This window comes from Saccostrea echinata, unplaced genomic scaffold (assembly GCF_033153115.1).
Source record: "Saccostrea echinata isolate AGI-Se365-2 ecotype Australia unplaced genomic scaffold, CSIRO_AGI_Sech_v1 ptg000029l, whole genome shotgun sequence".
NCBI lineage: Eukaryota > Metazoa > Mollusca > Bivalvia > Ostreida > Ostreidae > Saccostrea > Saccostrea echinata.
Window position 1 is genome coordinate 21,188,167 of NW_026889778.1, and position 72,089 is coordinate 21,260,255.

General features: G+C 33.0%; 4 protein-coding genes across 8 annotated transcripts; 3 read left to right on the top strand and 1 right to left on the bottom strand.

The window, feature by feature from the left end:
* The first annotated feature begins 32,751 nt into the window (after window positions 1-32,751).
* On the top strand, window positions 32,752-35,261 carry LOC133195091 (toll-like receptor 4). The gene has a single exon (XM_061330968.1). The coding sequence runs from the start codon at window positions 32,772-32,774 to the stop codon at window positions 35,259-35,261; it is 2,490 nt and encodes an 829-aa protein (XP_061186952.1). The 5' UTR covers window positions 32,752-32,771.
* Window positions 35,262-41,630: 6,369 nt separating this feature from the next.
* Window positions 41,631-52,779, bottom strand: LOC133195698 (NACHT, LRR and PYD domains-containing protein 14-like). Of its 5 annotated transcripts, XM_061331624.1 has the most exons (3): window positions 52,660-52,779; window positions 49,456-49,609; window positions 41,631-44,100 (listed from the first exon to the last, which is right to left on the bottom strand). In XM_061331624.1, exons 2-3 carry the CDS (start codon window positions 49,559-49,561, stop codon window positions 41,978-41,980), a joined length of 2,229 nt encoding a protein of 742 aa, XP_061187608.1. In that variant the 5' UTR covers window positions 49,562-49,609; window positions 52,660-52,779; the 3' UTR covers window positions 41,631-41,977. The 5 variants fall into 5 exon arrangements, with proteins under 5 accessions (XP_061187608.1, XP_061187609.1, XP_061187610.1 ...); XM_061331625.1 differs by lacking the exon at window positions 52,660-52,779 and having other exon boundaries at window positions 49,456-49,621; XM_061331626.1 differs by lacking the exons at window positions 49,456-49,609; window positions 52,660-52,779 and adding an exon at window positions 46,515-46,621.
* A 2,609-nt stretch (window positions 52,780-55,388) lies between these two features.
* LOC133194626 (translocon-associated protein subunit delta-like) lies at window positions 55,389-57,931 on the top strand. Its single transcript, XM_061330548.1, has 5 exons — window positions 55,389-55,494; window positions 56,317-56,435; window positions 56,783-56,857; window positions 57,228-57,383; window positions 57,694-57,931. Exons 1-5 carry the CDS (start codon window positions 55,431-55,433, stop codon window positions 57,802-57,804), a joined length of 525 nt encoding a protein of 174 aa, XP_061186532.1. The 5' UTR covers window positions 55,389-55,430; the 3' UTR covers window positions 57,805-57,931.
* A 1,726-nt stretch (window positions 57,932-59,657) lies between these two features.
* LOC133195701 (uncharacterized) lies at window positions 59,658-69,000 on the top strand. The gene is made up of 8 exons (XM_061331630.1): window positions 59,658-60,209; window positions 62,305-62,624; window positions 62,945-63,034; window positions 63,228-63,385; window positions 63,488-64,213; window positions 64,386-65,690; window positions 66,096-67,448; window positions 67,666-69,000. Exons 2-8 carry the CDS (start codon window positions 62,363-62,365, stop codon window positions 68,797-68,799), a joined length of 5,028 nt encoding a protein of 1,675 aa, XP_061187614.1. The 5' UTR covers window positions 59,658-60,209; window positions 62,305-62,362; the 3' UTR covers window positions 68,800-69,000.
* The last annotated feature ends 3,089 nt before the right edge of the window (window positions 69,001-72,089 follow it).

Genomic DNA, 72,089 nt, shown 5'->3' on the forward strand with positions numbered 1-72,089 from the left:
TATATATATATATTTACATAAACTTTATAATACCTATTTAATTATAAAAACTTAACCTTTTATAGGATAGAAGCTAATTGCGCGAATACAACCAGAACTGATTATGTCTTGGACAAGTCAAAGGAGTTCCTCTAATCTTTCAGAGAGGTGGCAGTTGATGAAAGAATGGTGGCCACAAAGCAAAAGTGCTCTGGTATTCAGCATTTTGTGATTGATGTCTGATTTGGAATTCAGTTAGCAATATTTCTGGATTTGTTTATTTGGGTTAAAAAAAAAACATTTTTAACTGATTGACTAAATGTTTTGCATTAAATATTGAGATAAATTATTTTTTTTTCAAGATGACAGTTAAAGTCTTTATTGTACCCCCTAAAGCACTTGCCAGAGAATTTAAAAATCTTGTGATGAAGTCGGTTTGTTTATATTGTCTTTCTGAATTAAAAGTTGGGGTAAAATTCATGATAATAAAGATGATTTTTTATAGTATCAAGAAAATTTATTTTATTTTTGTTTAACAGAGAGATTGAATAGTAGTTACTGTTATGTAATTTTTACATTACTGTTCAACCAGACCTGTTTGTTATTTTTCATTGAAATTCAGGTTAAATTGAGTGAGGAAAGAAATTTAAAAACCTTTATTAGCCAGTCTTACAGTAAATGTATGGGAATTGTGGGTTTGTCAGTTCAATTTGCTTGTAAATATCCATCACACATTGGAACATAGTTGCACTGGTGGAAAGTACTGGGTTTTTTTTTTATTTACTTGATATTATGATTGTGAACTCTTTTTTTTTTAAAGAAATTGGAACAAAAGAAAACCAATTCGCAAATTGTTCTTCAAATTTTAGAGAGCTTGAATTTTTTTGATTTACTTGCATTGTCAATTATTGCATTAAAAGACCAAGTCAATGGTTTCTCATCAAACATGGCTATTGAATATCGCTATTCTTCTCACAAATCCTTAGCCTATCTTGCTATCATTAGTCAGGATTTTTTTTTTCTCGAGTCATGATTAGAGTTTATAGACATCATTTGACCAGACAGCAAGTGCTGACATTATCTTCATTCAAGATATTTCTGGACACTCGATGATGAAAAACTCATGTAAACAATGATTCATTAGATACTAGAATTCCATTCTTTAAATAGCTATGGCATCATCCAACTTGAAGATGATGTGTACATCATATAATCTGGAATCTATATTGAAGAAATAGACTTGCAAATATACTAACAAATAAACCTATCTGCTTGTTTATTATTCTGGAGATACTTCATTTTTAAAAATGCTCTTTATTTCTATCAATAATGTAAACTGTGATTCGAGATCATGTGACCTAAACAATCCTGACTTTTGATAGCATAATAGGCCAAGGGTTGTGAGAAGAGTAGCAGATCAGAAATCTTTGGCTACCAAAGATGAGCAAATGCATGCCACATAAATTAGAAAATTAGATGAATGAAAGGATTGTAATGAAAAAGCCACTTATTTGAAAAGAGATTCTAAGTTCCATGCATTGTCCATCTTGTGAGGTTTCTTCATACTTATTAAATGATAAAAATTGTTTTAACAAGTGACACAATAAAGCCATGGAATCTGTTAAAAACTAGAAAATGTAAGATAATTCTTGTAAGAAAAGAAAATTGTAAGTATTTTCTTATATTCCAATAGAAAAAGACAATTGTGGTAGTTTTTGAAAATGATGAAATAAGTACTTAATTAACTGTATAATTTAAGAAAATTTGTTGATAACTGGTTGCATTACTTTTTTACCATATTATTTTAACAGTTTGTGTCACTAAGGTTGATATACATGTAATCACATCTTACAAATTTTATGTCAGTTCACTTAAGTTATAGATATATTTTTTAAATGGCAATCAAGATACGCAAAATATATATATATAAAAAACAATTCATTCGTGTAATATCTCTGTGGATTTTGTCGTTCACGGTGTTATATGTCAATTATTAGACAATATGTCCATAATAATTGCAGCATTTCAAAATGGATATGTTCTTGCAAATTAAGGCAGAATTCTGTATTGATATGACCTTGACCCCTAAGTAAAGAAATGTCAAGGTCAATACTTAAGACAATTATCTGATGTACATGTATGTTCTATACATTATTTTGCCCCATATCTTACTTACATCATGAAAAGCACAAAAGTAGCTTTCAACGAATGAGCGATAACAAACTTATACAACCGAAAAATTGAAATTTTTGTTGTTGCTTAGCAACCACTTAGAGGTCATTGAACACATATTTGAACATAAGTGGTATATGGATGTTGTAGTTCAGCATGCCTTCTAGAGAGTTTATTCAGAACTGTCTATTTCAGCATTCATTGTTGTAAAATTTTAGCTAGAATATTGAAAAGTGTTGAAAAAACTGATAAAATTCTGCACATTTTTGACCTTTGACCTCCTAAAAATAAGCGTACTGAGGTCAAACTTTAAGACAAATATTTGCTGTACATCCCTCTTAATATTATGGCCTCATATCTGACTTTAAAAGGTAATGGAATGCATAAATTTGATTTGGATGAGCAAAAAACAAGAAATACTGCCCGAAAAATATAAAGTACCCGTTGCTTAGCAACCTCTTTAAGATCTTTATTTTGGAGAATTGAAAACAAAGTTTATGTAATTAATGTAGGTCAGTATAATGCCCTTTTGTGAGTATATTCTAAATTTCCTATTTCAAGATACATCATTGTAAATTTTTAGCTTAAAGATTAAAAAGTGTCCAAAAATTCAATAAAATTCTGCACTTATTTGACCTTTGACCTCTATTTCCAGTAGAAAGGTCAGTCGCTAAATATCTGAATAGCTATGGAATATCATCTCTGGAAAATTCCCTACAAAATGATATGCACTTTGCCTACCTTTCCCTTTGGATAAGAAAGTTAAAAATTAATTTATAATGATATGTCAAAAGGTCTCCAAAGTCGCTTAAAATGCACCGGTAGAGAAAGGGTTAAAACATACGTGGAGCTTAAAGCAATGCATCAGACAATCTATTGAGCGATGTTTTTGGAATGGAAAGCAAAATGCAGATGTTAACTTTGATATGAACTAAACAACCACTGAAAAAAAAGCAGTAATGAAGGTGTAATCAGATAATCAAACTTTAAGGAAGCCCTTTAATCCAAATTAAGATTTTGAATACATTGTTATTTTTCTTCAAAATTCTGAGAGTATAATTATTTGTATAATAATCAAATCAGACTCCATTAAGATATTTATTTCTTAAAATTATTACAATATTGGTATTATAAGTAGTTATATTTCCAGCTGTATTTCGGCATTTCTGATCTTCTATGCAGTTAAAACTAATTCATGTAGCCTTTACACAAATACATCTTTCCAGCATAAATATGTTTTCCTTATTTACTTCATTCTTACTTAAAACAATATATTCTAACTGTATTCCTGTTGTTTGAGATACAAAAAAATTAATGTTTACATGAATCATAATTATTTACTTTCCATTCTTCTCCTGAGTCGCAAACAAGTTAAACCTAAACGAAAGAATCCTAATATTTTTTTCAAAGTTTTAATATGTACGTTAATGAAATATTTCGACCCTATGCCTTTAAAATAAGAATAATTATTGGACGGAAACGTTTATTACTTATGCTTATACATTCTAAATGTATTTATACCTATAAATGAATAAATTTTGCAAACGCTTGCACCAGAGTTCATATTTACTCCTCTAATAGGTATAAGGTGATGTCCGTAAGCTATATTCATATTTCATTTGCATAGTAATTATTGTAAGTTTAATTAAACGTCTACTTTCGTTTTCGATAAACAGCCATGATATAGCAAAAAAGAGAGTACATTGGTGATTACGGTTTGTGGATCTAAGTTACTTGTAATTCTTTAATGAAACTGACAATAAACAATCGCTTATTATTTGATAAAACGTCATTAGTGAACTATTCATTCAAAACTTCATTTAAGTGATACAGAAGATATAGGTTGGGAATATCTTATTAAAAATTGTCAATCCCCTATTTTAGTCCTGAAGGAGATTTTTATATCGTCATATGGCATCGAAACCGATGTTTAAAAGAAAAATGAGGCGATTATGCTTTTTACCATGTTATATTCCCGTAGTCTCTGCAAAATAAAATAAAATTATTTACTGTATGATTATGTTATGTCTTCTCTTTCCTAATCCTAGTCTGTATGTCTGTTTTAATCTCCAAACGTAAAATAAAGTCTACTTTAAAGAGAATATTCTTAGTATGTATATCTATCTAGACTAAACATTTAAAAAATCATTGTAAATTAAAGCATTTTGCTGAAATAATAAATGGCTCATACAAATTCTTCTTAGAGGACAAAAATCTTTTTGATTAAGTCCTCGTGTTTACACACTAGGATCGATTATCTTAATCTTATCTTAATGATAGTATAAAATAACTTTGTTTAAAGAACAAGTTAAGAGCACAACATTCAATAAAATACAGTGCAAAATCTATTAATGTATAGTATATAGTTACATTATTGCTTCGTAATTTTTTCATGACTCTTCGCTCCTTTTGATATATTTTTTAAAAGGGAAACCAAAAAGAAAAAAAGAAAGAAAACTGCAGCACTCATTTTAAAGAAACCAAAGGCATTCAGTGGGGTTTAGAAGCCAATGACTTCATAGAAGGAGCAGATATTCTACAAAGTTTTCTCATAAAAGAGTTCTCAGTATTCTAAGTGTTTCTATGAAATCATTGAAATCATTCCCAGTTGTGATGATTGCAGAAAGCTCTCAATGAAATTTGCAGAATTGTTTGATCACTGACAAACAGGATTACTGGAATTTGGAAAACCTGAATGATTTTCCAGCACAGGTAAGGGTTGATAAAACATTCAGTATGTTTACATAGATAAAAATCACTAGTAAAAATATATAGTTTTATTATGATGCGACAGAAAAACAAACATTTTTTTTTTCAAATTCCATAAAAAATTCCAGATACCTTAAGGGGAAATTCATCTTCGCTAGCGAAAGGTTTCTGATCCGCTACCCTCCTTACGAATCCTTGGCCTATCTCGCTATTGAAAGTCGGAATTGTTTACGTCAAGTGATCTCGAATCACACACAGCTTTTGTCGCGGACAGAAATAAAAAGCTTCTTTAAAAAAAAAAATGTAGTATTTAAAGAATATCTATCGAGCAGGTATCGAGAGATGTTTATTTGTTATTCAGGGGGCAAATCTGTACCCACAATATAGATTCCAGATTACATTAAGTACACATCAACTAAAAGTTGCCTAACACCATAGTGTTTTATAGAATGGCAAGTTACCTTAAGGATAATTGTTTTACGTATGTTTTCATTCCCGAGACTATAGATTCTAGAAATAGCCCAAAAGAAGATAATCTAATTTACTATAGCATACGCTGATTGGTCAAACAATATCAATAAACTCCAATCACAACTCGAGAGAAAAAATCCGACTTTTGATAGCAGAAAAGACCAAGGGTTTGTTAGGAGAGTAGCGAATGAGAAACCCTTGGCGTGCGAAGGTGGAGAAGTTTAAGCGAGAAATAAAACTCGAAATCGAAATTATACAGTATATTTCAATTCTTTATTTTAACTCTAAAAGATTCTCAAAACTTAACATCTGCGAGGTATATTACTCATTACAACACATGTCTAGTACTTTACTGTTTTTATACTTCTCATATTGTGCCCTTTTGAAAACAGCGGGGTTTTTTTTTTGGGGGGGGGGTAATTTTTTTTTTTTTTTGTCTGACATACATGTTAGCGTAAATTGATATACCTTTGTGTTACATTTCAATTTCTATCATTTATTGCAGAAATGGAAACTTTGATTTTATGTTTTTCACTGAATTTGTTCTTTGATTTCTGTTTTTAACTGAATTTGTTCTTTGATTTAAAACAGATTTTTTTTTTTTTTTTTTTTTTTTTTTTTTTTTTTTTGCTGATAGTTCATTAATGTTTTGGGAGGCCACGGTATCTTTGAAAGCTTGAAGGATTTTTTTTAAAATTATTATTATTAAATAAAAATTATGTAGCATTCAGAGTAGTTGAATTTTTTACTCTTAAAATATATCAGATTTATATCAGACAATATTAGCTAATGATTTTATTAATTTTATCTCAGTCTGTATTAAGATAACATAGCAGGATATTTCTTTTTCTTTTAAAATTTTGTAAATATCTTGTCCATTTTAATGTACAAGGAAGTTCTTGATTTCCTGAAATTTTAGAAGTTTGCTTTACTTTGTTTTTATTTGCGTGGAGATGATTTTCTAAATATATTTTTTTTTACTCAATCAGTCAGGAGGACTGCTTTACGAGGAGTGATCAAAAAGTTCGCGAACTATCTCTATATTTACAAAACCACAATTCAGGTCATAAACATATTCTATAAATAGCAAATGTTACGTAATGTTTTGTTTTATGTTTGTGACGTCACAATGTGAAAAATGACTTTAATATGTAGATGACTTGTGACAAAAAATTATTGACTCAGTCGTACTCAAACAAGGAAAGGCTGTAAAGTTTGACGTATATTTTGGAAGTTCCTTTGGAATAGCAAATAATGATTTGTACAAGCTTAAGGTTTATGAAGACAGGAATTACTAGAAATTCAATCATTAATTGGATTGATTGTTTTAGTGAAGGAAGAGAGATGGTTAAAAATCATGTTCGTTCATGTGTCCCGTGAAAGTAAGATGGGAAAGAGATGTGTCTTTAGTTGAGAAACTTATTATGAAAGATCGCCAAGTTACAGTTAGAAAAATAGTTGAATATCTTAACAATAAAATAATTACTAAATCCCTAAAATATCATTTGATTAAGACTTTAAACATATCAGCATGATAAAGAGAAGGCGTCCATACTTGATACACATTGGGTAAACGACGCATCCAAGACAGAGTAGTCGGGTAATGATGATCACCAAGCTCATTCTTGAAAAGGATATCCTTATACACCCATCCTATTGCCGAGATTTGGCCATTTGCGACAAATTGACTATTCTTCTTTTAAAAATAATAACCTGCATGGTAAGAAATATAAGACTCAGGAAAATCTTTTATTTTCTCTGATCAGTTCGCTACAGAGCCTGTCACGTGACCGCCTGTACCACGTTATTCGCATATGGGCAGAACGGTGGCATTTGTGCATTAAAATCGGAGGGGACTACTTTAAAAATTAATAAACACTGCAACCTAATTTTATTTCTTTTATGGGAGTAATTCAATTAGTTCGCGAACTTTTTGATCACCCTTCGTATATTGGTAAAAAAGGACTTGCTCGTGGTAACCTGAGAGCGGAAAATATGATGGTTAAAATTAGCTTTTCCTGGAAGATTTCAGAGTTCTTTTATTCTAGAGGATTAAGAGGCTCAGTCGATATAGCCGATTAAAGTAAGAACATCAGAATTTTTTGCGTGCTGACCTAGCTACATATATTATGCTCTGTTTTTGAAATTATTGTTAAACAACCTGTTTCAAACCTTTCCAGGTCATCTATCCTTTTTTCATCAAAGTATTTTTGGTCATGAATTTGACCTTTAACAACTGAGTGCAATTTGCGTTTTTCCAAGTGTAAATCATTTACCGTACCAATTTTGATGCACCAGTTGCGCATTTCGACAAATTATGTCTCTTCAGTGATGCTCAAGCCGGAATGTTGGAAATCAAAAATTTTCAAATAAATAGACGTGGAAGAGCTTTAAAAAGGCCAAATACTGGAGCCAAATACCTCGAAGGATCAGAGCTTTGCACGAGGGAGATAATCCTTAATTTTGAAATAATTTTTTTAATTTTACCACAGCAATTAAATATATATGCGTATTTTCAAGCTAGTACTGAAGTATTAGGTTACTTGGCTGTAGAGACCCTCGGGGATTAACAGTCCACCAGCAGAGCCTCGATCAAGGGGTCATAATGTAAATTATTTACGGTACCAATTTTGATGCACCAGATGCGCATTTCGACAAATTATGTCTCTTCAGTGATGCTCAAGCCGAAACGTTGGAAATCCAAATATTTAAGTAAAAAAGACGTAGAAGCCCTTACAAAAGCGTCAAAGACTGGAGTCAAATACCTCGAAGGATCAGAGCTTTGCACGAGGGAGATAATCCTTAATTTTGAAATAAATTTCTAAATTTTACCACAACACTTAAATATATATGCGTATTTTCAAGCTAGAACCGAGGTACTAGGTTATTTGGCTGTTTAAGTCTGTTTAAATTTCTTGATTATAATAAAAATCGAAAATCTCTGAAATTTGCAGTTTAGAAAAAGAGATCAAGTTTGGCGAGGTTTCTGAATTCTTTAAACTTTCTTTACAATTCTGAGACGCCTCTATACCTTACATGTAGTTAAAATCATCATTTTGTTGCTTTCAATTTCAGTCTTATATGAAGGTGTCGAGGACGTTCTGGGTCATTGCATTGCATGTTTTACAAGGCAAGAGCAAATCGGCAGATGATACAAGGAAGTTATTCAATCATTTTTGAAACCGGACACCAGTAGGAAAATTGTCGATTTTAAAATCAAGAGTGAACCGATTCACCCTTTGGAATCCTAGATGATGAGTACCATCCCTTTTCTCTTTCTCATGTACATTGAAAAACGATTTTTTTTTATATCAGCGATTTTCGATTTTAAAGTCACCTGAGTCTACTCAGGTGACCTATTGCTATCTTGATTTCGTCCGTCGTTGTGCGTCGTGCGATGTGCGTTAACATTTGAACATTATCAGCTTCTTCTCTGAAACCGCTCAACCAGTTTCAACCAATTTTTGCATATCGAATCTATAGGTGAAAGAAAACAGAAATTGTGAATTTTATAGTGTGAATTTCATGGCCCCAGGGTCATAGGTTCTGGTGTTAGGGCGGGGCTCTAATGATTATATAGTGAAAATGCATGAATTCTTTTAAAGCCTTCTCTGCTCATGGGTACTAAAGTCATAAACTGAGTAAATAGTTATGATGAAGAAGGGCGCCTCCTCCAGTATTGTGAATTTCATGGCCCCTGGATAAGGGGTTCTGGTGTTAAGGCAGGGTTCTAATGATTATATGGTGAAAATACAATAATTTTTTGACAATCTTCTCCTCTGTTCCTGGGTATTAAGCCGATGAACTAAGTACATATCTATGATGAGGAAGGGTGCCCCTTCCAAAATTGTCATAGATGTGGCCCGAGGGTCAGGGGTTCTGGTGTTATCTAATGATAATGTAGGAATGCAGGAATTCTTTGAAAATCTTCTCCTCTGCTCCTGGGTATTACATGTAAGCCTATGAACTAAGTACATAATTATGATGAGGATGGGTGTCTCTTCCAAAGTTGTGAAAGATATGGCCCCTGGGTCAGTTGTTCCGTGAGAAGGGGGCTTAATTATTATATACTGGAAATGAATGAATGCTTTGAAAATCTTCTCTGCTCCTTGTATTTAAGCAAATAAACTAAATGCATAGTTACTATGAGCAAGCAGGGCTCATATTTTTGGCAGGGCTATATTGATTATAAAGCAAAAATGCATTAATGCTTTGAAAATCTTCTCCTCTGCCCCTGGGTATTAAGCAAACAGACTCAATGCAATGATATAAAAGTGAATGTATGAAAATATATAAATGTGCCTTTTCTTCGCTCCTGGGTATGCAGGGGGCAAACAGAGTACAAAAGTTGTAATAAGTGACACTACTAAGTCAGAAATGTACTGACATTCCCATTTTTAACTGACAAACTTAGACAATTACTGACTATGTGCTGTCTTTACTGCAAAACTTAGACAATTACTGACCTTTTTACTGCCGGTGCTGATAAACTTAGAAAAGTGCTGACAATCTTAGTCGGTGCTGATAAACTTAGACAATTACTGACCCGTTTTACTGTCCCTGCTGAAAAACTTAGACAAGTGCTGACATTTACTGATAAGTACTGTCCCTATTGTTCTCGCTCTCGGGGAGACTGCAGAGGTATAAAATTGATTTTTTTTTTTAATATTTAAGAGGGTTTATTTTATTTTTAAGAAAATAATTTTATATTTAAACCATGCCCGAATGACATTTTTAAAAAGCTCTTATGTTCAATTTATATAGAAGAATTATTATAATTGTTCTCGCGCGCCGGGAAGCTGCAGTGGTTTGAAATTGTGTGTTATTATATTTTTAATTTAGAAACGGTCTTATTTTAATGTTTCAGTTCCCATAACGAAGAATTTATTATTGATATCTGTAAAATAATTCATAACAAAACGATGTACAATTAATTATAGTGTATGTGTGAAATAAGTTTAAATAAATGTATTGAATAATTTCACTTTATTTATATCCCTGTTCAATCGAAAGAAATAAATTAATAAATCAACAAGTTACATGTAGTTTTCATCAAATTATTCTTTTGCAAGCTGCTGGTAAATATACCCGTCTTTAAATGTAAAGTTTGCATTATTTCCCGTTTTCATCGATCGGAAATACTTGACTTTATTTTTTTTTAATAACAGGTCAGACACCTTTTGTTTGAAAAAAATCTAAATCTACTCAGACTTGAATTATTATTGATCGGTAATTTCATTTCTAAATGTTCTTGGACATCTGTACAAGTCATACATACATGTACCGCTGTTTGGGATTTCCGGTTTCAATCGATCATAAATGATTATGAGTTCCATACTGAACGAGAGAAGCATGGTAATTTTCTAGCGCTTCAAAATATAAACTTTGCCTTGTAAATTTGTCACAAAATACATTATATTTAAAAAAAAAAACGGTTTATCGCTTACAATATTAGCACATGTGCATTTCCTAAGTTACATAAAAAATCCAATATCTAGTATACATGAAAAGGATTTATTGCATGGGGCAGATTTCTGTAACCACTTGGTACAATGTACAGTTGTAATTATTATAAGTATTTATTTATTTGTTCATTTGTTTCAGTTTTGATTAATATTTTATCACTTTCTTGTAATAACATTAACATTTTTAATTTTCACTGTAAGCCCCCATTATCTCCCGTGCCGAGTTGCCGTACGTCTCTCTCTCTCTCTCTCTCACTCTCCAAAAAATCAATATTGACTCAGACAAAGGTGAATGTAGATAGTTTTAAATAAATATAGTGTAATTCCGACCGAAAATATTTTTATTGTTATGATCTAATTCTTGCATGTTATCACATGGGTAATTATTTTCGAATATGTATTCTTAAATTATTTATAAAAAGTTTAGAAAATATACCTGGAATTATTTTCAGTTTTTGTTTTTTTTTTTAATTTGATCAACAAACTTTATATGCATGCAAGTGATAGCACATTCAATATTATTCTCCCACTTTACCGTCCCTTAAAACATCGCACAATAATCCGATTTATCATAAATTATTTGGAAGAAACCCCTGAAAACCATATTTTTGCAGCACTTTAGTAGTGGTTTCTTCATTTATTTATTTTTGTTTGTTAGAAATTACAAGTAAATCTGAAAAGTTTGTGTCTTCCCCGAATCGGATTTTCACATTTCATTTTTAATAAATCATTCATTTAGTTAATCTAAAATAAATCTAGTGTATTTTTTCAAATAACGTATTTATTCTAAAAGGAGAATGAGAGACTGAAAATCTCGTATTTCAAATATGTATGACTTTGTTGAATTTCTCAAAATTGTGCTGAAGAACAGACGTCTACCGGTCGCCGTAATGTTGCGTAACAAACTTCTTGTGAAATCCAGCCAGTGCTCTTCTGTATAATGCAGCAGTGACACCTATTGTCTTATTTTCTCGCTACCGTACACACTCGGATCGCCTCAGGCGATTTCTTCTACACACAGGTGCTTCACAGAGTTTCCGATTGTGTGTTCTTCTGCTGATTATCAGCTAACAAACTTCAATCATTTTGGACGAATAAAATAAGCACATTATTACAGTAACTTTGAAACACACTGGTTTATATAATTATGCTGAACAAGAGTTCCCGACCACGCTATGACCTAAGCATATATTAAAGTTTGCCTAGTATATTGGTCTCTGATAGTCTAAGAGTTAAAAAAAAAAACCCATACAGATATAGGGTATGAAGATCGTCTGTTATGAACGTAAATACGATTTGTTTTAAACATTTTATCATTTAATATACGGTATCAAATTAGAGACATAATTTTTTATGTCTGAATGTTCTAATGCATCATTTTTGTGTGAACTAAAGAAATTTGCACACCTCAGTATTACATCAAAACCTTACCATTCAACCAAGCGAGAAACTATCAAAATAATACTATCGATTCTATTGACAAATCAATCGCTCGCACAAATTATTATTGTCACTGGCTCAACATTTTTAGAGACCTTGTAAATTTTCACTCAAAACACCCTTGAAAAAGATATCGGAATACTCCATTGTCCATAGAATTATTTTATTAATTCGATCTCTTGCAAGGTTTATGTCAATTTACTCGCTTTTTGTGTTATCAAAAGCAAAATTTAATCTACCACTTATACGATATCATTGAGGCATAAACAGATAAAAGAAGTGGAATAATTAAACACGACAGTATTGTTTAATTAACAAGCATGTATGCCATATCTTAGAAAAGTTATAATTAATACATCTTTATTTTAGATCGCAAGTGTCGAATCCCCCCCCCCCTCCCCGATTTCTTTAAATTTGATAAGAAAATGGATTTTAATTTCTTCCAACATTCTATATAATAAGAAAATGGATATGAATTTCTATCAACATCTTATTTCAAGATGCCGCATAAAATGAGCACTTTAAAGAGTATTTCACTTAACTTGAAAAGAATGAATTGCTCAAGTCAGTCAATATACATGTTAACGATATTTTGTGTCAACCACTGGGTTTTTTTAAATTAATTTATTTATTAATTTTATTTATTTATTTATTTATTTACTTTATCACTCAATACCAAATGAGTTGCCGCGCATTACAAATCATTACAATAACATACATGTACATGTAAACTCAGGTGAGGATCCAGAAATTCCAAACATGGAAATCAACTTAAAGATGTATTCTATTCAAAAAATAAAATGGGCATTAACTAATTCAATGAATTTCAAGGATCACTGAATATTAATAAAGGCTCGTAGCAAAAAAATAAATTGTTTAAACTTTTAAAAAATAAGTCCTATGTCGGGATGGGGGAGGAGGTGGTGGTAAAGCTAACCTATTTTTTTTAGCATATTTTTTTTTTTCAAATGCTTGAATTAAGGTATGTTTGACTGTACAACCCAAAAATTAGGGTGGGGGAGCAGCATCCACACAAAAATATACATATGAAAATTACAATAAAAGACTACTCACAGAAAAGGGGGCACCCCGGTTCCAATGCATACTACGGGTCTTAAATATTATAATTATTCAAAATTAAATGCATATGCACCTCTAATTAGTTTCATTTTTTTTACATTATTCAAGAAAAAAAGATGGTGCAGATTTCGTAGATTATGGGAACATAAAATAATAGTAATTTTAAATAGTCAGTAGGAAAAGATTCCTTTAAAATGCCGTATTGCGCTAATGAACAGCACAAAAAAAATATTTATCAATTTCGTATCTGCTGAAAGGCTTTGGAATTTTATAAGTTTCCTTATGAAATATTTTTGAATAAATAATTCTGCCATAAATTGATCATACAATCTTTTTAAAATTATCATTGGGGCACAATTATAACAATTATTTTAAAAATTATGAAATATTTATAAAACTCATTTTAAGAACAATCAAATAAACCCTCTTAAAATAAAAAAAAAATCAATTTTACACCTCTGCAGCCTCCCAGAAAGCGAGAACAATAGGGACAGTACTTATCAGTAAATGTCAGCACTTGTCTAAGTTTTTCAGCAGGGACAGTAAAACGGGTCAGTAATTGTCTAAGTTTATCAGCACCGACTAAGATTGTCAGCACTTTTCTAAGTTTATCAGCACCGGCAGTAAAAAGGTCAGTAATTGTCTAAGTTTTGCAGTAAAGACAGCACATAGTCAGTAATTGTTTAAGTTTGTCAGTAAAAAATGGGAATGTCAGTACATTTCTGACTTAGTAGTGTGAAGCAAGTGAGAGTGACTCCTCTTTGCTAAATTGTGTTACATCAAGAAAACCTTGTATAAAATTTAATCAACAGGTTATTTGATGGAATGAGAATACAAGAAGGAATGTTATATATACATATATATATATATATATATATATATATATATATATATATATATATATATATATATATATATATATATATATATAACAAAATAAAAATGAATGTTTGGTTTAAACGAGCAAAGCATGTTCATAGTCGGATTCTTGCCTGGAAAGCAGTATAAAAAATTGACATGAAGATTATCTATATAGAAAAAGGGCCAATTGTACTTAGTATTGTTGTTGGACAATTGAGGTCTTATTGCCAGGTAAATTCATAGAGATCTGAGTTAAGCGGCAGGAGACTGCAAAAAGTTGATTTATACTTTATCAAAGTGAAAAAGTGAACAGAGAGCCAAGATGACTAGGGGGCATGTAGTTACTGACAAGTGGGAAATAGCCATGCTGTATACTAAGCCAAGTGGAGAGTGCTGGTAACAAGTATTACCAAGTTTTTTTGTATAGCCAAAAGACAAGTGTTGCTACCAAGTGTAACCAAGTGGCAAGCAGCTAATTTGTTTGTGTAGCCCAGAGGCATCACCTCAGATAAATATGTGGACATTAGAGATTTCTCTTTGTTTTCTTAATTGTAGCACTAGGCAAGTGACAAAAACACATTTGTATATATATTGAATACCTTTCACACTAGGCAAGTGTTCATTGTACATGTATCTGTACATTTTGTATTCATTATCATCCCTGTAAGACTCTGGAAAACCAAGTATGATTCCAAGGAGAATTAACCGTGTCTCGCATGTTACAATAAACAAGAATATTGTTACTAGATTTTTGAAATTCTTGGGAAACATTGCTTTGTCTGTTAGTTAATTTTGTTTTATACTTATGTGGATCCTTTACAGTGTTGTATTATACTCTGTTGACCGTAAAGGCCCTTGGGCTTGTTGTTATTATAAAAGATATATTTAGATAGACATCGAAAAACACAATATACACCATCCTGAAACCGAGCCCATATGATCCCCCTCCCAAGAAAATAAAATGATTTTATTTCTGTTTATTGAGTTCAACACCGTGATTATTGCGAATATTTACACCATAAGTTATTTCCCTTATATAGTATATAGTGTTACCCAAAGAAGACCTGTTAAAAATAACTAAGACTACCTTTCTAACATAATCTTAAGTGTCTGACCTTCAAAATTCAATTTTGACATTCATGTTATTATAAAAGTTTTAAAATTGGATTGTTTTATCATGTTCTTCGGATAAGAAATCTCGCTACTTAAATAATTACATAAAGGTCCTCGAGGAAAATGAAAACAAAATGTTTTGGGTGACAAGAATGTTACAGAATATTCCTTCTACATAAATTATTTGAAATGGTTATTAATTACATGTAGGGAGATATATAGTAGCATTTTTACACATATATTAATTTAAAATAAACATCAGTTTGATTTCTCTGAATGTGACATTTTACACTCCATTCAGGTTTTTATGTTCCTGTTTTCATCCAATTGTTGTCAAGTTTCACAGCTTGTGGTTAGCAGTGCATTTCCAGCGTATCCATGACCATCATATCTGCGTTGACCAGTGGCGATAAAACCAAATCGCGACCCATCAGAGGTTTCTACATTAATTACTCCACTTGGAACAGTTGCAGTACAAACATTGTAATGATCCATTCCAACTACAACGGAAGAATGAAAAAGGCAGGTGTTGGCATTGATGTTTTTTCCGTTAATTTGCAGATTTCTCAGAGAATCGTTTCTTATTATAAAGGTAGCAAAGCTAAATTTATACCCATGAGGTACACAATTGGTGTACTTATCAAGATACTGGTTTATTCCGGGGATTGTTATCATGAATGAATCGCCATATATCTCAGCATTGGTTGAAGATGCTGCAATACTGTTTACTAACACGGCTTTGGTGGAATGTATAACAGCAACTTCGTCTTCACGGACAATAAATTCAACAAACCGATTTTTCAAAACACGTGTTTTCGTTTTGATTTCTTTGGTAATATATTTTACGTTAGTTTTTGAAGCTGCTAAAATGCGTACATTTGATTGGTATCTATGAATGTTTGGTGGCACGATAAAAACATTGTCCAGTTCTTCTGCTGGTGGAACCATTTCCATAAGCATGCTGCCGTATCCACGATACCCAACATAATCATACTTATTTCCTGCAAAGACTGCAACAGGATTGGAAGAATTAATCGTTGTTCCCGTCATATCTGCATTAAATCCGATTTGAAATGTTTGAAATCTGTTCAAACTGATTTTAAATGTGTCACCTTTCCCGTATTTTCTTCCCAGCAGTTTTATTTTTATGGCTCGATCTGCTCTGATTACTATCTTAACAATGCGTATTGTCTTTCATTGAAGCAATGGTAAAGTGACTTCCTCTGTCTACATAGTTAGAAGGCGGTGCTGTTGTTGATATGATGTAATAAGTTGAAAGTTTGTCTGTAGGGAACACTGTTGTGGTCTCTGATGATACACGGTATTCGGATAAAGACAATACAGATGACGTCACGGAGGTGCTGATGATAATAGCTTTAGATTCAGTAGTATAGTACGAAGGAATTAGAGAATAGTGTACGTCTATCTTCTTCAAGGTGACATTTCCACTTCTTCGACTAGATATCGATATCAAATTTGATCTCTGACTCGCTGACAGTGAAACCGTTAATTTGAAATCAGTTTCCGATGTCACGATGATTGTTCGGTTTGTTTCGTTTGCATGCTTGTAATTTTGGATAAAGCTGACCAGAAAATTTCGCCCTCTACTACCTGTAATATATGTCTTTTTTAAATGAAGCGTTCAACATTATTAAATAATAATGAAAATACGTTATACAAGATATTTCTAACCTAATTCCTTGGTTTCCTTATCTGTTGATTTCGTCTTTTTGCTCCTACAAGATTTGTTGATAAATTCATCCTTCGTCAATGATCGCCTTAGTTGCTGTTGCTTATCTGGTGCAGATAGCAATATATAGGTCAAAATTCTTAAAACTTCTCTGGGACAACAGGGTCGTTATTTTTCATTTTATTATGGGAGAATCCCATGCATTGCAAAGTAAGATAATTCAGATTATGGTCTGTGGGTCCAGGGTATGGTTTACAGGAGGGGATAAGAGTTAAAAAAAAAATTACATTTAAGAAAACAATCTTTAAAAATCTTTTCAGAAAAGATAGAAAACAATATAATAATGCAGTCAATAGAAGATTAAACAGTTTCATATTTATTTAACTCATTCTCCCAACGGTAGGTTGTGATCAAAATAAAAGATCAAATATTAACATGAAGTAAATAGGAAAACATTTCAGTTTTCTTCATAATTATAATAATTATATGCAAGCATCCCATTTGTGGATCCAGATGGTGGTTCCGGGACTGGGAACCTCTCTTTTATTTTTTTGGCCGAAAGAGATAGAGAGGGGTGATTAAGCATGTTTTCTGGAATAGATATTTTAAGTCTGGCATGGTAATTTAAGACAGCTCGATCGGCGGCAGTCTCTGCTCGTATTCCACTTGCTATAGGTATGGAGTCTCACATATTTCCTTTTCACTAGTTACCTTAACAATACCACATTTCAGCGTTTTATTTATAAGTGAATGGTAGAAAATATCCTGCTTATTCTCAACAATTTTTTTTTTTTTTGAAATATTGTAAATCCATTCAATTCTAAAGCTACAGTAGTTTGGAATGTGTTTCTTTTTTTTATATTCGGACTAGAGGGGCATTTTCAAAGAATTAAGGGACTTAAAACAAAGATATTATTAGCACCGCTTAAGATGTTTTTTTTTTTATTATCCCTGTGTGTGTGGATCTATTATTGAGTAAATGCAGGGGAAGGGGCAGCACCTGGAATCCACCAAATTTTTTTTCAAAATTTGATGGATCTGCCCCTGCATCCCGTTATGGGACGGACACATTTTGTTCAAATAATACCTTAAAGTTACAGTCCTACATGAAATCATCTAGAAACGCAAATATTCCCAAACGCAAATATTTCCTGTAAAATCACTAATTTTCGTAGTGGGGGGGGGGTAATTTTCGTTGCTTTCGGGGTATTAAGAGACTCAGGAATTCATGTCCCCCACGAAATATAAAATGTTATATGCCTAACTACTCAAAAATTCTTCATCCACGAAATCAAATCCCAACAAACCCATCCTTTTTTCTTAAACCAGAAAATCTGTGATTGTACACTATTCTCCAAAACAACAAAAACACGATATTAAGCAATCTTGATATTCAATTTCCAACGTGTGGATTTGAGTTTGGCTAGGTTATGAGGGTAAAAAGAAAACATAATACAGGTTCAAATTTTATGGAAATATGGAGACAAATTATCTTAAAAAAACAGGAGGAACAAAATGACTTAGATGAAAATTGTGACCCATGGACTTTTTTTTGGGGGGGGGGGGGTGCATGCACTGTTTGTTATATTTTTACAATCAATTTTACGTGCCATATTCCTGCGAATAGAATGCAATGGAAATATGAATTACCTTTAGTTTTACTCCCATCAAGTCCATACAATGCACTCATCAATGCCAGTCCGCAGATCAGAACGACGATAAGGAGAACGACCAACACACGTTTTAATGATCTTCTCGATTCATTGTGTTGATTTATGTCCGTGTTGAGGTTCCTTTGTTCTATATTTCTCATTTCTCTGGACTGCATTTGAAGCTTAAGTACAATCGAACATTGAAAAAATAAAATATCTAAATATAGTTTACTGGTTGAAAGTATGTTTTTTTTATTGGAATATATTTATATTTTAAGATATTTAACAAAGTTTTACCTCTTGATATCCTTCACCAGTTTCTGCTTCCTTTGAAAAGAAAATGACAATGATCTGTTCTATAATTAGATTTAAGAAGTTCCTCAGTATGATACAATTTTGTTCTACTTAAGTTTTCAACAGTGAAAAAAGGCCCAAAAATAAACTTGACACCGTAATTCGAATGTTCATTGATCAATGATTAATTTGTATAAAGGTAGTTTGCTTCCCAAATCCTATGAATGTGGGTTTTGTGTCATGATTTCGTGTATTTCCTTGTTTTTAACTGGTTTAATAGGAAAATTCTGTTATAAATATTTGTTTTAGTAATACCGGTAATAAAGTAAGTGCAAACTGTATTATAAATTTCTTTAATCTTTTTTAGGCATCCTTTGTCCTTATACACATGTGTCTGGACTCTATATAAATATTTTCTTGCATACAAAGACGAAAGACTGTTTTAGACATTAGTTTTTTCTACATGTATCGATTATATTATAAAATAAGGGGGAAATCGATAAAACTGTTTTTAAAAACTTTTAGTTAAAGTAACCTTTCAATAATCATTATGTAATAATATTTATCTACTGATTTGTTAAATTTATCAATTCATTTATTTATTCATTCATTTAATATTATATATATACTTTTATGTTAAATACTAAAATCTGATTGGTTTAGACGCAGTTAATAATCCGTGTTGTTATACCTTTAAAAATTTGACCCTGTATTAATCAATATTAATAAAAGTCTAACATTTCCAATGTTTTACTGAGCGGGCATAAAAAAAATCGATGTTTGACCGCGGAGTGAGATATTGGACCTGTCGATGAGATGTTGGACCGCTTACGTCACTTAATGGGCGGGGTCAGCTAAATCTCATTTGCATTCGTTAGTGGTCGACAAACTTGTATGTCAAAAAATATAATTAAATAAATAAATAAAAGGTATAACAACACATTTATTAACTATGTTCTAGGGCAAAATGCGTTTTGTCGACCCCTCGAACCAAACTGTTTGCCTTCGGCCTAACGGCCTCAGGCAAACAGTTTGGTTCTTGGGTCCGACAAAACGCATGTTGACCTCGAACCCAGTCAATAAATCTATAATGTTACCCTCATCATTAGCAACTCACTTGACAACTGGTACAATATAACACAACGAAAATGTTACATGCGTGCAATTCATGTGCGTACGGTTCAACGTAGAATTCTCAAATCGTCCGTTGTGCGTTTGAAAGAAGTCGAATAAATTTTATGTCAATGAAAGCTTGCATCCAATGTACATGTAGCTTACTTGAAAACAACAAAAGATAGACGAAGCATGCTTGCGTGTACAGAAATAACGAAACTTTAGATGATAAAGGACTCATAAACAAACAATAAAGAGGTCGGTAAATCTTTTTCGAAGCTTTCTTATTGAGAAAAATAGAAGCGGGGAGTTTGAAAGCTTTCTAAACGTGAACGTAAAGGCGATCGACGAATTTTTTTTTTTTTTTTTTTTTTTTTTTTTTTTTTTTTTTTTTTTTTTTTTTGCTGACATCCTAAGTCAAAAAGACATTCAGTATAATAAAATAAATGGTGCGTGTTTTGGAGGGTAACAGTTGAAATTGACACCCTCAGAAAACAAATTGTCAACCTCCGCTGACGCGTCGGTTGACAATGGTTTTCCTTTGGGTGTCAATTTCAACTGTTACCCTCCAAAACAGGCACCTTTTTTTTATATTCAGAAATATACCTTATTTGCAAGTCATACTGATTATTATTTTTTGTTTACTATCTTTCTGTATTTTTTTTCATTCTTATTTTTTATTGACTGATTTATTTAATGATTTATTTATCATTTATTTACTTTTTGTTACTGACAACTGCTTACTGTCAACTGTCACTGCTTATAGATGATATTGAATATTTATTTATCTTTAATATCTTTAATACGCATGCTTGAATAAACCCTATGATAGCAAGAATATTATAATAATAATAACAAAAATTGACAGATTCTGAAATTTTTAAACGGTGAAGACGAGGAAGGAATAAATAGGGGGAAGGAGTATTTCTTCTTACATACAAAACATCTCATTTCCACATTTCCTTGCGGTCAAATAATTAAATAGCATTTTTGGACGGGGAGAGATTAAAGGCACCACTGTTTTTTTTTTTTTTTTTTTTTTTTTTTTTTTTTTTTTTTTTTTCCACAGATCGTACATCTAATGTTAACCATTTAAACGATTTAAATGTAAAAATTCACAAATACAGGTACCTTTGATAGAGTACAAAGAAGCACTAAAAGATAGCACATCACCAGATTTTCAAATACTCATGCTCAATACTCTTAAATATCTCCGTATGTTAAACGTATGTAAAAATTAACATATCAGATTGGTAAAGTACATTTTTGTATTTGTTATGTCATTTGAAATTGGTTATAACATGATTATTTTCCTGTTTTTAGTCTTCAAACATACTCCCCTTTCAACAATAAAACCTTTGATATGAATTCATAAAACCTGTAAAAAAAGAATTGTTATTTCACGGAGGGAGGGAGATGTTTTCAAAATAAATTCCGTTTTCTGTCGATTTTCTATGGTGAAATTCAGAAGTATTACCAACTTTCTACCTTTGATTTCCGATTTAAATTATGTTTTATGAAAATTCACATAAATAGCTACATGTATATGAATATGAAAAAAATCATTCAAATATGTTAACTTTTGAAAATTGACCTGTAGATAGTAGACAGAACATCATTATTGTTCTTCGTTCTTTTCTTGCTATCATAGAATTTATTCAAACATGAGTATTAAAGATAGTAAGATAACAAAATCGGCAATATCATCTATAGGCAGTGAGCAGTTGAAAGAAAGCGGTTGATTGTCTTACATGGAATTCCATATTTTTTATATTATTTTTTTTTATTATTATTATTTTATTTGTTTCTTTCTGTTTTCTAATCTATCGAGTAAAGCAATTAAATGTGCCTACTTGTTAAAAAAAGAGACAATCATTCAATGTTTTTCTGTCAATATTTCAGATTCAGAGAAAAAACTATAGAATGTTCAACTAACACATGAATAGTACATGTAATGGCATTAATTGTCGTCTTGGATGTCTTTTTTGAAGTTCAAGCCAATACATTAATCATTATACACTTGTTTTAATGATTGTCATATAAAATCACATAAAGAAATTACATGTAATAAAATTATGTATTTTGTATGTTGGTTATTATTATAGTACAGTCATTCTACAAAAAACATGCCCAATTGAGAATTGTTTGTGCCGCTTACAAATTTACCGTTGTAATATCTTAGCTATAAGTTTAAAGACTAATTTCAACTCTTAGACTTAACATACATACATGTACATGGTTTTGTAAATATTTGCAGATATATATGCAGTTTAAGTTTTGATACGAACAAAATGTGATGTGGAAAAACGTATTACACTGCAAATCTTAATGTCGCTTCATTCATTGCAAATTTCAAGATAAAATTTTCAGTCGTATAAGCGTTCCGAATAGATTGCACGGAATGTTAAAAAAAAATTGTTCCTAATAGTATACAAAAAGAAAACAAACCACTTCTCATAAAGAAATGTCGCTGAAAATCGATTAACTTCCGTAACGATTTTGTTTTAAATTGCACGCTCAGAAAGTTACCTGAGAGTGACCATGAAACCTAATATCATCGATTCTAGTTGCGACCTAGCTAATTTAGATCATTACATTTTCGACGAAATGAATTAGACAAAAACAGCTTTAAAAAAATTTCCTTAACGGTAATTCAGGAAAGTTCTTGCATTAAAGGTATAAAAAAAATTATTATTTTGGGAGCGAAGTGTTTCATTCTTTTGTTTAACATCTTTAAACAAACGTTAATTTTAACCCTTGCCGAGAATTTCAACTTTTATTGTACTTCCGTAACGATTAACTTCCATAACGATATTTTTATCGAAATTTCTAGTTAATAGCGGATACATGCGAAACTTCATGAATCATACTATATTGAACATCGGAAAACGAAAAATTGGTCAAATTCAGCTTCATTTAAAAATTAATAAGACTTGTTCAAGAATTAACTTGCGTATTATTACCTTAAAATCTATGGTATATTGAAATTGTTGTAAACCGTTAACGATACCAGATTTGTGGACAATTCTTTTTTTTTTTTTTTTCAAGTTCACGGATATGTCCTATAGAGAATTGTGATATTTATTTTGCTATTTGAAACAATTATTTTTGCTTGTTTGTTTTATACCCTGAATTGGTCCTTTTATCGTAGAATGACTGTATAATCTTTAAGAAATATTCGGGTTAGATATATAATCTATATATAAAAACTTGTAAAGACGAAGCCGTTGCAAAGAGTGCATTTTGAATAAAACAGTGACAGTATTTTTGTTACTTACTCTCAAAACTTAAATATCATTTAAATATTTAATTGATAAGGATATTTTCTTACACATTCCGTGTACATGTGATGATCCTCTTTATCGTCAAATCTATTTGCATTGGAGTACTGAAGATTCATGATCATTTTCTGTCTGTTTACCTGTTGAAAACAATTATAACTCATCATATGTTGTCTCTAACGTGAATATCTAGTAATGGTCCAATTTTTGCAATACAGGTATATTAGCATCTTTTATATTTAAGCTGTATTTAAGAAATTTAAGCTATTTAACTCCTTACAACTAAATTCAATTAATCCTTTATTGGTTTAAGACTTTATAATTCAGCAATTTCGATGTTCAGAGATACTTATATCTGATTGGTTTATCGGAAAGAAGTAAAGAAATTTGAAAAATGCAAAAAATGCTTTGTCTTTGAAATTAAACTGTTTACCGGTATTAATACTGTTTCATATGCTTTTTCATGTTGTAGACGGGAAAGCCATATGACATTATTAACCGACTTAAAAGTTGACTGGAATTAGAAATATCTTTCATTCAACTGCAGTGTATAACAGAAGTTGAGAAGTTTTGGGATTCTATTACGAACACACAACTGGCATGTGTTAACAAGAGCCCCATGGGCCACATCGCTCACCTGAAGACATTGGTCAGGAAAAAGCAGAAATCATTTACAAAAAATATTTTCAATACATTTGAAAACTGACCATAAAAATGTTTAATAATAGTTTCTAGTATAATTTATGATATGTATCCAGCATAGATTTATCTCCGAGGGCGCCTTTTACTTGAAACAAAACTAAGAAACAAACATTACTCCTAGAATTCATTTCCAGAATTATTTAAGTTCATATTATATGATACATGTGAAACAACGAGATACTTGGACATTCAAAACTCAAATGATTCCTGCTGATTGTCTAATTGGTGCGCTTTCTTAACGTGTATAAATTTTATTGAAGAAACATTTGTCTATGATGTCAAAAAGCCTAGTCTTTTTTATCTTGAGGAATTGTTGCAAAAAGTGTTGAAAAGTCATACTTTTAAATGCTTATGACTTTGATAAAATTTGGTGATCCCGGATTTTGAAAAAAAAAATCCTTAAAGATATTAGAGTTTATAATGATCATCATTGTCTATCATTGTTTTCTAGAATACATGCATATTGTTATACAGTACTCCTGAAGTTTCTCCTTCACAACTGTCAATATATTCGTGAGGAGAAAAGAAGAGGATTGAATTGGTAGAATTTTTTTTTTCTAAAACCCGCTATGTATTTTTGTTTGTAAGGAATTTTATGAAGTTTTAGAATCCAGTAAAGGTATAAAGGTATGGTGATTTCAATTCAATTTGATTATTTGAATTAGAAAACAATTAAAACTTACATATCATTTATGAAGAATCTTATATTTAGAAAGGGTACTATAAGTAAAAGCTAGATTACCCTGGTAGAATTAAATTCATGTTCTTCTAAAAGGCAACTATAATAATGAGCCTTACAAACAAAGTGTGTTTTTACCTGATTTAAAATGAATTACATTCATCTTATCCTATTATCAACCAAGTGAATTCAAATTTTTTTTATATTTCAATACATTCGCTAAAACTGATATCACATCATAATTTTGGTCGATACAAATCGTTTCGGAAAGCCTCGGTACTTTTTGTCATGTGTCTTGATATTTTTTCTTTGAATTGAAATATGGAGATAACGAACAGTCCCGAAGTGTTTTTTTTTTTCATAACAAAACAGCAACGTCTGTGTATCATTAGCCCCTTGAAAAATACGTAAGTTTTCTTGTCTACATCCGTTGTATATTTAACTCAAACTTACAATTTTACATAATACTACTACAATTGTACCCCTGCATACTTGAAAATAAAATAAAGGTCTCAATATGGTTATGCCAACAAAATTTACCACGCACTGGCAGACGTTTGACTAAATGTCTTGTTTATTGCTAGATGGTTGTTTTCCTTTACGAGGAAGAAACAACAATTAGGTATACGAAAAACAAAAGTTGAATTGTTTTAATGATACAAGCTGCATTTTGCAAAATATGTTTGTAAATATCTGCAATATCTTTATCGGTTAATTATAATCCCTTTTATCTGGCGAACATAGAGAGAATGTTACCATTTTGTTGGCAACATTATAATAATGAGGTGTACTTTTTTTCTGGTCAGCTGTATAAAAAATTCATTTGCAAGATTTCATCAGGCTCTCATCTCTTTTTCAAATATCATCAAATTTCTTGAATTCCTTTTTTAAAGGCTTATAATAATCAATTAAATGTATGTCATTCCAATATGTCTAAATTTGGTAGAGCGCTCACTCAATGATCAGAAGGTCATTGGTTTGCACCCATGTCGAGACAAACCTTAAGTCGTTAATTATTGATAACTTTTTCATTGCCAAAGCTCGGCACTTTGTACAGAAAGTCGCTGGTTTTTCGGTTAAGACTTTCAAAACCAAGGCCCAGACAACAGACGTTGGCATCTTAAGGAACTCCAACTGCTTAATGGCCGAGTACCGAGAGAAGGTCTAAAATTGACACACTTCACGAGTATCTAACGTTCCAGGAAACGTATGGCTAGAAATATATTTTAAATTTTCAATATCTTCAAACATTTTGTTTATTTTAACAAACCTTTCATTGTAAAAAAAAAGCAGGAAACAAAAAAAGTTAGATAGTTTACTTCATGTATGAATCTACCATTTAACAAAGACAATGCAACAATTTTCAAAATACACATGTAATACAGATATCCTTTAAAGGTTAATTTTCTGAATTATTAAAGTAAAAGTAGAAGCAGTGAAAATTACTTAAAATAAACAATGGAGTTCTAAACAGGGTATTCATTACACTTTAAAAATAAATCCCAAGTTATTTTAAATAATATGGTGCCCTACTTCTAAAATTGTGAAATTGATTACTTCATAAATATTCATGAGAAAGAAACGGACCATTTTCACTGTATGCCATTGTACATTTTACTACATTTGTTTCTCGCCTACTAACAAAGCAAATATTGAAATTCAAACATTATAAATGACAGTAGATATATTCACATCATTCGAAATAAGTCGTGAAATGCTTGAGAGCTTATGATCCATTCAAGGCAATAAAACTCTAATTCTTTCTTTATTTCATTTTTTTCAAATCAACTTTAAAAAAACATTAACAAAACACAAATATAGCGTTTGATATGAAAAGAAACATGAATAAATCAGTTACCTGCATTACCTTCTAGATTCTTTGAATTTCTTCAGGAATTTCTAGTCATTGCTGCAATGGATCATAGTTTTGCAATATCTCATTATATATATTAGGCTACCTTTAAAGAGGAAGGAAAATGAAAATGCTCCAAACTTAGATGATTTGGACATCCTCCAAACACCAAAAAATAGTCCTTTTGTTCCTTAATTTCCGATCCGTTAGATGATTGCATAATGTTCCAAACAAATGAGGATCGTGTAAAAGTGATGAATAAAACCATTTGAAGAAAATCCTAGCAGTCTTATATACTCATTTTACATGTATTATACAACTATATGATGCAAATATGCCGTTCACGGTAGCTCAGTCGGTAGAGCGCTCGCTCCGTGATAGGAAGATCGTGAGTTCGAATCTCGGCCGTGACTGGCCTAAGTCGATAAAAATAGGTAGCAAGTGTTCCTTCGCCATGCGCTCGGCACTTTGAAGTGAAAGTTGCGGGTCCTTCGGATGAGACCTTAAACACCGAGGCCCCGTGTCAAGGCAGGCGTTGGCACGATAAAGATCCCTCACTGCTCAATGGCCCTGAGTGTCGAGTAAAGGTCAAAATTTGAAGCCCTTTACCGGTATATGGTGACGTCTCTTAATGAATGAAAAATTCTCGAATGGGACGTAAAACATCATACAATCAATCAATTAATCATGCAAATTGAAAAAAAAAATTTAATCAATTTTCTTATTTAATTTTCGTATGCAACAATAACAAAATTGAGCAGTCTTTTTTAGGCAGGACATTAGGTTGAAAAATAGTTTTCGTTAATCCTCTGTCAGAACACTCTTCATACAATATTTTTTTACTGCTAGGCAGAATAAAATAAAAAGGTATGAAATTCATTTTCAAAAATTTATCAAACGAATACTTTTTTTTCTGAAAAGGTTTGACAAGCCAAAACAATAGACCCAACTAGAGCTTTTTTTGATAGATGGACAGAAGCAAGAATATTCTTTAGTCGCTAATGCTTTCAGAGACATTTTATTCTCTACCATGTCAGTCTTTTGAAAGTAGGCTTCCCTTTTATTCATGCAGGAATTTTCAAAAGATCTGTAGGTTGAGATCCATTTTTAGAGAATTTCTGTCCGTTATACATCGGACTCAATTATTTCTCCTAATTTTTATATATCTCATTTTATGTAAAAAATATATTTCTGTTTGTATAAAAAACTGTTTCAAAACTATTCTTCCTGAAGAATAACTTAAAAGTACTCGTTGGACTATACTGAGCGTCTGAAGCAAACTATTTTCTTGCAAAGCTCCTTTTTTTAAGTTTTACATGTTTGTGCTAAGGCAATGAATGAAAATTTTGTGAAGTTTACACTGAGGTACGGTTAAAAAATACACAATGAAACCAAGAAAACTTCTTTGATTCAGAATAATGCAGCATGCAAAAACACGATGAATTTTCTCATCTTATTGCTATTTCAAACATTTTATCATCTTCGTACATTCTATACCATTTTAGAACATGCATTGATTATTGTTGCACCCATTATGTTTTTTTAATTAGTACTAATCACACCGGATATAAAGTACATGATATTCATGTATTAAATACATGTACCTAAGGATGGTTCATAAAATCGTATATGTATGCCAGCTCATATCCAGTGAGATTCTTATTAATAATAACTCAAAGTTCCTCACCAAGTACCAATGCATGTTTTAAAATGATATGCAACGTACTAAGATGATGATAACTTATTTAATAATTTAAATGACATCTGTCCTCCTTTGGCTTTTGCAAAGACTTCCTGTATCTCTATAGATGCCATATCTTCGGACACTTTTCTAAATGATGGTTTTAGAATTATACCTAGCTTTACTTTGGTTATTCCTTATATGTAAAAATCAGTCCAGTTATTTCCTTGTTTTATGATCATCGATTGCATCGAGATTAATATAGTTTAAAATTGTAGCTAATGATGAACACTAAAACATTAATTTCCTATAACTTTACAACATAATATAAAGCTTACGTTCTCTAGAAATATCTATTCGTCATTTTGTCGTTTGACTCTAAACAATGATTATTGGAATCTTTCATTTTCATGTAAAATGAAATATTACAAATTGGTAAGTTTTATAAACTTTTGAAATCCTTTTAAATTTTGTCCTTAATATTCCATGGGATAAAGTATGGATTTCTAATAGCAGTTACTAATATCAAAATAATCTTAGATCTGTCTTTGGGGATCATACTTCATTTTTAATCTTTAAACTGAGATAAATGATATGAGTAAATTGAATTTAGATATTTTATGTTTATCATTTTTTATTTTTAAAAAATTGTTCCACGATCATGTTACTAAAAATCTTCAACGAATTAAAGATTCAGAAATTTCACATCTAACTCAATAGTATTCAACGCATGACAAATAGAATTTATAGAAAGTGTTCGATTTAATCAAAGTTAGCAATCTTGGAATGTTTAAAATATGGCAATACTGCTTCAAAGCGATTACTTTATCTACATATTATTTACATATATGAATAGAGTTTGACTTTTTATTTTTTTATTTATTTTATGAACGTCCAGATGAAGTGGTAAGTTGTGTGAAATGGTGTACACATGTAGCAATATAAATATTTATCTCATACAGGCTGTGTATATAATTCGTTGAATATTTTTTTTAAATCCAAAGTTTTAGCACTTTCATATGTATATTGCTTTATTAATTTCAAGTCGGAATTACTTTTGGAAAAATATCCTCTTCAGGACTAAAAAAATTATATTGATTGTGGTTCTTGTGATACGTGCATATGTATAAATGGTAAAAAAAAAAAAAAAAAAAAAAAGATGTACGTTAAAATAAAAAAAAAAAATGAATTTAATAAATAATCGCTATGTTACATGATAAGAAAAATCCCTTGAGTATTGGTATGTCAAAGTATTCCTTTGCTGAAAAGCAGTATTCAACGAAGTAACTCTTTTTCCAATACTATTTCACTAGATACATAAATAAAATAATTTTGCAAACATTTAATTAAAACTCATACATGTATACGCTACACAAATGCCCCAGGAACAACAAGCGTGCATTTAAATCCACGGTTTTAATCATGGATGGTGTCAATTTCATGAAAAAGTAATTGATTAAATTTCAGGACTTCTAAGAATGTGATATTGTTTTTTTAAATTACTTTGCAAAAGATATTTTTTAAACAAGAATTCTTTTTTTTTTTTTTTTTTTTTTTCATTTTTGCAAATTCTATAGCTCTTTATGAATGAATTATGAATACAGAACACAATATTTGTGCAGTCTCAGGACAAACAAACAGAAAATGTGTATTTTTGTGATGGTATTGTCACCTACAATTTTTTTTGAAAAACGTAAAAGCATTACCTGGGATCGATTTGACAGCTATCACAAATTTAATATTGGTGTATTTCTTCCATACCAAACCTAATGTATATGTACAAGGGAAAATTTCTTGAATATTTTCTATAATGATTACACTGACAAATACAGTGTATGTTTGATAATTTTTAAATATAAACTTTAGCTAATTCTATTTTTTTTTTATTAAACAATATAGAATATTTTCCTAACTTTATCAGTGCTGTAAACTGTACAAGCCGCAAGGCTGAATCTGACGTCATAATGCCATAAATACGGATTTCGTCACATTCGTGGACACGTACTATTTTTGTCCTTTACTCTGCAAAGTGCTCTGAATAATGTTTTAATATAGACCATGAGAGAGTTAATATATAAAAATCAAAACATTAAATAACAATAATACTATTGGTTTACTTACCCTATCTTATAACAGGCCAGGGGGTACTTTTTAGAAAAATTTTTGTGAAGGAAAGCAAAATGGAAAGTTTTGCCAAAATTCTGATATTTTTCACACTGAACAAAATATTACTTTGATATTCTTTCACACTGTAACAAAAATATATCTTTAATTTATTCAATAGATAAATAACAATAATTTAATAATCTGTTTAACTAATAGATTATGATAACTATACAAACGCAAACGGTTCATAATACTACATGTTCACCTTATTTGAGGCCGTATTCACTGGAAAGTCAGGTGTGCGTGCTGCGATGTTTATGACGTCATATTTATGACGTTATGTTTATGAAAAAGCTCGCATGCATGTGTGCTGCAATTTGATTGGCTTAAACTTTAAATGTCCGTAACTTTCTTAGTTTTTAACAAAACATGATGGAATTTAGAATATAGATAGGTATAATGGGTTTCTAAATTGTACTACTATCAAAATTAAATACAAGAATATGCATGCGCATGTGCTGGATTCTGATTGGCTAATTCTTATATATGGCTGTATCTCTCAGAGTTTTCAACGAAAATGAAATTTCTTACATAGGTATTTATTGTGAGTCTGTTTATGGGGAAACATGTGAACTATCTAGAAACCATGGACATGCACGTGCTCTGTAATCTGATTGGCTAATACTCAAAGGACAATACCGGCATTGTATTTAGATTAAATACTTCTGAAAATAAAGTGTGTAGATTTATTACACAAAAGAATTGCTTAATTTAATGAAACCTATAGGGAATGGACCCACAAGAGAGTTGGTGAGTGTTTCGAGAACATCTGTAACGGTTCCCGTTACAATTAGCACTAGTTTTGAATTGTGTCATTAACATATTTCACAACGGGTGTTTATTTTCATACTAAGGAAATATTTTTAATTATAATTATGAATTTTCAAAGATCTGGAGAGCTTCCTTATAAAATAGTTAGATATATCTAGTTTTTATATTTAAAAAAGCAATAATTGATATCATCACTTAAACAAAGAGGAAAAAATGATACAATTAACAAAAATAGACGTATTGATGCATAACTTTCCAAATAGATATCTAAGAACCCTCAAGTATAGCTAAATGATTACATGTTGTAGATTAAGTAGATATATCATTGTATCTTATAAAACATGCAATCAAACAATCAAAAAGTAATTTGTTATGCACTATCAGTTAACAAGAGCTGCCAGGGGACAGTAGAGCTCGCCTGTCTATTTTACAAAAAAAGGCTTATAAACAGTATAATAAATATATCCCTTCACTTTCTTAGTATAAAAAAAAATATGACTAGATAAAAAAAAATATATGAAACATTTTCATTTTGTCAAGTGGAAGTAAATAATAAAAGCACAAAAGGTTGTTTTCCGCACGTAAATGGAATCATGACATTGAACTAAGGTCAACATATACCTGCGCTGGACTGTATGATAATTTAGCAAAGAGAAATCCATTCAAATATGAAAATTCTTAGAAAAGCACAATTTTCGTTTACTTTTAAAATATCACAAAAGCTCTGTCCAGAATAATGAATTCTTTTCTGACAAAGTGTTACTGATGGGTAAGAGTGGTTATACTGAAAAATAAAATGTTTCAGTACCTAGGGAATATTTTCTACCAATTACAACACTTCTGTGAGGTCATAACAATGTATCATTCTCTTGTTATTTTTTTTACTATATGAATTGGAGGCTGAATGATTTCTTTTGATGTATTTACAACGAATTATTAGTTTTCAATGGCTTAATTTAATTGATAGCGTCACATGCGTCAGGTAAAGTCAGTTCTGAAGTATGGTACCCCTAGTATGTTGCCTTAAATATGAAAGCCAATACACATACATGTACATATCAAATTATAAGCAGCCGTAAACCGCTGCTAAAAACGCTGTTGCTCTTGAAGTGGACGCAGTGGGTATCAAATAATCTCTCCAGATAGTCACATCCGTCCCTTGGAATAAAAATATATCTATTACAAAACACAAGGAGAATCTCTTCGTATTTATTGAAATGAGAATTAATAAGGTTGGTTTTATTTGGGGGGGGGGTGTTTTTGTTTCTGGGTTTTTTTTGTTTTTGTTTTTTTTTTAGTTTTAAAAAAAAGTACCACCGTCATTCCATTTATATATCACAGAGTATTTATCAAGAATCCAAAACAGTTCTAGTTTCATTAAGATTTTGAATATTAACTAATATCTTTAAAGGGATTTCTTTAATTTATATAAATTGTTGTTAAGCACCTTGTCTCAAGAGAAAATTTAGATCTAGATCATTGTTTTATTTATTTCATTTTTGAATAATTTCAATAGTTGTAAAAATATGAGTTCTTCATTCGCGTAACGTTTAATTTGTAGATATTCCTGTTTGGGGTTGCTGACTTTGTAGTGGTTGCAATGAATGGATTTGGCAGACAATGCACGAACAACCCTGCCTGCCGCTGTAGTCCAGTTGGGAATATGAACAAGTTTTACACTGCAAATTGTTCAAATCTGGGAATCACGCAAGTTCCGATAACCCGACCGGATGTTGTCATTCTCCTGCTTCAACACAACAACATCACTTCTTTGACAACAACCTTCTGTCCTTCACTTTACCATCTCGACCTATCTCACAACAAAATTCAAAATTTTTCGGACGACGCGTTTGCAAATTTAACAAGGTTAAAAACATTGAATTTAGAAGGAAATAACCTTGAACTTGACGAAAGTATTTATCGGCCAAATGTCTTTAAAGACTTAGAAGCTTTACGTGAACTTAATATCAAGAACTGTACAAGTAAAAGAATACATGCATTTCCACATGAAATCTGGAAGAATTTCACCTTACTTCAGATTCTTAGAATTGATGTCAGATCTCCTACACAATTTGAAGGGCCGTTCCAGCTCCTGACGTCTTTAAGAGAACTGGACGTGTCAGGCGTCACGGGATTCTGCTCTGTGGGAACAATGACAAAGAGTTTCCTCATAAATATGCCACACTTGGAAATCCTCGACGTATCTGCTTGTAACCTGAGCTCATTTGCAGCAGATGCATTGATAACACAAAGAAACCTTTCCATTCTTAATATTTCCTACAATGAAAGACTTACTTTTGCAAGTTTTGAAAATCTTTCTCGTAGTTTACAGTTTTCTAAAATAAAGGTTTTCAAAGCCAACAAAATCCACTGCACGTTTGGAGTAGGTACTGTGATGCAAGTCAGTGACATCGTGCACTTTCAAAATACTACCCTTGAAGAACTCTATCTAGACGACAACAGATTAGCCCTTCTTGAAATGAATGTTCTTAAATTCCTCCCTCCTAGTCTTAAAATTATTTCGCTTGTCAAAAATAGACTGACAATAGGTCTTTACTTACTGGAGCTTGAATTTTTATCCAGCATAGAAAAAATTGACGCATCTTTCCAATATACTTCCCCTTCTTTCATTAAAATGCGGGAAGCTTTTGATTGTCAGAATCCAGTACGCATTTGCAAAAATGGAATAGACGAATATTCCGTGAAATATGAGATAACGTCGGGGGAAACTGCAGTTCCACATTTTGGTCCTATAATACTGCTACCGAAAAATTTAACAAATATCACTATAAAAGGGTATGGCCTAAAAACGCATATTACTGACATACAATTCAATGCAGACAATTGTATTGCACACCTTGACTGGTCTCAAAACCCAATAACAAGCTTTAAAGGTCCCATTGAAGGATTAAAAAAGTTAGAATATTGGGATCTTTCTGAATGCCATTGTCCGTCATTGACCACATATTTCTTTAATTATACAGACTCATTGAAAGTTTTGAAACTTAATAAAAATCTTCTTGGGAAAATCCTGGAAAACGACACAGATGGAGAAACCTTTAAAAATCTTGTAAATCTTGAACAGTTGGACTTATCTGACAACCAAATAAAAAACTTACCAGTAAAAATCTTCAAAAACCTACGAAATATTCGGGAACTTAACCTGAAATCAAACTCTATGACGGAATGGAATGTAAAAGTTCACCACATGAGGAACCTAACAGAAATTGACCTTTCGAGGAACTTACTGCGACAGCTCAGTGGTAAGACCGTGCTCTCATTTTCCAAACTATTCAAGAGGAAAACTTCAATAAAGATTTCTCTCGCATATAATCTGTTTGCTTGTACATGTGAATCAAAACATTTCATACAGTGGTCTTTTATAAACCGCCAATACATCTCGGATTTTCAAAACATTACATGCGTGCTTGATAATGGAACGAGCATCGGACTTCAAAGTGCTGTAAGATTTCTTGAAGTTTACTGCACAAATTTTCAATTGGTAACATTCCTAGTATCCTCCGTTATTATTTTCTTTGTCGTGATAACGGTCACCGGTTTGATTTACCGGTACCGATGGAAACTGCGCTATATATATTACATGACAAGAAACAAATACCGGTTATCAAGCCCTTTATACAAAGGCACGTTTATATTTGATGCCTTCATATCGTACGCTGAAGAGGACAGCGACTTTGCTGTAAACGAGTCGATTTCCCAGCTAGAGGATTTAAGAGGTCTACAGCTGTGCCTCAGTAAAAGAGACTTCCGACCAGGTACAGAAATAGCCGCCAATATCACAGAAGCCATTACCAAAAGCCGGAAAACAATAATAGTTCTATCAAACAACTTCCTTAACTCTTATTGGTGCATGTTTGAATTCAATATGGCACGGATGGAGAGTATCTATACACGGAATGGTAAAGATGTTCTGTTTCTCATTATGTATCGGCATGTTTCAGCTAAAACATTGCCTTTATCAATGTTAGCTTTGGTGGAAAGTAGGTCCTACATTGAATATCCTGATGACCCCCAAGGAAATATTGTTTTCTGGGATAAAATTGCAGAAACTTGTTCCAGGCCATCATGAATGCTTCATTGTGCATTGCTTGTACCGGAGCAAAAAATCAGTTGTAACTTTCAGTTCTTCTCCAGGACTAGAAGATCTCATCGAGAATATATTGTTTTCTTGTGCCTATCTGTATGTCAAAGATACCTAAAAATCATTTAAAAGGATTAAGATCTTGTTGTATAAACTGTGCATAAACTGTGAACTACTAGTAATGTCGTAAGACGAGCATATGGCTCTTTATATAAATTGTATTATAGTCGTGAACTCGTATTTTTGCTCTTCAGTCTTATTTAAATAAACTGTAAACGTATATGTGCTATGTGAACTAACTCATGTAACAATATACCCTTATCACCTGTATATGGAGTTTATGTCTCCCAGCTGATGCTCTGCATACGAACAATTTCTAAAACGGGGCAAGATATTGACTTACAAGATATCAACATGCAGTCTCGTTTGAAGTCATCATTTCGCAAGTTCTATGGTCGATACAATGACCCTGTCAGCAAATACAGTCCAGTATTGAGTCGAAGGCTGAATGACGTTTTTCATACTAATTGTTTGGCCATTATTTACACATTGAATTGTCTACTGATATTCCCGTTTCCTCGATCATGACAAGGAGCACACGACGGGTGTGACCGGTCGGCAGGGGATGCGTACTCCTCCATGGCACCTGATCCCACCTCTGTTGTTTGGGAGGTCCGTGTTTGCTCTGCTCCCGATTTGTATTGTTCCAAGGACTTTTGAGCTTGATTACTGTTCGTTATCTTCATATTTCATGTACATTGGGTCAACATATTACTGATCACATAAATGTAATATTAGATAGTCGTGAAATTAGCATATTCTTCTCTTAAATCGTGTTTGCATAAACAGTTAGCTTATACATGTATGTACATGAGGTCCGCAAATGGGTGCTCATTAATACTATATTTTATTATATATTTGTTATATAATACAGGATTTTTGCATCCCTGATATGAACACAGGCACGCGCCCTGTATTACACATCCTGTATCAGCACCCTTTATTTCACCCTTTATCACACCCTTTATTACACCTTTCCGGGACATCTCTGTATTTTTCATTTGGAGTATCTCGGATCTTTTTCTATTTGTTAATGAAGTTTATTTAAATTGTAATTTTACTTCATCAGATATCTTATACTATTCAAAATAATTATTTGTTTAATTTATAATTATTTCATTTCTCATCGCTGAATGCATTGCCTTTGGGAAAAAAAATGAGAAACGGAAATTCAACAAAAACAGAACACATTCGATTATTTAAAAAATGGTAATTAATTTACAAGTTTATATAAGATTTTTTGACACTATTTTCAAATATATTTAAGAAATAAGGTATCATTTTTAAACATCTATCGGGATATAAATACGGGTTGGTCACGAGATGAAATTCCATAAAGCCCGAAGGGCTTTATGGTAAATTTGATCTCGTACCAACCCGTATTTATAGCCCGATAGATGTTTTAAAATGATACCTTATTACTTATATTTACATTTGTGACTTATTCATATTTTATATTTTCCTGATTATAATCTTTAACGCTTGAAACGTTTTATTTTTCAAACCCAACGGCATGTGTTTGATCCACTGATTGCGCGTCGACCCTTTATGACGTCACTGAGAAATTACGTCGAACGTTTATGACGCGAGGAACCCGTGTTTATACGGATATAGATACGCGTTGCTTTTAATAGTGTTATATAAAAGAAAACATTTGCAAATGTAAATATAATAAAAACAACAATACATGACAAAATCTGTATCACACCCCATATCAACCCTCGACCAATATCAGCCCTCTGGCCTTCGGCCCTCGGGCTGATATTGGAGTCTCGGGTTGATATGGGGTGTGATACAGATTTTGCCATGTATTATTCTCTATATATTTGTGAGCTCAGCATACTTTTGCTCATGAATATTTTTTTTACATCGACAAACAATTGTATACTGTATACAGGGTTATTTTCACCCTGTGTTATTTTCGACCTTTCACACTTGCAAACAATTTTGCCCTGTTTTAAATTCGGCCAGTCACAGTTCTGTTTAAGAAGTTATATTGTCTTCTTTGAATTGGTCCCATCTCAAATTCGCCCATTTCTGTCTTCTAGGGCGAAGAGGGCAAAAATAAAACTGAGGAGAAAATGTCCCAATATACAATACACACGAGGTCAGTATATTGCTGCACATTTTTAAAGTCAATATATGTATAAATATGTTGAGGTGGACAATGTTATTATATACCTAATTACTGGCTATGAGTACGTTAGCCAGTTTTTGTCCCCCAAGACAGCAACTGTTTCCCGAGGCGCAGGCGAGGAAAATAGTTGCTGTAGAGGGGACAGCAAACTTGCTATTGTCCGAATAGACCGTATATATCGAAGCAGACTTTACTTGCGTTACGTCATGATATAAAACTAGAAGAGTTCCGAGATGAAATGTGAGGGAAATGGAATGCTGCAGGTGAATAGTTCGATGACTATTTCACCATGGGTAAATAGCACAAAAACTATTCCACGTTTCGGGCTGTTTAGAAAAAAAAGCACGTTTATTCATCATATTTTTATAAAGAAAAAACTTGCAGAAGTATAATAATATAGTATGCTTAAGGCACATTAGATGGATTGCACTCTCCAGTGCAGATCTGGAATTGAAGCGTCTTCGTAAAAGTACTAAGATCTAGCAAATTTGCTATCTTTTATGCTCCAGTTTTTGTTCATTAAATTCACGAAACAGGATTGATTTTTTTTCGAAATTCTTTACAGTTATTTGTAAGATTGTATATAATGTGGCACAATTGTATAGTCAATCAAATGGGTTGATTATTGATTAAGAATAAATGCCAATTTGAAGTGGGGGTAACTGAAATTGATGAAATTGTAATACTTTTTAACTCGTTTTAAAATTGGTTTAGTAGTTCAAAGAGAGATAACTCTGCATTTGTCAGATGGGAAAAAAACGTGCCGTTCTTCGGGGAACTTCTTTCTGCTTGTGGTGATTCAAATAGAATATTATTTATAGAAGCATTGGAAGATTTTTGTTGCATTAAATGTAATGATTTTTTCTAAAATTACTTTTAACCTAACATGTGTGCAAAGTCCGTGTACAATATAGGAAGAAATGTATTCATTTGCTACGAAATAGAGATGCAATGGAAAGATACATATGACGAATTTCGCACTATTTTCTTTAAATCCGTGATTGATATTTCACTTCCTGTATTTGTGTAAATTACTATTTCTGAATAAAAGTGCGTCCCCCTATTTTATGCTCTCGCTTTACATGGCCTGGTTGCTATGTTTTAAAGAAAATGAAATCTACAATGTATAAAACCTGGAAAAAATGTGAATTGTTTGTATTATTTTCATTTTTTACCTTAATAATTCAATATTATTTATTATTTCCATTTTTGTCATTATTTTGTACTATACGTATGTGTTTGTGGTTTAAGTGCAAAGTTAGGTTTAATTGTCAAGAAGGTCAAAATGACTTCCTTTTGTTTAACATGTTGACGGTGCGACCGTTGTTGCGCAGTTGTTTCACTTAATTTTAAGGAGGAGAAGGACACATGGTCACATGACTCTGTTTAACTACGTCATAGTCTCCGTTTATATAAGAGCAAAGCATGTAAAGCATCAGTTCTTGTATAATTTTTTGACATTTTTTTAACTTTAATAACCATCTTATATGAAAAAAATAATAAGTTTTAAAATTCTTGTAAACATTAACAAATTTTGAAAAAGATTGATCCACTCCTCTGTTTCCCTAGACTGCTCGTCCAGCAAGTCGGTGACGTCATACACGATCTGTTAGTACAGCAAGATCATACTAAGTGAATACAGGGGCGGTGCTTCTTTGTTGAAACAGGTCTTAATCAGTATATGATAAAATATTCTGAGACACGGGGAATATGCATTGTGGGTCTCGAGGTAACTGCTGAAAAAAAATCGTTGTGCTAAGTCCAGATTTTCTCTTCGCCCAGGTGTTGCTTTAATAGCTCGCAGTGACGAGCGGCACTTCGCGCCGCTCGCTTCGCTCGCTATAAACTGTAACACATAGAACAAGCACAGTAACCATAAACACATTCAATCATTTGGACATATATAAGATATTTCGTACTAGACGAATATAGGCGGACAAGATATAAAAATTAGATACACACTGTATGTCAGTTGAGATTTTCATCACTTTACTTATAAAACAATTGTCGCGTGTTGTCCGAATGTATCCTTATCACATAGGAGCTGGGAAGGTCGACAAGTTGTAAAAATGTCATGGAAACCGGTTCTGGGGTATTCAACGGCCGTGCGCGCCCTGACAACCTCAGTTGCGGTTTCTCGTTAATAAAATTTCTAAACTTTACATACAACTTGTCTTCCATTAAGGTACGTATGTTTTATTGTATAAATAATTATGTATCTAAGTATATTCATCATTTTAGAATCGATGTAATGCAAATAAATTGTTTACTTGAAATTGCTTTGTAAAATTATTATGAAACAGAATTCTGTAAAAAAGAGAAAAAGTTTAAATGTTCATAATTGTTACTTATTACTATTTTCACTTTCAGAATGTTTTGTTAAATTACTACTTTGATTTTTATTTGAGCTTCGGTTTCTCGTTAATAAAATTTCTAACCTTTACATACAACTTGTCTTCCTTTACGGCCAGCAGACAGAGGCTGAATACAAGTTGTTCATATTTGTACCCTCACTAGCCAAGCGGGGACAATCCAAACCAAAAACAGCAAAATTACACTATAATACATGCATAGTTATTGATCTGATTAATCATGATTCACACGTAATGCATATTTTTTTTTAAATTATTTTCTGTCGTAAGATCAGAAGTTCCTACAGTAGCCCCAGCCTTGTGGACCAAAATTTGGACAATCTGGAACAAAAAATCTATACTTCATTGGAATGTAGTTACGCAATTAATGCCATCTAAAATGTTTGATTTTCACCGTGACTTTAGTCCTTTGGCTATGATATGATCAAATTTAAAGTTACACGAGTTGAAAAGGTTAAGTCTGAATAATAATGACAGTGCCATTATTAAGAAGACAACTATCACTTTACTTATAAAAGCTATCACTGCCCAAAGTCTAGCTCAAGGGCGAGGATTGAACAAAGCTGAACTTTCACTACATGGGAAGGTATTTTTTGAGACAATTTTCACAAAAATAATTCTTAGTACTTGTGTAATATATTCTACATTAAATCATGCTACCCTATATTAGTTCCATCTCAGCCTCAGGAGCAAATCGTGCAAACCTTACTCTACAATGCATGAGGTTTTGATTTGTCTTTTAGGCTCACCTGTGTCACATTCATTTTGTTTCGTTCTGCGTGGGTCGTAAACTTAAACTTCAGCTTCTTCTTATCGTTTTCAATCATTTTTGTATATAGCATTTGGTTAAAATGGAAAAATATGATCAATGTCGTGGTCTCCCCCTTCCTGGAGCCTGGTGATTTAGTCCATAAACATCAAACATAACAGGGTTCTAATTGGCGACTAATTTAGTCGCCATGGCGCCTAAAAATTTTGATTGGCACCTAAAATTTCTCTAGCAGACGAGAGTTTTAGGTATAATTAAGTAAGCAATTAGCCATTTCTTAAAACTGAAAAATCTAAGGGTTTTTTAATTTTCCCGTAAGAAAATCTTTTATATGGCCCCTCTGTGTAACTAATCCACCCCGGCTCTTCGCACTGGATTTGAAAACACAATTAAAAGGAAACTTTTCAAAAAATTTTTTTTTCTTCTTTAGCTGATTGATTCGTCAGAAAAAACAATTAAAATAACCTATCCTATTCTAACTACTATTAACTGTACTTCAAAAGGAATGCGGCTTTTCACTTCTTTTCCGGCAGTATTCCTGCATGCATTTTGTCAAGTATGGTTGCAAATGGTCAACTTAAGGAGGCTGAGGGCTCAACAAATTAACCATCAGATATAACTTATTTTTTTAGATATGATATCTTAAGCTGTCAACTATCATTTGGCAAACAAAAATTTCATACATTTTAGTTTTAAAATTTGATCATTTTTGTATATCTTTATATGGAGCTCTTCTTCTAAAGGAGATCAATATAGTCTGAAAATGGCCACAACCACCCAGCCCTCTTAATTTGAAAAAGAAATAAAAATATGAATAGTTAGCCTATAGCTAAGCGACAGAAAAACTTTAATCTAAAAAGCCCATTTGAGCCAAACGGTTTTGCTGCAAGAAATCACATCTCAAAACCTACAAGTTTATTCTGTAACAAAATTTAATGCTGTATTCTGCTACATTTTAAGAGCAATGCATAGATGTATTTACTACAGATACCCTTTCAATTGAAAACGAATTACAAGTCTTGCATTTTTTTTACTTTATTTACGACAAAACAACAACAGTTTAGCAACAAATGTAAAGCATTTTTGTGGTCTGAGCTAGTTCAATAAACAAAATGAAATAGTATTCATGCTTGGTCAAACTGTACAATGTAATGCAAAGGATATTTTTCAAATATTAAAAAAACAAAATGTTTTTCTTTTTTTATGTGTGGCATCTATTATATGAAGGTTAAATACTGTAGTTACATACTTGTTTTGAATAACATTTATGATGTTTGAACAATTTCGTTACTTAACGATTCCATTAATGAGTTTGCACCGACATAAATAACGGCTCTGATAATGCAAACAACGGTGAAAATAGCGCTTAATCATCAAATGAATTGCCCCATAGAAGAATCTTAAGTTTAGGATTTGATGACGTCACGATCCGCACTCTGTATTTCAAGTCATCGGACGTTGCGGAAGGATTTGTGTGTTCTTTTCCCAAACGGTTATAGCAAAGTTTAAGTAAAGTCAGAGTAGGGTTACATTCCAGCACGTCGAGCATTTTTGAGAATCCATCGTTCGTTATTCCACACATGTTTAAGCCCAGTGTTTTAATGCTCTTATTGCGTTCTAAAGCAGCAGATAACTTCGCTACGCCTGCGTCAGCAATGAAGTTAACACTGATATCTAAGTTTGTAAGCGTTTTGTTTGACATGATGACGTCAGCCAACATTGCACATCCAGATGACGTAATTCCACAGTTCTCCAAATTAAGGTCCACAAGCGCACACTTCTCATTCAGATGGCGGCACATCATTTCCATTCCGTTATCACCTATAAAGTTCCTACTAAGGTCCAAAACAGTTAGAGTCTTACTTTGCTGAACACCTTCAAACAAAATACCACACCCAATCCACGATATCCCGGAGCTGCGCAAGCGCAGTTTACTGATACTTTTATTTTGCTTTAGCATATTGCCCAAACAAATACAGCCACTGTCTCCGATCTCCAGAAAACTCATGTCTAAGTCTGTAACGGTGTTATTCTGTTTCAGAGCGTCAGACAGGTTCTTACACCCCTCATGGTCAATTCCTGTGGAGGATATATTAAGTTGCCGTAAATATGTGTTCTTCGCCAGTGGTACAGCTAAAAGTCGTGCTCCTTCGTTTCCGATCGAGTTTAATCTCAGGTCTAAGACAGTAAGACTTGTACTTGACTGGATTGCTTGGGACATGTAACCAATGTCTCGTCCTGTCAGTTGGGTTTTGCCAATCCTTAGCTCGAGAATACAGTTGTACTTACTCACAACCTTTGCCAGAGCTCGGGCTCGACCTTCGTGCAAGGAATGTCCGGAAATGCAAATGTTGATGACTGGGGTTCCATGATTTATCAAGACGGAATCGTCACTTCCTCGTCCCTCGCTTGAAACAGACATGTACGAGAGACGTGATGCTCTCTTGAAGAAAAGAGAATCCCTGGAAAATCTCTTACTTGTGTCTCTCGTTTTCTCTAGTTCTACAACAGGCTTCAGAACGCCTGTTTCAGCGTTGTAATACCCGATTTCAAATGTGACAGTTTTCTCTTCCTCCATCACTGGGATTTCTTCGCTAGCGATGGCAGGAATATTGTAAACCACATCATATGTATCCTTCATAACATCCATGATCAAAGCAAGACATTTGTAATCATTGGTGTCTCTAAGAATATCACAGAAAATGAAAAACTTTGAATATGGTCCCTCTAGTAAGTTGTGAAGAATGCTTTCGCAGACAAGTCGACGATCGGGATGTTCTTGGAATGCCAAAATATCTTCATCAGAAATGATATTTTTTTCTTTGAGTTCATTCAAAATGGTAAGCGGATCAAGTTTCTGACACAAAAGTTCTAAAGAACTTTGTATTATCAGTCTGTGTCTTTCCTCTTGCGGGACTATTTCCGAAGCACGTCTCTGTCGACTGAAATTTCTGCGCGGAGTAAGGTCGGGGGTCACGATTTTAATACGATTAGGAGTAAATGTCTGCTCGCTCCTGGCGGGTCGTGAAATAATCGGCTTCACTTCGTCTACATTTTTTATTATCTCCTCCTTTTTCTCCAAAATATCATTATTATTTTCATTCGTTTGCACGGGGATCTCCTGACGCACTGGTGCAACGTGTGCTGTCGGAATATTAGCATTGTCACGGGTTCGAGAATTTTGGTAAGCTTGAGACATTATGAATGAATTTCGTTCTGATCCCGGATTTATTACAGCAGAATTCCGTGGAGTACTGATCGATGAAGACCGGAACAGGAACATTCTGGGTGGTTTAGGGGGCGGTCTCAAACTGTGGCTTCGATGAGCTCTTCCGGTCTCCTCTTCAATTTGCGTTGCATCAACTATCGGAAGGTTGCCATTTTCTAGGTCTGATCTCAGCTTTTCAAGTTCTTTTTGCTTTTGATCGCCTCGACGTAAGTGAAGTTTTTGCCAAAATTTCCATCTCGAGGTCTCTTCATCAGGTATATCTAACAAAAGAAGAAAGTGGTTGTGAAACAAAACAGCTTTTTATTATCAATGCTAAATACCAGAAAGGCTCTGAAAATTATGAATAAATGTCGGAATAACGATGTATCACATAATTTCATAAAATCGATGCGCAGGGAAATTGCCTAAGGTTTAGACAGAAGCACAACAGGCTGAAATATCTACATTAAACAATATACAGCAAATTGAAACGCATCGTAGAATACAGGTCTTATTACATGTAACGTATAATTAAATCTATAGCGCAACCAGGAACAATAATTATCATGATAATGAAAAAGGAAATGAAGGATTGGTTGTAGTTACACAACACATTGGTGAAAAGTGCATTTTTAGAAAACAAAATATCAGAAAACCTTCATCTGTGAAATCCCACTGTTCTGCCCAAGCTTCTTGTTCATGCCGCCGACAATTATAGTTAGATCCGCCAAACAGTTGGCGATTTACAAACACAAAACAACCACTCATTTTCTTATGTCATACTTCTGTAAAGTGGTCCCAAAGATGAAAAGAAAGTAGAAAATCTTAATATTCCAATGTCACAGTAATTATAGCATATCATTTAAGGCTGTGACGTCAAACATCCAACAGTGGTGAAATCCTCTAATGAAAAATTTGCAGAATCATCGACTTTCAAAACACTTTTATAATCAGAGTTATGTCGATAGCAGCTACAACATGTTACACCTTCACTGAATCCATCAGTTGACAATAGGGTAAACGTGTTCCCCGTGAAAAACCTGCATGACTAAAGAGAGAAAGAATCTTAAAAACACCTCCGTTCTATCGACTAACTCCAAACTTTCTGGCAGCATCTAACAAAATCGATCAAACAATGCGAAAGCTCGAGACAGAAGGAGAATAATTCTGCATGCCCCAGCTAAAAAAAAATCTATGTCATCACTGCTGAATATCAGTGCACGAAAGACAGTAAAAGTTTGCAGAAGGCATCCCAAAAAGCTTAAAACACAAGTCGTGTAAATTGGTACCACGTGACTTTTTTCTCTGGTCAGATCACGGATTTTAACAATGAATGACAATCCGTGTCTGTCTTATGATATGTTTGTTTCTAAGCAGACGTTACCTTAGTAAATTGACTGTTATAGCAGATAACATAACAAACATGTGTTACTGGTTAAGTTCACTTGTTGAATGCTATTTCATCCTGGGTCTTTGATGAGCTACTGACAGATTGTCAGGTTTTACGACGTCTTTGATGAAATCTGAGAACAATTAACATTTTTTATAATTCTGTTAATGTATTGCCTCATACATGTTTTCGATTTGACATTTTCCGAATTAAATATACAACTCACTTTTTGAACCTATATAACTTTAGCTTGAATGTATAGCAGGCGCAGTGTATATTTCTTATGGAACATTTTGTAGAAAGTTACATCGTTTGTGATGGAAAAGCATACATTCATGCAAAAAGCTGAAGTGCTCCGAGGTGAGGGCGTACACTTCAAAGTGGGTGGGGGGAGGGGGGTGCTGCCCACAAGCATAATTGATTCCAGTCGATAGTAAATTGAAAAGATTCAATGCTAATTAAAAATTGATCAAATTAAATTAAATACAGCAACATTTATGGGTCATTATGAAGTCAATTTACAAATGTAATAAACGATAAATTCGTGATTTCTTTTTTCTAAATGTGTGTATATTTATCAGGATGCTATGATCAAAGTACCAAGCTTAAGCATCTCTGGATAAATTCTCTCTCTCTCTCTCTCTCAAAGTTCTCTGCCCATTTAATGTTATTAATGCATAATAGAAAATCTCATCAGACACATTCACTTACCATTAGATTACTAAGAATATTAAAACAAATTCCCTACACAATCCCAGAGCTAGCCAACAAAGTGTAATAGACTCTTCTGCGATAGAAGATCGATATCGTCTATATAGACAACTGCCGCTACCGAAGTATCGATCAGACAGAACACCAGATGACCTTAACTTAAAGCTGACAAAACAAGAGGTGTGTTTGAAATGGCGTTAGATGGCGAGTATTTTGTACCAGGGCCTGAATAAATAAAACATTAGCTCGGATACCGGGATTTTTGATTGATTTTCATGGATTCTGCAAGAACGTAAAGACTCTGTTAATTAAAACCCATCCGATCTCGTTTCCCATGTTTTAATTGCTCTATTTCTGTTCGACTTCTTAAATATTTAAATCAATGGAAGGCCACATTTCGAATTTTATACTTAATATTCTTCCCTCACGAGAATTTGTCTTTATTAATATGCAGAATCAAAATATGTTTTTCATGATGTCTATAATAATTTACTAACAATCAGGCATATTAACGTGATTACTCTGTAGCAGAATCAATAAATGGCATAAAAGAATTTATGTAATATTCAGAAAGACATTATGCAATTTACCCACCAGAGAATAGGTCGTCACGTGATAGCCCACGTCGCAGAGCTTTGGGAAGCAGATGAAACATTTCTAATACTATACGTATCACATAATTTTTATCCAAAAGCAAATAAAAACGTCCAGTCCTTATATACCTCCTCGGTGAAAGCCTTCCAGCTCATCTGAAGTTGCATGTGTATCTGTACGAATGAAGATTATACTAATTCTTAGCGTGCCTAGCACATAAAGTGCCGATAAGAAAATATAGTGTATGATGCGATATATTTCCTTGTTTGTCAACATAAACTTTCCCTTTTTATGTAATAAAAATAGAAATGAATAATACGTTCTATTAAATATAAAATCTAAGGGATGGAAATGAAATTAGAATCTCTGAACCCGGACATTTTAATTCTGAGTAATATTTATTGAAATATTATACTAAATACATATAGAGTGTATCATATGTTATAGAGAGGTTGTATAACTAATTATTATATATTATCGTTTTTCCTTGTGTCGCAAAATTAGGAGTATTATTTATCCTTATGTCACTTCCACGTAGAACTTGTTACAATGCTCTTTTGTTTAGACAAAGGATAGGACCTAGAATCCATCCAGCCTCACCCGTCCCTGGGGATAGGGGTTGTTGGAAAAGGGGCATATAGGTAATCTGCACTTATAGATAGTTCTGGGTTTACAAAACCTTTATTTTCGTCCGCCCATATAATATAGAACTAGATCGGAAAACCTCATCAGAATCTCCTTATCTATATTGCATTAGTACCACTCCCAATTAAGATGAATAAGAACAAAATCAACTGAGTTTTTTTATGTATTTTATAACATATGTAAAACAAAATAATAAAAATTAACTTATTTCCCGCCGCAACATTAAAAAGAGTAATAACATATCACTTTTAAAACCATTTCACAAATAAGTTTGTTTTATATTACGTGGATTATTGTTTGAAAATTATAATCATATATTTTTTCGCGTTAATTAAGGAAAAGGGAAATGCATCCAACACTTAGCAGAGCAGGGTAATATATACCACATAAAGTAGACTTTAAGGCGCCCGATATTAAACACAGGAATGCACAACAAAGTATCCATATTTCAGCCATCCGTTAATCTTATTATACTAAACATCGTCAAGATAATCTTTAACATACAGTCGTCTTCACATGTTTTCATTTGAACAAGATTAAAATATGATGTTAATTTTGTCCCTGTTTCTAAAACATGGATAGATCAAAAAACGCTATCTGGATGCCTGATGATTCTATAAAAACCTGATAGCATAAAACCAGATTTACATAGAGAATATCAACAAAACACTTTGGAGTAACTTTTTTTGTAAACAGGTGCTTGCTGTAAGACAATAATGTACGTTAATGAGGTTGTATGGGGCTCCATGAAGCGCTAACAAATGTGCGGCATCTGGTCCATAGATATACAGAAAAAGTTTCTGATGGACAGGAGGCGAGATGCTAAATTTTTAACTTCCTACCTGCATCTTCCTACTGATATAAGCAACATATTTTTTTGGAAAAAATTTCTTAAAATTGAAAGTTTGTTTTGTTTTGTTTTTTTTAATTTTTCATTACACTGCTGATTTTATATTAATGCACCGTGCATTATACACTGTCAAAATCCAATCTGTCAGTTTTACATGTAATTAAACGATATACACTTAGTACATGCCCTTACATTTCTAATTACTAACAGTATATGCTTGTAACACTGCTTAAATGTATTTTCGATTTTCACTTATTTTTCACTTCCTACTAACCAATTAAGAAAAATTGATGTGACAAGCCATTCTGGGTCCCTTTAACTCATTTTGCACTTACATAAAAGTAAAAGTCATGTACATATATTTAGACGCATCGCTTCGTTTCTCTGCAATCAATGCATGTGTGATGGTAGAATTTTCAACATGTTTTATGTTTCATGGTAGAATACTTAACAATCCTCGATAGCTTCCTGTGTGTTTATCAGCAGCAGAATTTATGACATTTAGCAGAAATAAAAAAAAATAATACAGTGTCATAAATCTAATTTCAGCAACATGAAAAAAGTGAACAGATGTATAAAATTATGTTGTGATATATTGATTTTAAAAATAGATTAAGGGGATTCTCCTCAAAGGGTTTCATGTCCCAAAAGAAATCAGTGAAATGGGAAAACGGTGTCAGTGCCTGTTTCTGTGACGTCATAACCATTTTTGAAGTTATTTGATTTATTAACATATTACAATCAAATAAACCATTTCTAAAAACTGTATGGTACTCTTCTAGTGGGAAAACGGAAATCCTATTCACATTTAATAATATATCACGATTACGCGTGGGAGTCTGTATTTATCATAATCCAGTTAATTGTGGCTAATGAATATACTAGTATACGACTTTAGAGTATGTTGTTAGGTCTTTTTCGAAATATAAATGGTTTCAACGATTTAAAAAAAACAAATCAATGCCAAATCTTACTGCCTTTTTAAACATGCAATATCTATAGTGTCTTTTCTTTCTTTTTTTTACAGGACCCTCATACAGATATATCGTGACTTTATCATCATTGTGTGTCAACAATAGACGGCCCTGAATTATGTCATTGAGAATGTTGAAAATTTTAAAAATAGCATGATCTTCAGTTTTCTTTCTTTCTTTCATATTGTCTTTTCCTGTATTTTTAACAATTCACAACCATTTATCTTCAGATCAAAGGATAAATAGCTTAATTAATAAGAGAGCACCTGTTTCCTGACATGTTTTGGCTATCAACTACGTGACTGTAATTTCTGTACAAGGTCATGCATTTCAGAGGCATTCCGATATAAATTAATTTGGAGAGGTTGACAGTCCGTTATAAAGTATGCTTTAAACACTTTATCTACCTTATACTTTTCAGGCTTCACTGAAATGAAGGTGTTGAAAGATAAAAACTTTTATATTAACTTACCTGTCGGTGAATTTAGGGCGAGTTCTGTCCCTTTAGCTCCATAGGGCAGGTTGTCCGGGTCTTTTACGCCCCTTCTGTTAACGGCACAACTCAAGTTGCCCCCCATGACAGGTCAATTTGGCAAGGAGTTATGGTTATTCCTTATTGATGAAAACTGCAATGAAATATTCGACTATAAGTCACACCTATATTGTACATACTCCAAGCTGATAGGCACAAAATCGGATATACACATTATCCGAACGTCTAAATATATATCTACACTTAAGTATAGAATGGTCGACCAATAATTAACTGCCGATGGTAAATTCCCATGGTGTGTATGTAGTGATATTATTATATAAGTCAAGCAAAGTATGGTAATTGAATTGCAAAGATACACACACCGTTCCCACACCAATGGAAAGGCGTGCTAATTGAAAACGCGTGTGTTCAATTCAGAAAGCCGCGAAATTCTCTCATTCAGTTGTTTCATTCAATAACTTACTACCGTGCGTGTGTCGTAACGTTGTCAAAAGAAAGTGCCTTACATATATGAACATCCTTGCAGGAAAAACCTAACAATCTTATCTAACTAGGTGCAATTCTAGTGGGTGGTAAAATGGAATATGCATAAACTGGGCGTTGTGTGAATTTAAAGTCGCGCGAGTTCATGATGATTTCACTAAATTTTTTATCAAAACTCTCCTTAATGAAATTTCATCCCAGAGATTTATTCATAAACAAATGTCTATCCCACGACCGCATCGTACTCTCTGTTCAGTGCATTCCACTGAAATGTTGGCTTATAAATGAATATGCCGATGATATAAAATCAACATAATTTTCTGATTTTCTACTACAAAATTAACACGACCCTCTGAAGTAACTAGAGGTCACTGTAGAATTACAGATAAAATATACACGTATATAAAGAAACTGTGAATCATTGGTTGATTAACTGATTTACCTCTTAAATCTGATAATATCAACGAATATTTTACATGTCTTCGTTATACTATTGAGTTTTTGTACAGAACTGGCATCTAATTATCCAATTTAATTAGACCATTTTTAAATTACGTATACAGACAAAATATATCAAAAAGAATAATGATTTTCTGATATTTTTTCTAGGAAAAAAAATCCTCACTGTCAGTTGCCAATTAGTTACCTTATTGATTGAATAACTAGGTCATCTGTTTCCTATGTATTATACATTTTCAATTAGTACGTCTAGTCGGTGGTCATTTAGAGAGGCGTCTACAAGGTTTCCCAATGTGTGGCTTATTCATATTTAATGATACAGGACTGGAAAAGGCACTATATTATACACACCATACATTTATTTGAATTGAATCAAGTTCTGGGAATTGTGTTTTCTCTGCATACTTCATTTCCTTTTTGAACATTAGTGGCGTTAATTAAACTCTACACCATGGGTGGGAAGTCTATGAAATAGGTCTGAGCACAGCAATTTAATTAATTAATTAATTAAATATTATGTATATACACTGAACAATGCTTCTTATAGCAGTCACTACAGAAATTGTAATGTATGAACTTTATTCTCATAAATGAAAAAAAAAACAGTGAGAGAAGATATGCACAATATAATAAACAGAAAATACATGTATTACATGCCTGAAGAATGGATAACAGAGCGTAATATCAACCAAGAGAGCCAACTCTCTCAATTATAATATCTAGCAATTTACAAATTTTGCTAAGTTGACTAGTATCGGCTACATTAAAAAGCATTTCAAATTTGAAAACATTTGGATCCGATTGAAAATATTTTGACAAATACATATAACTCTTGAGTTCTTTATAGATACATGTAAGTCAGTACATTCAAATAAGGAATGAAATTCATCTCCGATAAATTCTGTATCAGTTGATGAAAATTATTAAATTTTTCACGAGTTATTACTGCTAATTATAAGGTATACAAGAGTTGCTTGAAAACACATTATTTTTGCTTGTGCAAATCAATGAGTTTACATTTTTTCAATTGATATGTATTTTTGATAATTAATAAAAGAAAAAAAAGTCTATACAATGTAAAAAGCGTGCATTACAAGGAATGACAACGGTTTTGGGCCTGAATTCGTTACGAAAATTAATATCTTGTCTTAAAATGTTGATGAAATTGCATGGAATTCAGAATTTTTACAAATGCCTGATAAACATCAAGTGGAATTTAAGCTTGCATGGCCCCTACTTACAAAAAAAAACCGTAACTATCTAGTTTTCAGGAATGACCCCCTTTGTCACTTATGAACGTTTTTATTTTTCAATTGCGGGGTTTCTTGGAAGGGGTGGGGGGGGTGGGGGGGGTGGGGGGGTCACGCAACTTGATTTTACGACAAATTTACTCAAGAACTTCTTATGAAGGTGTTTGGTTATCAAATTTTCGCTTTAGTAAATCATAAAAAAATTAAATTCAACATATACACATTTTTTGTTTTGCAAATGAAATACATGTAACTAAGTGACTACTTAGTTGATTTTGTTCAGTGTACATCTATATAAATCAAATTCATGGATACAAGAGAGAGAGAGATTGCCGAAACCAAATGGAATTAGTTATAGATATTTTACAATTTACAGGTATCTTCCTTACCACATAAATAGCCTAATTAGCATTTTTTAAATTCCTTTGCATATACATAAAGTAAATGTTCTCTTGTTAAAATAAACATTACAATCTTCTCAGAGACGGGTTGAAAATATTTTGAACAAACAAGATAAATTTAAGGCACTTTAAATATTCTACACCTAAGAACATGTATTATTCCTCTCAAAATACGGTATATGCTGCATGGTCATAGGTACAGGATGGGGACACTAAAAATAACATACATGTATGTGAGATGGGGAGGGGGAGGGGGGATTCGTGCAAGACCAGTTACTTTTCTTCGAGAATATGGGGTGTCTGCATGCCTTTTACAGGTATGAAAAAAAATACATTTAATTTACTCCCAAAATAAATGTACATACCTTCCCTTCTTTAAATATTCCAATAATATAGAGAGAAATTCATTGTTAAAGCCCTTACAAGGTAAACATTAAGAATTACCTTGGTTCTACACCATAACTCCTTTTTGAGGAGTTTTAAGTTGGTTTCACCTTTACTTTCATATACACATACCTCTATATTTATACGCATATATATACAAGAACGTCTAAATAAATGCTAATGCAGATAAAAAAAAAAGTTACCTGTCTATGAATAATAAACTCCGCATGGTTTTGATGTTTATATTCACAGTAGTTCACATGTCGACAGTTTTAATATCGGGCAAAAACTGTTTTATTCTGGTAGCTGTAATTGAGTTCTGGTATCTGATGAACAAATACAGGCACCAAGTACTTTAAGCTGATGAACGATCCTCTATTTCAAACAAGTGAACCGACCCATACAGTTGTCAATACTTAACGAGGTTCCTTTGAGTGGAAATTATCGTAGTGTGTCATCTATACAGTCAACTTTTGAGCCCCTTTTCCCCTGCAAATGTGGAGTGATTTAATGATTGTCCTAAGTCAGTATTTATAAGAGTACGTTCCGAGATTCATTAAAGAATGAGAGAAACACTGCTTAATCACTGTGGTCTAATGAAGGAAAAATATAAATATTTAATTTCACGTCGGCCGTTCTCAAGAGAACAAAGTTACACATATATACATGTACGTGTTCATCCGATAAAAATATCAAAACAAGTTTAAAATTACGACACCGAATAATCCCCAGTCTGTCTTAAAACTTCCTAAAGCCGCAGAAAAGGTCACTACCATTCAACTAAACCTCAGAATGTGCGCTCCTTATGTAAATACGTATTGCTATCGATCAGCTGTTCGCAGGTAAATTACACCTGAAGAATATCGATGCACAGAGACGCTTGAGGCTCGCTTACTGAATGAAGATGTCACCAAACCTTGGCGCCCATGATTAAAAACTGGCCACAACAAAACGTTTTAAATTTCCTGCTCCCCGAGATAAGATTTTTTGTGCCAAGGAAAATCCTGCTTAATATTCTTACACATATACAAGCATTGCCAGATTTGAGAATTAAACATGGAATCGCAGTATATCATATACAGAGGGCTCGTTTTGGTGAGTCGATATCCATTTTATGTGATCAGGACACGAATATATACATGAAATAAAACTTCCAGTTTTAATATACAACTTTCCTTTTCCGAAAAAAAAAAATAATTTCTCAAGTTGACATTTTCCTGTTTGACGGCGTTTCCCCTCTAAAATCGATAAAACTTCACACAAAAAAGATTAGAAATTTAAGTATTGAAGATGAAGAATATAACTAAATTTTTCTCACAGTTTTTTTTATTTTATTAACTTCAAGATAGCGTAATTAACTACTGGTATAACATATTTAAGGTTACTTTTCATAAATGATTCAATAGTGAACCCAAAGAGGGTGAGGTTAATATTTTTGTGACGCACCCCTACCTTTAACATATTATATGTGCATATATTATTAAAGCTAAATGAATGCATTCAACACTTTGGTTGGTGAACCCAATCAGACTAAAAAAAACAACTAATGTGTATTATAGTACATGTAAACACAATTTGTTTTCTTCAAATGACAGTACTATAGTGAAAAACTAATCATTAATCTTACTTCAGAAATAAAATGCATTACTTTTGTTATATCCACATTGTATATACATATTTCCTTAAAATATTTTCATTAGTTTTGTGATTTTTGATTCATCAAAAAATATTATAATGAGGAAATGAAGACTTGAAAGATTTCAATTACCAGTTAGAAGAGCAAAAAAGGAAACATTTAAATTATTATTATTTTAAATAGATGTACATATTTCCTGCCCAGGGTGAACAGCTGTTTCCGAATCAGCATCTGTGTACATTGTTTAGAACAGACTGAAGTTTTCCTGTGAAGTTTACATTTCATATTGACCAGAGTCACTACACCGTAAAAATCACGATTGTACACAATAGAAATAAATCTTTTATTGTCTCTTTATTTGAGGACATTTGATTAAATTACCCTTATTTCGGCCGTTACCCTCAGGACCCCGGGGTGGACGTTTTTCCGGTGTCAGATTAATGACCCCTACTTTTAAAATGCTTTAATTTTATTTCAGAGGGAAAACATGTGATGAAACATGAGCAAAAGCCTTATAATAACCGCGTACGGTAAATGTACGCCATAGTTTTAACTAAATTATTTAAAGTGACATTGTCATTCACAAGAAATAAGAGTGCATTCAAAGCGTATACTTTATGAAATAAAAAAAATAATCTACGTTGATAAATACAAAAATGATAAGTTTAAGACTGTATGCACAAATATTCATTTTGAAATCAGGAATTACACATTTATTTCTGTAAATTTATATTCATTTTATACATTACAAGTTTGTAATACAATGAAATAGGTATTCGTATACAGACCTGCCGATATTTATATCCAGAAAACTCTAAATGAATAGTGAAATTAACACCGAAATACAAAAATACAACGTGTTCGTGCCTTTTCCTACAAGCTGACAAAAATTTACACTCTACATGAAGAGTTTGATCGTCACCTGCTGTGAAAACCATATATATATGTCAACAAAGAAAAAAGTTTGTTTTTAGCTTTTATTCATTCCGATAGAAGCTGTTGATTCCCTTGGATACAATAACTGGCACCTTGTAAATATTGCGTAATAATCTTAATTTATTTAGTAACAAAATTTTATATATCGTACTTGTACATTGTGCATAATGTAATATAATTATATAATTAGTATAATAATCATATTTTAAACTAATTTCGTTATTTTTTGTTTCTTATAGTACACTTTTTCTATAAATATTCGGCCTGTTCTTAAGGTACATGTAAAAGTCTGGAGGCGGGGGGGGGGGGGGGGGACCGAGTTAGTCTGTGTACGAGTTGCTTTGATTTACATTGACACGTCCACTACTTCCGCTTTTCTTACCGTGTGTAAACCAAACGAAGATGGAGCTAGCCGGCAAAATGTTCTCCTTAGTGGTTCTACTCGTTGTTCCTTTCCTTGTTCTAGGTAATTTAAATTATTTGCTTTGATGTTACTTCTGTTTCGTAAAAACATGTTGGAGTAAACGAATCCCCACCAGTTCATGTAAAAACAGTGCTTGAATAGCCATACGGTTATACGTGGCACAGAATCGAATTTCCTCTGTTATAAGACCTTTTCCTCCTCCAATATTTGTACTAAACTTTTGTTTTTAAATTTCTGAAAGTTTTCCTGCTTTATATCGAAAGATTTTCCAAGTTTTCGAATTCGTTTTATTGATTACCATTTTTTCTGTTTGCCATGTTTGGTAGCCAAAAGGAGAATATGTTCCATTGCTGATTGGTTCAAATGTATATAAATATGTATGATAATATACATATAAAATAAAATATATATGTACATGCAAGACGTTAGCAGTTGTGCTACTGAGAAAGCAGGGCTATTTGGGGAAATATTATTTAGTGTTGTCATAATATATATATTTGTTTAATGAAATACAGTAGCACTTGCTTCACCTGCTGATCTACAATGTTGTGTCTGTGTGTTTATAAACTTCATCCAAATGATTGTTTAATTTCAGCATTTTTGAAGCAGTTGTCATTTTGTTATTTTTTTTATTTTAATTAAGGTAATGTTTGGTAAACCAGAAAGCACTCCTAAAATGCAACATTTGTGCAGTAATAATTGGGTCCCATAATAATTTGTTTAAAATTTTTGTTGTTTTTTTCACAAATAATTCAACACAGGAGAGCTGTCCAGAAAAACATAACATTTTGAACTCATGCAGCTTATATTGTGATTTATGGGTCTGTAAAAAAAATTTATAAACAAACTTGTTATTTTTGACAGGAGACAGCTGTGCATCACCGGAGATCAAGGCTGAAACTTACACAACAACAGAAGCCATTGTATCTACAGAAACTGTATTTATTGTACAATTTACACTTGCCTGTCAAAATAAAGTCAGGGTAAGGAGACAATCTTCTACATCAAATCAAAATTGTAAATACATGTAATTCTTTATTTCTCTAAGATGAAAATATGATGTTGATTGCAAGTCAAAAGTTTAAGTTCCTTCATATGTTTCACTTGTTCAAAATCTGATATTTTTTGACGTACCAAGAGTTTTTACATTTCCCCACTTTTATTCAGAAAATACTTCATACCTATATTTAGATTTGATATTCAGTTACATATCTTTCTTTTTACTATTATTATATGATTAAAATAAAACTCTTGTTCAGTTGATACCTTTAGGATATTTTGTGGTACATTTAAATCCTTGCTTACATATGGTGTTTTTAACTATCTTTAGGATATGAATCTGTATGCTGATATTAATGGAAAAACTTTACCAGTTACAAAAACAGATAGACCTGATTTTTACCAAGTAAGTGATTTTTAAATTGGAGTTACTGAAATACAAATACATGTATTAGATTTTAATTGCCAAAATGTGTTCTGAAAATGTGTTGACACTTAAAGTATGGTTTCTTACAATATCCACACGTCCATTGAAACTAAGTTATATTAATGCAAGTATATATGCACACATTATATTTGTGTTTGAAAAATACTAAATTAATGCCTTATAATATCTTTTTTTTATATGTTCTTTTATGTCATTGTCAAAGAACAATTTTATTTCTTGATTTAACTGTATGGAAAAAAAAAATAAAAACAACATACAAGTTTTAATGTACTGCAAGTTATTGTGGCCCAGCTCAATGCTGTTTATTAATATTTCAATTTTTGAACAGGTGAGCATCAGCGATGATCACAAGAAGCTCCCTGCTGGTAAATACGAGGTCCGACTATACGACGAGGAGGGATACTCAGCACTGAGAAAGGCACAGAGAAGTGGGGAGTCAGTGGACTCTATCAAACCTGTCACAACCATCACCATCAACCACCCAGTAAGTCTATCTGTTCTTACTTCTATTTGTGAAACAATTATCAAGTGATTTTCATTTTGACCTTTCTAAACAGTCTTGAAAAGCTAAAATGGCTGATTTATTTTATTTATTTATTCTTTCATGTTTTTTTCTTCTTTTTTTTTTTTTGGGGGGGGGGGGGGGGAGATCACTTTCTCATTTGAATTTTTTTTCAGTAATATTATGTAATAGTACTCACTTTTGATCCCAAGTGCTATGCATTAACAATGTTTTCTGTTCAGTTTAAAGTTTGGTATTGTGTTAAAATTGAGTTTATTTTGAATCATTACAGGGAGTGTGGAAGGGCCCTATTGTACAGAGTGAATTTGTTGCTGTTTTCATTGCCATCCTTGTTTGGTATTTTGCTTATAGCACCAAAAGTCAACTCCAGTCTTCAAATTAGGAACAAATTTTTAGTTTTATCAAATAAATTTATGTAAAAAAAATGATTTTTATACATTTTTTTTTCTTTCAATGAAAACGTCCACCTAACATCATTAATATTTTGTAATAAAACCATTCCATATAAATGTTGCCTTCTGTTTTCTTTTTTACGGTTATCAATCATATATTGAAGAATCAGGAACGGTAACAAGGTAGATTTCATGTTAATGTGGTAGAGGAGGAGTTATCTTTCCTAGATCCTTGTGTGTTCTGGTCACAGATTTATCAAATTATTCGCTATATTTATTCGTTTATAGACGCATATTATACAAAAACACACTCCCTCCACTCACCCGAAATTTAGCACAGAACAAGAAAAAGCTATGATGTAGCTCCTACCCCGCATAACTTCTTTTGAGAAGATTGTAAATACAAATATCGGCCCCTTTACATCATAATTGATACAACGAATTTAAGTGCAAATTTTAGTTAATAAAAACAATTATATAATTTTGTTCTTGGCACTGAAATTTACACATTTCAACCCGTATACATCCCAAGATTTTTTTTTTCAATTAACCATTTCTAAAATGGCACTACCAATCTCCCTTGCAGAGTTGTCGTATGAGCCGATGGTAAAGAGTGTGGCATTATAGTTATATGCCTGGTCAAGAATTTTAGGCATAAAATCAGCGACCTTCCCTCCCGTCGTGTAAACAAAATATGTACTTAAAATGTGATGGCATTTCGCAAAGTCTTGATTTAGTTGGATTTACGTAATGTGTCAGCTGGTTTATATTTAGTGTTAGCTATACTGTAGCCTAAAAATCTTTACTTAAAGGATACATATTTTGAATTAAAAAGGATTGATATTCTGAATTAATATACATGTACTATATGCATCGACAGAAAAGAAATGACATTGAAAAATGGGGGGGGGGGGGTATGTGTAGTGTACATTTTTTGTCCCCGGAAATATTTCAGTTAAGAATTAATCGGAAAGTTTGGCGACATTTACTTTCTTTTATGTAATTGATCTTTTAACCTTTGCAGAATAAAATGGATTAATGACACTAAAAGTTTCAATAAACTTGAAATAATCGTGACATGAAAACTGAATGAATACGCACTAAAATGCCGCATTTGATAATAAATTTTCGGTTTTATGATCAAAAATATTCACCACCGCACGTCAAAGGAAGGATCCAACACAGAGTTTTTCACTTTAGTAAACAGAACTAAATTAATGGGAATAAACATGCATTAATTAATAAATATAACGAGCTACTGTCAGCATAAATTAACAGTGGTTTATTAGCATTATGGAGTGGAGGGATACGGGCCCTGATACGGTCAGCGCGCGATTTACGACCTGGATGAAGGCAGGTCGACTGTCTCCTGTGTTATCTAATTAACACAAAACGATTGGTGGATCCTGTTCTTCTTTCCTATCGTGCAAGAATCTAAAATTGTTGAATTCTAGGGAAAAAACACGTGCGTATGATATCTACTTTTTTTCTGTCCCGCCGGGGATTTCCCATTTTATTGCACTTGGGAAGATTGGATTGCTGGGTTTTTTTCCAATGGAGTAAATTTTCTGTGTAATTTGTGCTCTGGATTATTTTTTGTAGGAGAAAGAGCAAGGAATTTTACTACAGTGTTTTATTGTATGGGTTAAATTGTGCATAAAGGAATTACCACGCAATTTTAGTTTAAAAAGTCAATTACAATTCTGAACTAAAAAGATCTTATATTGACTTTGACGTAGAATCCATGCATTCCGTTTGTCAATTTGTCCTGAATATCATTCGGCGCTCCTGTTTTTGTTAATAGTAAGTATAGAAGCATCCTCCAGTTGAAGTACTGTATTCTAGCATTATTCAGATAAAGATTATGACTGTAGGCTGGGCATTATCCAAATTATCCGCAAAACCATTTACCAGGAGAAAAATATTTTTCACAGTAGCTTTGTAGTGTTGACGTATTACACAATGGGGATAAATTGAGTCTGCAGACGAAATCTAATATGGTTTGATGCTGTGAATAATAGATTCGGTTCGAAGTAATCGAATTTATGTATGCTTTATGATTGATCCAATATACGGAGGTATCAATTTATCACCGATAAACCAACCAGTGACTTCCAATGAGTTTTAAATGGTCGAACAGACTGTTTACTGTACTAAAAAAAATCCGGATTAGGAAAGACTTTTAATACGAAACGAAAATATTAGTGAAAACCTGTCCGACGGGTGACCGCTGAGTTTAAACCATCTCGCTCACACTCGAGTTCACCCACCCGTGAACTTATTCTGTGAAGGTGGAATACTAAGAAAAGGTGTGCAGTAAATAACGGGAATCGGATATTATATCATTGAAATGGAACACCACTTCAGGGACTTGAAAGAGATGATACATATATAGGTAAGAATTTACCTTTTGACCTTGTGGGACCTATAAGTGACAAGCGACAAATTCTGATTAATGAATGTGTACAAACAGCTGACTAATTAAGTACGTTACTTTACAGTGTAACCGTCACTCTGTAGAATGTAAAGTAAATATTATGTGGTTGATGAAAACGTTAATGTGCTCAGAAACGGAAGGGAAGGCCTCTTTTCTTCTCTCGCTCTCTTTCTCTCTCTCTGAAATATCACCTGTGTAGATGCGTGCCATTATCTGGCAAACATGTAGAAGTTTTGATAGTTTCTGGTTCATGTCATTTAATGACATACAATCGAGAATAATACTTTTGCGACCTAGGTATCAGGATCTACATCTAACCCCACCCTATAGCCTATCAGACAAGATCAATACTTCGTGTAAACAGTTCTTCACCCCTCGGGTATGTTGCTATTCTGCATAGGAAGTATATTCCCATCATCCTTGGTTAACACACATATGCAGTATTAATCTTAACAGCCGTAATCCATAATGCTGTATTGTGTCTTGGAAATTCGCCATTTTCCTCATGTTTCCTCGCCTGACAGAAAATAGGTGTATATGTATCACTAGACATCGTGTCATTCAAGGATACTATTTATGAATATTCCGTGATGGACTGATCGGTGCAGTGCATAGTCGTAGAATTTTGGGAAAAAATAATCGTTTGTACTTTTCGATATCCTGCTTTGATGCAAATAAACGTACATGACTCGTCGTTGTTTGCAAAACACACCTTTTAGATCCTTTTAAAAGCATGCATCTTTTTTTCTCTCTCCTTTTTAATTTAATTTCACCCCTTCCCAAATCTGGCAGGTGCATTTATGGAAATGAATTCCCTAAAAATGTTTTGAGGTAAAGGTAATAACAATTTTCCACAATTACATTCAGTTAAGGTTGTCTATAAAGTTGATCCAGTCACTATTTCTTTCTTTGCCACTGTGATTTAAAAGTACAGATAAATGACGAATATATATATATGAACCTAACCTTTCATTTGTCGCAATACATCGGTATAGAGGTGTGAGGTGTCTAGTATAAGACTGTCTGTCCAATAGGGAATTGTCCTGCGATTAACCGATTAAACCAATCATTTTTTTTTTTTTGTAAACTTTATTTGAAGTGTTGCTCCATCAGAAATATTCTGCTTATTCATGAGATGGAGGTTTGTATTAAGATCAGGGACGGTCCGTATATTCACCGACAGAGAATATAAGGCGTACGATAGATCGTCAACTGTAATTATGAAAAAGGTGGTTATTTTCAAATTCCGTGCGTAGATCCCATTTGAAAAGAATCGTTCGCCTGTATCAAAGATGTATTGAAAACACTCCTTAATTCAGAGATTCCTACTGTACACATATCGCATGTTTTATTCATGTCTTCAGTTAATTTTGCACCCTTTTCTTTGGAATATCTATATTGCATGCAAATGACTACCACTCCTTGAGACAAAAATGAATTATTTCGTATCTTGAAGAATGTTAAGATTTCAAAACCAGCACAAATGCATGTACCTATTTTGTGACACATACAAAAAATAATTATTAGCAATCACAACCAGCAATTAACAAAAGGCCATTTTCTTGCATATATTTATCAACTACACATAATTATCGACTAGGAATTTAAAAGACAAAAATCAATACATACGTAATGAGTATTTACCTCGCTACCTACCTGTGTAAGTCGTTAACAAGGGATATTTGATACTGAAGTAACATATCTGCGTTTTCTGTAAGTAATATTTAGCACGATTTTCTTCAGTAACAGTGAATCACTGCGGCTTTTAGAAATTTAAGATGTTTGCAAGAATGACATGTAAGCAATTGTTAAGAAAGCCTATTTTTAGATCACTAGTTTCATAAATGTCGTGTTACACTTTAGTACTAACGAATGTGTTACCATGGATATGATGAATCTCAGTATCGAGAACATTATATGTGTAGTTTACTCTCGTACCCTATCATTTCCGATAAAAAAATTTCAAAACAAAGCTATTGTTTTGGAGAAGGAAAATTAATTTTGTTTGTTGGCAAAAAGAAATTTTGTAATTTCCGAGGTTTTTTCCCTGCAGATACAGAGGTGATTTAGAAATGACGTGAGAACCGCTGAACAGCGGTATTAATGTCAGTATGCCCCGTCACGGTTTGTTGGTGAAGCTGATTCTGGCACTGGGTGTGTCATTTCTGACCAGTGAATGCAGTGAGCCGGACCCACCCGTATATAACTCTCACGAGGATCCGACCGTGCTGGTACTGGTGGATATACACAGGTCTACGGATGACAACGGGGTCTGTACAGATTTTTCACCCAGGGCCGCCGAGCTGACCTTTACTCTGGAATGGTTAAATCAGGATCTGGTCAAGAAAGGAAAAAATAACAGTACAAGTCCAGGTTTGTACATAAGCAATCATTTTTCAAACTGTTACCTAAATTTTCCAGGACCCAATTTTTATGAAAATGACTGAATTTTTATTTAATCTATAAGTAGTAAAGGTACTTGTAAAATGGGATATTTTCCACTGAGTACACTTACATCTTATATAATTGCATGATCTTGCAGCATGGGATGCATAAAACCACATTTCTGCTTTATCTAGAGATTTGGTTTCATTGTTAAACAAATATATTTATATACTTTTAGTCTTTTGGTTTACTAAATTCTAATACAGTAACTGTGGAATGAGTTGATACTTAAAACTTGCCTTTTACAGGGATATTGGTTTATGACACCTGTGGTGACGTCAGACGTACAATGCTTATTCTGGGATATGTATTTGTCACAGATAACACCAGCATATCCAGTAAGAAAACTCATTTTATATATAAACTGTTATATTAATATATTTAATCCGATTTGTTTTCACAACATGCATAACTCTTTTACGCACAATCATGTACATGTACGTATAGATAAATGTTTTGTTATTTAGAATTACCATCTTCAAGCTACCAACATCTTGATACTTATATGTACATCCAGTATTTTTATCATAGGTGTCATATCATATGGAAACCCTTCAGTCCGCTCTAATATTTCTCACTTCCTGAGACCTTTCGGGGTTCCTCACATTCATATTAACCAGACAGCACATGTATCGACCCAGGACATCCTGGATATAGATATTGGTACAGTTTCTCCTTGGAAAATTAGAGTAAGGAATCCCTTCATCTCAAGACTAGTTGAATTATAAGGTTTTTACAGTGAACGCTTGACACAAAATAATTTTCATAAACTCAAACTGCTTTCATTTTAGGACATCATCAAGATAGTTATAGATTTGGGCTGGAACAACTTTGCTGTGATATCGTCCAATCATCCATCAGCTATTGCATCACGTGATCTGTTTCTAAGGATGGCTTCCTCTTACTCTCTTTGCATTACTTCTTCCGTTACATATGAAAACACCAAATCGTTTGACCCTTTACCACCTCACGTGATTTTATTTGTATCAGCAGATGACAGCTATGATGCAATCACATCTAACATGGCGTTTTTTAATAGTGCAGTCATGGTGACTTCAGATCATTGGGAAGACCTTACTTCAAATTTTACGGACACCTTTTTATACCTCGAACACCTGAATACGTCATCAAATCTTGTACAGTATGTAAAAGATAAGATTGAAGACACGTCGAACAATTCAACCATACTGAATCTATACAGAGAACGAAAAAGTTGTAATATAAATGCAAGTGAGGGCATTTGCAATGGACAGCGCATTGCAACATTTTTGCCCTCCCGATTTGTTGGAAGAGACGTTGAAGCAACAATATCAGCATTTATAAATTCCCAGGAAATTCTGAAGCACATTTATTCCAACAACTGTACAAACTTTGATCTCTCTAAGTGTGATGCGAGTAAGGAATTTAAAGCAGTTCTTGCAGATTTTTCTGATGACATCATGAGTTTTATTGGAAAGTACCAGATGGCGAAAGAACATGGAGGAGAGATGACATCATTTATTTATCGTGGATACATCGTGAGTATCATGTTGTGTAAAGACTTTATCAATTAAATTGATGAAAAAATTAAATTATTTATAAACTGTATTTTTAAGCAATGTCAAAGACTGTGTTGATTTGTTGTACATTTTATCACACTGAATATTATTTACCATCTAAATCACCATAAAACTTTGTGTTTTTAAATAGACTGTTGCAGAGGTACGGAGCAAGAAAATAGAGATAAAGAATGCTGAAATGTGGAATCAACTGAAAGTTCCGTCAGAGGGCGCCTGTTCTGGATACTCGTGTGTTAACTGTACAAGACTCACTTCTCCACCTACTAAAGATGACATCATAGTGCTAGAGGGAGACGTGAACATAAGATTGGAGTACCCACTTACAGAGAATTCCCAATCTGGACAATCATGCGGCGACTGGAGAACTGAAGGAGTTATTATGACGGAGGTTTTCAAGTACGAGTTGTCTGACGTGAAAAGACGATATCCAAAAGTTTTACAGAATATCCGGTTAGGAGGTGTGATATTCGACACATGTCAAGGAAAATCGAAAAGGAACGAACATATATATGCAGATATTAATTATGTTAATGATGGCGAATTGCTATCGTATGATTCTCTTCCTTCTGGAAATCTTTTCTCGGTGTCGTCGTTGGGGGTATCGTTCGGTAACCCTGACAGCTTGCAGTTCGTACGTGCATCAGTAGACTTACTTATATCACTAAAGTGGATATACATAAATGTGGTGTTCTCAGGTTCAGAGCAAAATCTACTGACAGAATTTGAAAATTACCTCAACCTTAAAGGAAATGATATTTGCTTGTCAAATAAGATTTTAGTTTCAGGAAACGGAAATTTGACAGAGCTTGCAATAAAACTTCAAGAGGTTTTGAGGAAATCAAATGGAGGGGCTTTCATTCTGTTGACAAACACCAAAGACACATTCCGTCTTAATGTGGCGCTGTCAAACATTAAAAATGCTTTTAGCGGGGCTAATTTTGTCACATTTCCCTGGAATCAGAATATAATCGGAAACCCAGGCACAATTGCCATTTTGCAATCAGAAAATTCAATGGACGATGTTGTTCCAGCAATACAGTATTTGAGCCCTGATATGTATAGTACTAATCCGATTCTAAAAGGCTTTCACGAAAACAGATACAAATGCAGCCTGACGGTACACCCAAGAATGATTTATCCGGATATCTGTCCGTCTGTTCCAACTTTTACAAACGAGACAATACTCATCTCCAAGATGTCTGCCATAAGAAATGCAATAGAGGCGGTGGTTTTGACACTGGACAGATACTACCAAGACGTCTGTCCGTTGCAAACAGGCAAATGTGCCAGCCTGGTAAATCAAGTCGATCTGTCAAAGTATCTCTCTGCGCAGAAGGATGAAGAAAAGGGCAAATCAGGCTCCTACAATGAGCTTGTAACAAATAAAGACGTTTTCATTTATTTAGGAAATTCTTTGAACACATCGTCATCCAAGGTAAAACTGCTCATTTACATACAATACCTTAAAACACAGTCTAAGGGTATTTGTATTCAATATTTGTGTGGTGCATTTTTGTTAACAAAAAAAAAAACAAAAAAAAAACAAAAAAACAAAAACAAAAACAAAAACAAAAAAACAAAAACAAAAAAAAGTTTAAATGTAAATTTTTATTAAAGTTAGAATTTTGATTTCAATAACTTTTCCATAATTGAATTAATTTCAAGAAATACATGTACCCATTGTAAAAAGAGAGACAAAGACCTTATTGTCAGATACACTTAAGACTATTATTCAGCAAAAAGAGTGTAATTCTAATGATATACAATGTACACTCTGTAGTTGTAAATTGACTTCATACAGTGCCATGAATCTAATTCCTTCGTCCATTTTATTTTAAAGATTGGCTATATCGAGAAGGATGGAAATGTTTCAGTAAGTGGAAATGAAGTCAAGGCCTACAATTCAGACTTTATACCGTATACCGCCGTCCATCAGTGTCCAGACTGGTGTCCTGAATGTCTAGGATGTCAAGCAGCATCTACCAAAAATACACGAAAATTGTTTCATTCAGGAGATATAGTTGTAGCAGGATTATTTCCAGTTCATACAAGTGTTTCATCATTTTGCGATGTTTTGGCCACGGATAAACGAGCAGACATGACGATAGATGCCTTCCTGTTTGCTATAGAATCGTCCAAAGAACGATATCCTTACCTTCTTCCGGGTGTTAGTTTGGGCAGCCTCATTCTGGATACCTGCTCGAATGCCAACATGGCGGTGCAGAAGATCATGAACTTTGAAACCTGTCGAGAAAGCTACAACGACAGCGGAATGATAGCTGGACCAGAAATGCTAACCATATATGTTTCTGCAGACTCTGGAAATCCGACAGGTCGAGTGCAGGAAATGTTGGAAAAATATAAGAAGACTTCTCTAGCTTTAGGTGATGAGTCGCCATCTACATTTGATGACGTCACTTCCAGGTTTTACTCTCTTCATTCTAAGGCTGGTATACGCTTGATTGTAGAAATTCTGAACTCAACACAGTGGACATACATAGATGTTGTTCGATCTGAGAGTCCAGTGTTTGATTCTGTGGTCAATGACTTTTTGTCGACATGTAGGTCTTTCAATATCTGTGTACAAAATGTATCACCAATTCATAAATACACAGGTTCTTCAGAGCCAACTCTAACAGTAACTGTGATTTTGGCAAAAATGATGGAGATTAAAACGTTTTTTAAATCTCTTACATCCACCCCCCAGGAACATTCTTTTATTATAGGCGAAATCCTGCCATCTTGGAACGACACATCAGACTTTGTGCTTCCAAACAATGCGCGGATCATTACTATTGAGCGTGTTGGAAAACTCAACACAGACTTGATGAAAGTTATTTCCGACGACTCATCCATTTCTAAACGCAATCCGTGGAAGAAAGAATATGAAGAAGCCTTTTCTTCATGTATTTCTCCTCAATGTGAACACCAAGCTGATCTTCTGTTAGCCTCAAAAATTGTGTTCGGTATTGACGTGATGCTTCATGCCTTTCACAACAGATTCGAGAAACTTTGTCCAAACTATTATGGAATATGTCCGATGTTTGCCAGCGAAGGCATTCAACTTCAGAGTGATCATTTCCACAATATATCATTTAGGTATCTGAATGATATTCAGGTAGATTTTCCTTTCAAAACTCCTGAGTCTTGGGCATTCACTGTGAAGAATTTCAAAGGAGTATCCCTTATTGATGTAAGTATGAATTTAACATTTTTCCTTCTCATATTTTAAGAAATCTATGCTAACTGCTACATTTAACTTTTTAAAAAGTCATTATGTAGATTTTAAGTTAATTATTAATTGTAAAGTTAAAATGTTGGAAAGGGGAAAAAGATACGAAACGTTATTGAAAACTGTGAAAAACTCGAAAATAAAGAATTCCAATTCAGTACCATTTGTCTATTTTTAGATTGGAAACTACTCGGATGGTGTTTTGCACATGAATCCCCTCGGAATATTTGACACAAATGGCCGAATTCCTCAAGGTCAAGAGTCTCGATGTTTCAGTAACTGTCGTTGCGTCGGATTGGAGGACAAAAAGAATACAACCGATAAAGACTCGCGCGCGGATCCATACGCTAAAATGGAATTAAAATTCTACAAATCTACAGCAGAGCTGAGTAAAGAGTTATGGACCATTATAGTGCTAATAATAGGAGTAGGAGGAGCTTTCGCTGCGTTGTGTTTTGTTATTTACGTTTTTCACAAAGTATGCGCCGGGCTTTTATCCAAACGTTACGTTGGTCTGGGTATATTACTGCTCATATCTATAATATTTTTGTTTTTATCTGTTCTTCCGTTTGTGTTTTCGCCCAGTGAAATTGTCTGTTCTACAAGATTCTTCATTCCAGGCTTTGCTTACACTCTGTCTTTTGCAACAGTGATGGCGAAAATTATGTCGCTTAGATCGTACAAGTTGATTGGTTTGGGCGGAGAGTTGTCCAACATAAATCAGTTTCTAACGGTGCTATTCATAACGGGTGTTCAGGTTGCAGTTGGAGTACATTTTTGGTACATTGAAGACAACAAAATGGGCTTTCTACGCAGTAGACTAGATGACGCAAACGAAAAAGAGTACGCATGTGTTTTTGATAGAACTGAATTTGTGAAGTACTTAGTATTTGTTATGTTTCTTATTGTGCTCTGTGCAATATATTCCATTTTTGTTCGAAAAGAAACTAAGAACATGGGTGAAGCAAAATTCATCATGGTTTATTCATGGTTGTGCATTCCCATATGGGTGGCATGGGTTGTCACCTTGCTTCTTTTGCCGCGCTATTGGGCGGAAGTGATTGTGTGCATTGGAATTTTGACATGCGCAACACTAATGACTTTAATTGTATTTTTGCCAAAACTTCATCGAATCTCACGCTTGAAGTATGACGTCGAACGCTCAGGGACGCAAAACGGTGGCTACAAACTGGACAACGACTTTATGTTTGAGAGACCGTATACACTGCCGACATCTTCAAACTCTTTCAAATACTCAGAGAAAAATAATCCAAAGTTTATATCCTCTTTTGACACCAGTCTTAGCTACTGAATCCAATTCATAAATTTGAAAATCTTCAATGCCATTTATTAGATCTCTTAATAATTAGTGGTTTATATATTTATTTATTACATTTTTATAAATTTGAAAATTAGTGCAGCGTTTCAGAAGAACGACTTGCTGTACGCTGGGGGTAATTCCAAGATAGTATTCAATGTATGGAATATATAAATAAAATTTTAAAAGGAACAATTACATGTACTGTATAGAAGAAATATTGTTATCAATAAAAGATTAACGATAATTGAATAATAAAGCTAGACAGAATTGATAAATACTAGGGATGTCAAATCGGTCAATTTTTGATAATCGGTTACTCGGACATTTTTCCGATCGAGTACCCGGGTACTCGGATATGTAAATATAAGTGTGTTAATTTTTTCACAGGACTTCGCATACCTATCAATTTTACCGAAATATTTAGTAATTATTATAGGCACTACGTATTTTTTATATTTACTGAAATTTTTGGTAAAATCGATAGGTACGCGAACTCCTGACAGGTGATTTTCTTGAGCCAAGTAAATCTCTGTTAAACTTCAAAGCTGTATTTATCACGTTTATAAATGTATATATATACATGATATACATCGATTCCAACGGAAATGATTTTTGGTACTAAATTTATTTATCAAATAAACACAAAAGACACAATTAATACATCAAAAATTACAAATGGTTTACAGTTCTTGTATAGGATCTATTTCATCAACGCAGAAGGACAATCTGTTACGCAGGTTTGTGATGATTAGAGTTGCTGGGATCGCTAGTCTAATGATATTTCATATGTTGGTTGTTTCCCCCTTATACACTAAACTTACTACGCAAACTGACTTCCAAGATATTTTTAATCTATAGTTATTTCTAAACATTTCTTCACTTTTAAAGTGGGTACATGTAGCGGCATTTCTATGCATGTCCGATTTCGCTGCCGTATATTAACTAAATAATTTTAAAATGATTTGAAGATAATAGACCATACTTAAACGATATTCACTGAAAACAATCATGGAAGCCATCCAAAAATTAAGGACCACGATAGGTGAGAAAAGCTGTGTACGGTGATTGATCACTAATTAATGACGACGCGCTAATTATCGTTTGCCATATATAAGTATATATATATATATATATATATATATATATATATATATATATATATATATATATATATATATATACTTTGAAATAAGAAAAATTCACTTCCGAGTAACCGAGTACCATTTTTAGTATTCGATACGCGGACGTTCGATCGAGTACCCAGTTAACCGGGTACTCGTTGACATCACTGGCGGATTTAAGGGGGGGGGCGTGGGGGGCGCACGACCCCCCCCCCCCTTAAATTTTCAAATTATGATATGACTAATATCAATAATGCCATACTTTGGTATATAACAAACCAATACCGCTATTTTTGTGCCTGGTTTTACTCTTAAAATACACGAAAACCCAGGAGCTTCCGGGGGCTTCGCCCCCTGGGCCCCCTCTATTCAAAGTATGATATGACTAGTATTAATAATGCCAAACTTTGGTACATATAAACTAACCAATACCCCTATTATTGTGCCTGGTTTTACTCTTAAAATACACGAAAACCCAGGAGCTTCCGGGGGCTTCGCCCCCTGGGCCCCCACCAGGGCTTCGCCCTGGACCCACTGGGGGCCTTAAGGCCCCAGACCCCCTGCCTGAACAAAGTTACCCACGCCCTCCCTATTTACAAATCCTGTATCCGCCCATGGACATCCCTAATAAATACCCTTCTTAACCGCAGATTCAGCCAAATTCAGGTAAAGAAATTAAAAGGAATAATTGCTATTACACAGCTTCTATTTTTTTTCTATTAACAAAAAAATGTAAAGGGATACGTACAGTTTTGGTAACTTAAAAAATAGTACTTACAACGATGTTTTAGTAACAGGCAAAAACGATTTTGAGACATGGATACTTTTCAGTTTTAGAAAAGGGTGACAGGATTTGTCAGAAATCTTGTTGTTCTTACCTACCCTCACGGTTTCTTCTCAGAAAAATTATTTTTCATTCCTAATGTATGTCTCCAAAGTGTCTTGTTTACAAAGACCCGGTTAGGAATAGGGTATTTATGTAAATGCAAAATGCAATCTGAATAAAAATATATATTTTATCGACTTGGTTAAAAAAGAACTTTATTTCTTTAACAAATAAAGATTAATTTCAAACGATCAAAAAACTGTTTCCATCAAGAATGCACCTTTGATGATTATAGTTTTGAAGGAACATAGATCTATATGTACCACATGATGTAGCATGTACCATATAGACATGATGTAGCTAGACTAAAGTATACTGACAGAGCATGAACTTCGTAATGAAAAATAACCTTGTCCATATTTAGTGTTATTATTTCCCCTTTCTTTTTGAATTCGTAACTGGTACAGAGAGAGACAAAAGTTGATGGACGATCATCTGGCGCCATTAGATTCTACTACACTTGCATTGCACGGGAGATAACTCGTAAGGTCTTCACAGTAAATGACGACCATATATCATGTTGGAGACAAACTAGCAATAGCAAGGCCATTGATAGCCGTGTATTGTGATGCTGATGGAGAAGTTGTTTTATAAGTTCAAAACTTTGCAGTAAATCTTCAAATTGCATGATTGATATTTCTTGAATTCGTACCGTTTTCAGTTTAACTGCTATTTAAGAAACTATTACCGCATATCTTCATCAGAACCATAAAAAAAAAATAACAGGAAAAAAAAAATCCCCATAGAAATGGAAGCAAACGACACCTATAATAAAACTGTAGACTAAGGGATGCGAGCTGTCATTAAAATCAAAACTTTAATATCCCCACCCTCACCACGACCTCTCATTTGTTCACCTTTGAAAATTGAGAATAAATATGTCAGATATATAGAGCTCAGAACAATACGGTCTTCACTCCCTCTCCAGTGCTTCTATAAGACGATGAATAAAATTAATCAAGTCAATGTTAATGATTTATTGATTGTATCCTACTGTAGTTTAAATGTTGCAATAACTCGCTAATTCCAGATTGTTTACAATCTTCCTTTGCTTTTTCCATGAGATGAATCTAAGGCATATTAATTAATATGCATGTATATTTTCTAGAGAACATCATTCTTTTTTATTTAGAAAACATGCCTCTTAGTGATTGTTTCTCTTAATGTGGGTCCCTACTTTTTGGTTAAGTAAATTGTTCTTTTTTCTTGGAATCATTAGAATAACACCTTGGGCAATGAAAAAAGTCCCAAAAATGCACATCTTGAGAGGTCAC

Bases quoted from the DNA above. Each gene is read 5' to 3' on its own strand.
- LOC133195091 (XM_061330968.1), top strand. From the start codon at position 32,772: ATGAATGGATTTGGCAGACAATGCACGAACAACCCTGCCTGCCGCTGT.
- LOC133195698 (XM_061331623.1), bottom strand. From the start codon at position 44,587: ATGAGTGGTTGTTTTGTGTTTGTAAATCGCCAACTGTTTGGCGGATCT. The intron at 44,101-44,475 runs GTTTTCTGATAT...TTCTTTTGTTAG, and splicing joins GTGGGATTTCACAGATGAAG to ATATACCTGATGAAGAGACC.
- LOC133194626 (XM_061330548.1), top strand. From the start codon at position 55,431: ATGGAGCTAGCCGGCAAAATGTTCTCCTTAGTGGTTCTACTCGTTGTT. The intron at 56,436-56,782 runs GTAAGGAGACAA...AACTATCTTTAG, and splicing joins CCTGTCAAAATAAAGTCAGG to GATATGAATCTGTATGCTGA. The intron at 56,858-57,227 runs GTAAGTGATTTT...ATTTTTGAACAG, and splicing joins ATAGACCTGATTTTTACCAA to GTGAGCATCAGCGATGATCA.
- LOC133195701 (XM_061331630.1), top strand. From the start codon at position 62,363: ATGCCCCGTCACGGTTTGTTGGTGAAGCTGATTCTGGCACTGGGTGTG. The intron at 63,035-63,227 runs GTAAGAAAACTC...TTTTTATCATAG, and splicing joins AGATAACACCAGCATATCCA to GTGTCATATCATATGGAAAC. The intron at 67,449-67,665 runs GTAAGTATGAAT...GTCTATTTTTAG, and splicing joins AAGGAGTATCCCTTATTGAT to ATTGGAAACTACTCGGATGG.